The 68,695-nt window shown below is 59.0% G+C and overlaps 3 protein-coding genes across 3 annotated transcripts; 2 read left to right on the forward strand and 1 right to left on the reverse strand.

Annotated features, from left to right (window-relative positions):
- Nucleotides 1–28,079: 28,079 nt before the first annotated feature.
- On the reverse strand, nt 28,080–32,467 carry MRPL36 (mitochondrial ribosomal protein L36). The gene is made up of 4 exons (XM_043488693.1): nt 32,277–32,467; nt 32,041–32,156; nt 28,975–29,206; nt 28,080–28,603 (listed from the first exon to the last, which is right to left on the reverse strand). The coding sequence occupies exons 1-4, from the start codon at nt 32,465–32,467 to the stop codon at nt 28,288–28,290; spliced, it is 855 nt and encodes a 284-aa protein (XP_043344628.1). The 3' UTR covers nt 28,080–28,287.
- Nucleotides 32,468–32,810: 343 nt separating this feature from the next.
- Nucleotides 32,811–37,715, forward strand: NDUFS6 (NADH:ubiquinone oxidoreductase subunit S6). Its single transcript, XM_043488839.1, has 4 exons — nt 32,811–32,992; nt 33,840–33,893; nt 36,713–36,835; nt 37,358–37,715. Exons 1-4 carry the CDS (start codon nt 32,861–32,863, stop codon nt 37,421–37,423), a joined length of 375 nt encoding a protein of 124 aa, XP_043344774.1. The 5' UTR covers nt 32,811–32,860; the 3' UTR covers nt 37,424–37,715.
- An 11,028-nt stretch (nt 37,716–48,743) lies between these two features.
- Nucleotides 48,744–50,646, forward strand: LOC122454318. The gene is made up of 4 exons (XM_043488694.1): nt 48,744–48,945; nt 49,213–49,310; nt 49,452–49,897; nt 49,978–50,646. Exons 1-4 carry the CDS (start codon nt 48,744–48,746, stop codon nt 50,198–50,200), a joined length of 969 nt encoding a protein of 322 aa, XP_043344629.1. The 3' UTR covers nt 50,201–50,646.
- Nucleotides 50,647–68,695: the final 18,049 nt, after the last annotated feature.

The following is a 68,695-nucleotide window of genomic DNA, read 5'->3' on the forward strand; positions in this document are numbered from 1 at the left end:
GCTGTGGGGCAGGGGCGAAGTGTCTGTAATAATTTTAAGGACATTTCCCAAATGTTTATTTAGATAAAAGATGGATAACAGGAAAACTCCGGAAGCTGCGGCCCCGATAACTAGGTTTTATTAATGACCTGCCATGCGCCAGGGCTGGATAATTAAAGTTTCTCCCCCCAAAGGAAGAAGAGTGGACAAATTTATTTGATGCTTGGATAACCAGGGACACTGGTTGGTAACTATTGATATAATCGGAGCTCATTCGATTTGCTCGAGACAGCCACCCCTATCAGCTAATTTCACCTGTGAATAGTTAATTATCCTCCGCATGCATATGGCGAGCCATTAATAAAATTTGACTATGTCATAGTCTCTGTCACCCACATGTGCCTTTTATCTTCTGCATCACCTTCTTAGTCTTTCTTTCCTTTTTTTTTTTTAAATTCCTTTCCAGCCTTGCTTTTTAAAAAAATGAAGCTCTAGGAGACGGATGTAGGCTGTGTGGCTTTTGTGTGTTTACACAGGGAGCGTGGCGGGGCAGGCCTGGCTGGACGGAACTCAGGATGAGGCCGGGATGGAGGAAGCGTGTCGAGGCGGCTCCCTCAAGACCCAGCCTGAGCGCAGCTGGACGGGGTGGACGCCAGGCTCGGGACCCTGACAAGGGACGGCTCACGTCCAGGCTGGTCCTTGCTTCTCCCTGTGTGCGGCGGGGGTGGAGGGGCTGGTCGGCTTGTGTGTATTAACCCTGGGCTACGTTCCTGGGACGTGGAGGTCTCCCTGGATCTGGGGACTCAGGTCTAGGGCTCGGGTCTGGAGGCTCAGGTCTGGGGGCTCATATCTGGGGACTCAGGTTTGGAGATTCAGGTCTGGGGGCTCAGATCTGGGGACTCAGGTCTGGGAGCTCAGGTCTGGGGGCCCAGGTCTGGGCACACCAGAGCTGAAGCTTTAGGTCAGGATTGGGTTGGACCATCTTGCCCAGAACAGGGCTAAGCCAGGGGATCTAAGCCAAACGTCTGCCGAGGTGGCCGCCTTCCCCTCTTCCGGTCTCTTGGTGTCAGCGAACTCAGTTCCGTTGGAAAGAGGGTGAAGCCCTGAAGCGGATGAGGCTGATCTGCACGGAAGCCGGTGGCTGTGATGCTGCCTCTGGGGCAGGGACACGGCCGGTGTAGGCGGCGGTCCCCGGCCTGGAGCAGCCCAGCGGGTGGTCGAGGTCGTGTGTCAGCCTGGGGAGGGCTGGTCTGAGTGGGCGGTGCAGGAAGGTGCCAGACCCCACACCAGGGTGGTGAGGCGCCCCCTGCCCCGAGCACAGGGCACATGGAGAGAGGGCCATCGGGAGAGTGGTCCCTTCATGCGGCCCGTGTGGAGGTGTTTATCATTACATATTTCTGAAGTTTTGTTCACACTCGAGTGAGCTGGGAACCTCCATGCACGCCCCTGTGCCCTCGTGTGGGCTGTAGCCGAGGGCAGGTGACTCTCAGCTCTGCACGCTGGGGTGTGATGCCTGCTGCATGTCGGGCTCATTTCCAGGCCCGGGGGGATTCCAAGGCGAGCGTACGGAGCACGTATGCTCAGGGGAAGAGACGGAGCAGCCAGCACAGGGCAGAGGAGCTGTCCGCACTCGCTGCGTAACAAGCCGCAGTGAACTCAGAGCTTCCAAACAGCAGCGACTGTCGGCAAGACGTCAGCAGGACGGTGGGAGAGGAGGCCTTCCGCTCCCAGGACCTCCCCCCACAGCAACAGTTGGCATTACCTTTCCACAGAGTGCCTTTGAGGGGCACTGGGGCCCTGGGGGGATCTTGTAGAACTCCCGTGGAGCCAAAGATCAGGTGGGAAGACAGGTGATGGCTCAGCAGCTGTGGTCCTGGCTCTACCCGGAAACAGCCACCTCCCTGTGTGAACTCAGCCACGGCCTCAGGGGGCTTGGGTCCTGACACCAGCACCCCTCATCAGGGACCCTGCACGTGTCACCCCTGTCCACCCCCAGAGGCTGGCCCGGGGCCCCCTACTCAGACATTGTATCTTCAGACAGCCCGGGAACCTGGCTCCAGCCTCCCAGCCACCGTCTGGGAGGGGTCATCCCCTGCCGTCCCCCCAAGCTGGGGCCTCCTGAGACACTCCCATCTGTGCCCCTGGAGGCAGACAGCAAACCCCAGCTCAACCATGTACCTGGTCGTGGTCCATGAGTGGTCCTGCCTGCCCAGCGACACATGGGAGCCCTCCACCCCTGTCTGAACCCCTGGTGCCAGGCCTGTGGTGCACAGACCCACGTGTGCAGGTTGAAGTGGACACTTGTCCTGGCGCCACCCCTACTGACCGAGGACCTGGAGCCAGGCCTGCTCACCCTGGGGCCAGACAGGATGCATGCCTGCCCAGACCCTGGCCACAGACATGCAGGAGATATTAACGTCCACTCTGCACACGGGGAGACTCGGGGTGTGGTGGGGACAGGACGTACCAGGAACCCCGTGACGCCTGCACTGGAAAGAGGCCCAGGTCCGGAGCAGCTCAGACCCAGAGTCCAGGCAGGCCCGGGGCAGCGGCGCACGGCTCTGGGGGCGCCCCGTGCACCCCACCTGCAGACCCACCTCTGTGGAGTGGGCCTAACTGAGACGGTGGGGGTGGCAGGCAGACCGATGAGTGTGAGCGAGCTGCCCGGGGATCCGGGCCCACGGCTCCTCCCGGGATGCGCTGGCCCAGGCGCACCCTGCAGGCCTCGATCTTCCTCTAGCCCATTGTGGGAAGGGTCCCTCACAAAGCCAGGTCTGCCTCCCGAGGTCGGGGGCATCCACCCGGCTTCGGCGTGGGGCACTGCTCTGCACTATGATCCATCCCGAGAGTCACTCCAGATGCCAGGCCTGGGGGAGCAGCCCCGGTGACCTAGGATGTGCGCTCATGGCCCTGGAGCCCAGCCCTGTCTCCCTGCAGCCCCACCTCACGCCAGGCTGGGGGGTCCTGGGCAGGAGAGGAGAGGGGAAGGAGCCAGATGTCCGGGGGGGGGGCGGTGGGGGCCTTGAAGGGGAGTGTGCTGAGTGACCCTTGGTGGGAGCAGGTTGCTCTGACGCCATGGGCGTGTTGGGAACTTTGGGCTGGGAAGGATGTGTGCGCGCTCTCTCTGTTGTGCAATAGTGGGCAGCCTCCGGCCCCCTCCGCTGGGCACACGCAGCAGGCTGGATGGGCCCACTGGACAGTCAGAGGTCTGTCAGCCTGCAGGGGCCCGAGGCGGGAGCTGCAGACTTGTGGACTCAGGGGTCTGCCCGAGGGGGTGTTGCGGGCACACAGCGCTCAGTGTGGTTTCTCCCACTTCCCGGCTGAATTTGCACCATGAATCTTGAGGAGGGGGATGTGTGGGTCTTTTAGCACAGCTTGTTGATGGCAGGGCTCACGGGCTACACGGCGCCGGGACCTGTGTTCCCCCCAGGCCCTCCTCCGGGATGGCCATCACTGGTCTGTCCTGTGTGGGAAGCGTTTAAGGCAACCACACTGTCAATGTGAAGGTGAGGAGTGCGGGTGGACACATGGGTGACCATCCCCGTGAGCCAGGCCGTGAGCATGTACACTCACAGACACGCTCCACACACACAGCTCAGCGTGAGCCCCATGCCTGGTCTATGTTCCATCCGCACACACAGGACTCACACTTTGAACACACAGTTCACATGTGATCCACGCACATGGTTCACACGTGCAACTCACACATACGTGACACATCACGGGGGACCTCCCCCCCCCACCCCTCTGGCCCCCATCTCGACCTCCCAGCCTCGCCTGGAGACCCCACGGCACAGTCTGCTCTGCTGCCCTGAGAGAAATCCAGGCTGCTTGGAAATGTCACTGTTTTCCTGGGGCTTTTCCACCTCCTTCCCTAACGGCCATCCTGCTCCACACACACAGGCACATGTGTGCACACACATGCACAATACATCCTGCTCTAAACACATATAGGCACATGTGTACACACACACCCACACGTGCATCATACTCCACACACACACACAGGCACATGTGTACAGACATGCACACACACACATCCTGCTCTAAACACACAGAGGCACGTGTGTATACACATGCACACATACATTCTACTACACACACAGGCACATGTATACACATGGACAAACACATACATCCTGCTACACACATACACATGCACATGTGTGCACACACATGCACACTACATCCTGCTCTAAACACACCCAGGCACATGTGTACACACACACCCACATATACATCATACTCCACACACATAGGCACATGTGTATACATAGGCACACATACATTCTACTCCCCACATACACAGGCACATGTGTGCACACACACCCACACATACATCATACTCCACACACATAGGCACATGTGTACACACAGACACATGTACATTCTACTCCACACACACAGGCACATGCGTACACACATACACATCCTGCCCCCTCACACACACAGAGGCACATGTGTGCACACACGCACACCCACAGCCGTCCTGCCTCCCTGCTGCTCTCCCTTCAGCCTCCCCTGATGGAGGGTCTTCGGGGAATCTGCACAGCAGCGCCCGCCCGCCCTGAGCCCCCCGCCAGGGGCACTGCTGGTCTGTGCACGGCACGTGCGTGTCTGGTCGGTGGGGACACGGGTGCCCGCGTCTCTTCCCAGCCCTTGGGCTCCGAGCCTCAGTCTGAGCACCCCGGCCCAGGGCTCTCCCGGCTGCCGCTCTTCCCGCCCTGCGTCCACACCTCAGGCCGCTGCCTGCTCCGTCCGTGCCCTGGTCAGTGGGGCCTGAGTCCCACTCCTCCCTCTCCGCTCTTCGAGGTGTGGGTGATGCAGTCAGTCACGGGCTGCAGGGCCCTCCCTTCTCTGCCCTCGCTTTTCGTGCAGGGCACAGAGCCTGGGGGCCGCGGCCTGGAGCCCACGCTGCAGCGCTGGGCGTGGAGGGAGATCAGGGCGGGAGGGCCTCGGGGTCCGGGGTCTCCACGAGGGCTGAGGGGGTTGAGTCTCACTTTCCAGGTGCAGGAGGACCTGGGGTCACAGGTGGTCTCGCTGGCCCTGGGGAGCCGCCTGTGCCGACCCGGGAGAGGCAGCGGACGGGAGGCCTTAGGCCCTGGGGCCTCTGCCCCAGCATCTCAGCCCCAGGACAGCCGGCCACCCGCCCGCATGCCTCATGTGGCAGAGCTCACTCTGTGTTTCATGAAAGGCGACACGCGAGATCGTTAGAGTAACTGTGTCAGATGAAGTGTGTTTCTGTGAGCGCGAGTCAGGCCCCTTTAGGGATGCCTGCAATTTGCTTTGTCTTGCTGAAAACAGTATTTTCCCCAAAGACTCTGGTGCGAGGGCCATTACAAAACGTGATTCATTTTGCATGAGCTCTGCGGCGCTCGGCTCTAGTGAAGAATTTATGGGCTGCTGTGAAGGCGGCATCTCCAAGTCACGGTCCCAGGGAGCCCGGCCGCCTGGCTCGGGAGGGGCTCGGGTCCCGCATGGAGCCTGGGGCGAGCAGCTCCTGCCTGCACGGCCACGGGGTTTGGGGCGACGCCGCTGCACGGCTTCCCCTGGCTGTCCCACACTGGACCCAGCGCACATGGCCCATTCAGAGCCCAGCCCGACTTTGCCGGTGGTTTCCTCGGGCTCGTAAAAGGGAGGGGAACAGCAGGAGGTGCATGCTCAACACAGCAAAGGACCTGCAGTCAGACCCCTGAGAGGAAGGCAGCCAGCCCAGCGGAGGGCACGCTAGACGTGCGGGGTTTACACAGACGTCATTCGCTGCGTCATACGTGTCACAGCAGATTACACCTTAACAATAAGACTGAAGGGCACTTTGGAGTCGGGGAGAGTCAGAAGGAGAATAAACACACGGAAAGGTCAGAGCCCCCACCTCGCCCCAGGAAAGCCACGTCCCAGGAAAATGCAAGGCTGCCCACCGAGGGTGCCGTGGAGCCCAAGCTGGTGAGGATGTGGGCAGTGGCCACCTCTCCGTGGTCTGGAGTCACCTCACCGTGACAGAACGTCACGCCCAGGCCCTCACCCTAGAGGACCGCGGGCACATGGCCCAGGATGTCCGCGTGTGATGGCCCCACGATGGGCCTGGCTTGGACCGGCCGTGGGACAGTCAGAGAATGAGATAGCAAGCAGCTACGGCAATGAGCCAGGTGGAGCCACAGGCCACCCGGTGGGCGATCTAACACCCAAACACGACGTATTTGCAATACAAAGAAGTCAAGAATACAAAGAATACACATACAAAAGAAGTCAGGCCTGACAAAGGCACAGATGACTTCTTGCGCACCCCACCCCCTCTGCCCAGGACAAGGCACTGCCCCCTGAGAGGTGTGGCCCACTTCCTACCCTTCGCCCCCGGGCAGGCTCGAGACTGGGTGGGAAGCCGCTGGGCACATTCCAAAGTGAGGTCACCCAAAAACCACCCTTCAGGGACATTCTCCTGGAGCCAAGCCACGGTGCCTCCAAGAACCCGACTGGCCGCAGGAAAGGTGCCCTCTCGGGCACTGGGGACTGGACGCCCGGCAGCCCCGGGCGTAGCGGGACCCCCAGTCCAGCCCTGGGGACCCCTGTCCAGCCCCGGTCCCTCTGAGGCCACGGCACGCCTGAGGCAGGGGACTGAAGCGCCGCACAGACCCACACGCTGTGGAAGGAGGCGGGGTGCGGTTAGGGGGAGCCTGGCGTCTCCAGCGGGGTGTGGGTCGGGAAGCCTCCCCTGTCCCTCAGCCGGCTCTGGATCCCTCTACTCTTAGTACAAAGGAAGAAGAAAATGAATTCAGAAAGAAGAAAATGCAATCCCTGAAATTGAAAACAAGCTAAAACAAAAGAACCTAATTATGTATCAAGTTGGTGACAAGACCCCTGGGGGGAAGAAAAGCGTTCTTCCCGGGACTTGAGAACGCAGTGTTCGCCTGTTTATCTTCCATGGAAAATGCTAGAAGGGAGGTATCTTTGTGGTGCAGGGCGGGGACAGGTGGTCCAGGGAGACCAGGAGACCCTCCAGGAGTGGCGGGGGAGGGGAGCCAAGGGAAAAAGAGGGGAGAGCGTGAGCCGGATTGTGGGCGGGGGGTGGGGGTGCTCTGCGGCTGTGAGGGCCGGGCGAGGCGTCCTCTCAGGGACCACACCTAGCAGGGGTCATGGTGCTCGCCCCCTCTGTCCCTCCACCCCCAGGGCCGGCACAGGCTGACCCATCTGCAGCCCCGAGATTCCCAGCGATGCTCTCTCCCCTCCCGCCCCCCGGAGCCTGGAGAAGGTCCCCCCTCCCGTCCTACCCTCTGCCTGGTCCCCATGTCCATGCCCAGTGCCTCTCCCAGGGCCTCTTGCCAAGCGTGCGCCAGCCAGGCCCCCGGAGGTGCCGACACGCCCGCAGGAGGGCGCGTCCCTCGGCCCCCGCCCGGCCCCTCTCCTCGGAAGCCAGGCTGGTTTGCACTTGGACGGGGCGCTCCGCCCAGACGTCCACCTAGGGGCTCCCGTCACGGCAGCTCCTTGGGAGCCCTCCTGCTCTCGACCAGAGGTGGGAAGGGCCCCCCTCCACCCTCCCTTGCTCCCCACAGCGCTCACCCCGGCAGACCCACACGCTCTGCCTCTCCGTCTCCCCGAGGATGCAGAGGGCAGGGTCTGTGCCTGGACCTGAGTCTGGGTCTCTGGGTCTCACAGCCCCCAGGCCGGGCCCCAGCAGGGACGCAGAGGGGACCCCGGGGGGGCCAGAGAGACGCGTGCCCCCTAGCAGCTGGGCCCCCAGGAGCCGACCCCAGCCCCCGCTGCCCCTCAAGGCCCGCTCCCATCAAGGGCGCCCTGGTGTCTGGACGCCACACCCTGTGTGGGCGGGGCTTAGGAGCGCAGGGCTGGGCTGAAAGCGCTCCGCCCTTTGTGCCTTTGAGGGAGAGGGGGATGGAGTGGGACGAGTCCAGGTCCCCGGCCCGTGCGCTGTGTTTAGAAGTGTCAGTGATCCGCGCAGTCCTGTCTGACTCTGTGACCCCACGGACTGTGGGCCACCAGGCTCCTCCGTCCATGGGATTCTCCAGGCAAGAACACTGGAGTGGGCTGCTGTTTCCTTCTCCAGGGGATCTTCCCCACCCAGGGGTCGAACGCGGGGCTCCTGCATTAAAGGAGGATTCTGTTATCCTGTGAGCCACCGGGGCTTCCGGGCCGTTGGGGGCTGTGTTTAGAGGGTCTCATAAGTAGCTTGTGTAATTATAAGGGAATTTTAAAAAGTCAACCCCTAAAAATTGGAAACAAAAGCAAACTACCCGCTCAGAGGCGCGCCCTGAAGCCTGCGGCTGCCCACGGGGACTGTTTGGAGGGGCGATTATAAACACCTGGTGACTGGGGCCCCGGAGTGGAGTGGAAGCAGGATAGCAAAGCTGGGCAGCGTGCCGGCCGCTGCAGCGGGCGCCCCCACGCCGGGCTCGGTGTGACTGTCGGGGACGCGGGGGGCAGCTGCGCTCAGGACGGTCTAGTCCAGAACCAGGGTTTTCGGTGCCGAGAAGACTTGAAGACACGTGCGGTTTAGAGGACGTCCATGCTGGCCGGGCCTGCCGATGTGTACACAGGGAAAACGGTGAGGCCACGTCTCCCTGCAAAGCCTCCTGGTTCACAGCATGCAGAGGGGTGGGCTGGAAGGACCGGAGCGCTGGGAGCGTAGCCGTTTTCTGGGGCGGCGGGGGCCGCGGTGAGCGCCCTGCCCAGGACCGAGCCGTCTCACCAGTGAGGCCGGGCCAGCCCACAGTCCAGGAACCCTCGTGGGCAGTCAGACGGGGGGCATGAGGTCTCTGGAGCTTTCTGCTGGGTGTGCGGGGACTCAGGTGGGCACACGAGGGTGCTGGGGATGAGGCCACGGGCCCGCCCTCCCTGAAGCAGCTCTCAGCACCACCCATGGTGGGACATCGGGGGACCTGGCCTCCCTGGGCCGATCTCCCCAGCGCTGAGCAGCCTTCTGGTCTCTTTTGGATATCTGTTTCCCACCCCAGTCCTCCCAGTCCCAAGGTCTGTCCGGGCTCCAGACCGCCGTCCCCTCTCCTAAATGCTGTAAGTCAGCACCCCCAGGAAGAGACAGTTCTGTTCCCTTAAAAAAATAAGTCTACATTTACTAAGAGCCTCATATTCTGACCTAGCGATCTAGATCACCATGATGATTTTCTCACTCCATTTAGCTTTTGTTTTACTTGATATTTTAATTACCAAAGCAGTGTTTGCTCATCATAGCACGTCAAACAGGATAATGAAAAAGTTAGCCAGCTTCATCCTGGCCTTAGACCTATCTCTCTAAGGTACAGTGTTAAAAGTCGGGTTATTATCTCTGTACATTTCTCTACATGTGTGCAAAAATGCACACAATTTAAATTACACGTGTGAGTGAGCTCTTTTTCTGTCTTGTTGTTATTTTTAAATAAAACCAGACCTGTACTGTACCCATGGCTCAGAACAATTTTTTTTCCTCTTAATATACTCCTCTGACTGCTCCTGAATCATGCCTTTTGCTGAAAGCAAATATATTCAGAGGATCTTTTGAAAGTGACTGTTTGTACACCAAAAATATGAAAACCAGCAGTTTCGTGTGGTTTAACCTAATATCTGGAGTTCTGACTCTGCCAGCCTGCTCTAACACTTTACAGGCGTGAAACAGTTATTCCAAGAGCTACTGACCGTCTTCAGTGGACCCCGCTGAGCAGGCTTCAGCATCGCGGCTGCAAAGGGCGCACAGCTCTACTTGGGCCTTGAGGATTCGGGAGACACAGACTCGGGCGGGACCAGAGCAGCATTCTGGGAAGAGAAAGAGTCAGGGCTACAAAGACAGAGAGCCATGAGGCTGTCCACACCGCGTGGTGAGAACGGCGACTGACTCTGTCCTTAAGGAGCCGTGAGTGGATCTAGGTTGAGGGGTCCCATGAGTATCTTAAATTTCTGGCAGATGTTCCGGATGCTTCTGTCAGGACAGTAAGTGTCCAAAGGGCAGATTCCTCCCAGGCAGAAGCATGCCCGAGTCCTCTTCCTCAGTGGCCACTGGGCTCCATTTGAGAGACTCTGAGCAACACCGAGTTCACTTCTGTTTTCCTTCCACAGCCTGGACCATCTGTTCAACATCCAAGGGTGGACAGACCATCTTCTTCTCAACATCCAAGGGCGGATGGACAGTCTACTGAACGTCCAAGGATGGATGGACCATTTAGTCAACATCTAAGGTCGGACAGACCATCTTCTACTCAACATACAAGGGCAGGTGGACCATCTACTCAACATCCAAGGGTGGATGGACCACCTTCTATTCAACATTTGCTGACCGTGGATACTCAGGACATTTCCACATTAATCCAATAAATGCCCTTAAACATTTATCATCATGTGCAAGTGCCAATATTTCTGCATGATAAATTCTCCAAAATGTGATTGCTGGGGAAACATACCCACCTCTAGTCGGCTTGGTCAGATACCCTCTCAAGAGGCCGCTTTTGTTCTTGCTTCTCCTGAAGCCTCCGTGGGCACTGGCCCCCACACCCTGCTCAGCGCTGGATGTGCAGGGTTAAATGTGTGTGTCTCCGAGGGGAATACACGGGCCTCTGTGACAGGCTGAGCTGAGCTTCCCCAATGCCGGGGCTACTGTGCATCTTCTCAATCTTTGCGGATTGTTACATTTTCTTTGGTGAGCGGCTGGCACTGATTCTTTACTAGTTTCCCACCAGATATCTTGTGTCCTGCTCAGGCCCGGAGCCCACGGTGTTGGAGGAGCAGACCCTCCACCCCACACGCAAGACTGGCTCCATCTCGAGCTCTTGGTAGAGACCAGCAACACAGGGGGCAGGAAGGAGGAACACGGGAGATTCTAGGAACACGGGGTCCAGGGGCCTAAAAACTACTGCAAACGTTTAGACAGCATCTACAGTGCTATCACAGAGGCCAACACACTCGCGGAAGTACAACAAAAATCAGATGTCACCGAAAAGAAGCAGAGAATGATTAAAAAACCTATCAGAAATGAGAACCATGATTCCCTCCATCTCAATGCAACATACCAGAACAACGCTCATCTGTGGTGTGAACGTGGCTCAAGATCGAATCAGTGGACTGAGCTGGTCCGCTCAGGACAGGGCCACGGACGCTCAGCCCACAGGATCTGGCACTTCTCTGGGATTTGCAGGAGAGAACAATGGAGAAAATGACCAGATACATCACAAAACTTCTGAGAGGTGAAGGGACACAGACCGTCAGCTTTGACTCAATGCGAGCTAAAGAGGTTCAGATGGGAATCCAGCCTGGGACCACTTCATGCTCTGGTCTGCATCTTGTCAGAAGGTCGGGTGCCAAGGACAGCGTCCCGTTGTCTTCCAGGGAGGACGGACACTCCAGGGAGGAGTAGGACAGGCGTGCCTCAGACTCTGGCCGGAGATGCTGGACACCAGAGACACAGTGAACCCGGGGCAGGGCCGGCATCCAGCTCTGACTTGACTGCTTCATTTCCAGGCCAGTTTCTTAGAAATCCACTGGCTCATGGGGCACAAAAGGACGTGTACAAGGTGCTCTCAGAAACAGTTTATATGAGTGGGAAACTGGAACACAAGTATCCATGTGCAGGGAAAGGTAAATCAGTTACGCTGGATTCACAGGAGTCAGCAGCATGTGGGTGTTTAGAGGAAGAAGCAGCACTGTGTGTGCAGGTGTGGACAGGTCGTCAAGAAAGCAAGTGCGTGATTATGCAAGAGTAAAATCCATCTCCACTTAGAAGCATTTTCACACACACAGGCATGTACTCGTACATATACACATATGTACACACACACACAGACACACACCCCCACACACACACCACACAAGGGGTCAGGAGAACAAACACAGAACTGTGACCAGACCACTTCTGAGGCCACCAGTGACCTGCGGGGGTGGCAGATGTGCCCTTACTTTCTATTTAATAAACTTCTACATCGCTTAAATTTTATGCTGTGAAAAAGCCTAGTCATAATTGCAAAACTCTCCAATAAACTCCACCTTGAACTCTGATGAGGCCTCCAAGACTCAATCTGCCCTAGGGATAGTGTTTGAGAAGTGCAAAGTCTTATTGAAAAATATTGCAAATTAATAGCAAGTTCAAATCTGAAAATGATTGCTGCACTTGGGCAGTGAGTTCCTCGTTATTGAAACTCTTGGGTCTCCTTTATTTCCAGATACATTTTTCATACAGAATATGAACAGCTAACTCTTTACAAAATGTTGTGGTTTTTAAGTTTAAAAAAGTGCCTTTCTGTATAGAGTTTGGCAACAGAATACAACAGAATCCCATCCAAATTAAATGTTTTACTGTGTTCAGTTCTGTAATGAGAGGCTGGCAGAACCAATGGGACCAGGGTGGTTTAACTTACATGCGAGAAATCCAATCCGGTATGCTTTCAAATTCATGCAATACCGTGGATGTGACGATGTCAGCTCTGCGGGGACTTCACAGCCCATAATACTCTGCTGGCTTAACACCCAGCGACAGGAACTACCCGGCCTCGGAGGTTTGGGGAAAGTACCCCTGAGTAGAGACGGTAAAGGATCCAGTGCTGACACAGGTTGAAATTAAAAGAGAAAATGAAATATAAGCATTAACATTCCCAACAGGTGGGCATGACGATGAGCCGGCAGCAGGGCGATGCCCACGGGGTGCCCAGCGTCTGCTGAAGGGCCTGCTCCGTAGCGCCTGCAGTGTCTGCCTCTCAGTCTGCCTGCAGTGGGAGCCCAAGTGAGACCCCAGACCCACCTCCCTGGGTGTAGGTGAGGGTCCCTGGAAGACGTCTTCAAGCTCCTGGTGGTTGTTCAGTCCTCTGGCTAAGTCAGGAAAGCCTGGCTTCTTCCTTCAGGGCCCAGCCCACTCCTACCCTGGGATTTGGGGAGGAAAAGGCCCCAGTCCAGCCTCAGCCTGCCCTGCGGGCAAGGGGGGCGCGCACGCCACCGTCTGGTCCGTCCAGGCGCCCCGGGCAGTGGGGCCTGAAGAGTCTCGGGGCAGAGGTGACACCACGTTCCCAAAGAGCCCAGGACACCCTCCTCGTCCCTCTATAAATGCAGCGGCCAAACCAGCCCATCCCAAAGGAAATCAGTCCTGACTAGTCATTGGAAGGACCGATGCTGAAGCTGAAGCTCCAACGCTTTGGCCACCTGATGTGAAGAACTGACTCACTGGAAAAGACCCTGATGCTGGGAAAGACTGAAGGCAGGAGAAGGGGACGACAGAGGATGAGACGGTTGGATGGCATCACCAACTCGTTGGACATGAATTAGAGTAAGCTCCGGGAGTTGGTGATGGACAGGGAGGCCTGGCGTGCTGCAGTCCACGGGGTCGCAAAGAGTCGGACATGACCGAGAGGCTGAACAACAACAAAACACGCGTGCAGGGGCCTCCCCCAGGCCTGCGGCCCCCCGGCTCAGCTGCTGGACCCCTGGCCGGCCGTCTGGAGGCGCCTGAATGCCGAGTCCTGCTGCTGCAGGCGTGGCCCTGTGCCCAATGTCACATCCCCCCGGGCACCCAGGGGGCAGCAAGTGATCAAGCCCACCTCGCTCTTCAGTCCCCACTCCACGGGGAGCCTGGGCTGGCCGGATGGTGACGTGAGCCCCTCCGCTGCCCTCAGGGCCAGCCTGGCATTCGAGCGCATCCAGAGGTCTGCCCAGCGTCCGAGCAGGGGAGCCTGTGGCCCCGCTGTGTCTCTGGCTCCGTCTCCCGGGCCGGCACCGGGCGGGCATCGTGGGCTCGCCCAGCCCCCGTGGGTGGCTTGCCCGCCACTGCAGCCAACCGTGCTTCCTTCCTTCCCATCACAGTTGGAGGGTGGTTTGCAGGTGTTTTTCTGGCCCGTTTTGCTCACTGTTGCCCGTGTGTTTTGCTCCAGCCCCCAGATATTGCTGAACGGCCGTGGACGGGCCTGCTCTGGCCTCTCCTGGCCGCCTCCTGGTTTCCGGCCGCATCTCTGACTGGCGGGACCTGCCCTTTGGACATGTGGGAGGGGGGCACCTGCCCTGCGAGGCCTTTCGGGGGCCTGGGTGGGGCACGGGGGGGTCACCGGAGCCCTTCTCCCGGCAGGCCCCTCTCTGCTGCTCCTCCAGGCTCTATGGCCCTGTCACCCCAGGACGTCCCCTGGCTCTGAGAGCATCACAGGCCTTTGGCGCCAGAGAACCGGGGGGGCCTGAGCCTCAGAGTCCCGTCTGATGGGACCCGATGAACACGCATCCCCTGGGAGCCGCAGGAGAGCGACGGTCCCCTCCCGCAGGCCCATGTCCTGGGGCGCAGGCTGGTTGGGGGAGGCCCTCTGGGGCCCCAGGGGGCAGTGTCCGTGAACGACCGGATGCCGCCTCCCCGAGCTGTGCGTGCTCTCACTTAGCAGGAAAAATATGCTATAAATTTGCCATTACAACAAAGTCAGCATGTCTTTTTTATTAAGAATGTCACGGAGCCGATTATTTGTGTTTCTGTCTCAGCTGTGTGTGTCGGTCCTTTAGCACAAACAGCACACCCCTCCACCGCAGAAAGAGCACGTGCCGGTTTGAAATGAAGCCGAGCAGCTGAGAGCTGACCGTTCCCGGAGGATGAGGACCGAGCGAGGCAGAGACTCCGCAGGAGGTGCCCACCCCCTCGGGTTTCCAGACGGAAACAGTGAATCCCTGCCTGCAGACATGAACGGGGGGGGGGAGGACTCCATGCTGGGGAGCGATGGCGGGTGGGCACTGTTCCCCTGCTCATCCTGAAGCCCCACGACCGCCGTGACCACCGTGTCCCCTGGCTGGGACAGGGACCTGCAGGCGGGCTCTGTGAGGTGCGTGCCCCCGACTGGGGAGGAGTGGGCCGGGAGGCGGCTCCTCTGCTGTCCTGGTGGGCCTGTCCTTCCCCCAAGAAAACTGTGGGCCCACCACGTGAGTTTGGTACTGTAGGGGCAGTTGATGGGCAAAGAATCACCAGGAAAGGGAACGACACCCACTTAGCTGGGCTGCCTCCCCAGGCAGAGTCGTCAGAGCTCTGTCGCTTTTGCTGGAGGACACACTCCTTGCTAACGCCAGAGCTGTGGTCTCAGTCCCATACTGACGTGTGCGAGTCCTTGTGGGACAAATGTGCCAGCCTTCTCACCCAGTGGGCTCTGCGTTCACCCTCCACCCCCGCCCTCTCACCCAGCCGGTTAGGTCCTGGCATCCCCCCGGGGGCCCTCATCATCTGCACCACTGCCAAATCCTCATTCACCATCAGTTCAGATTTGCCCCAGGATCGCAAGGGCAGCTAAAACAGCCTGCGGCGTGTCAGGCCGGGCCTGGGGCTGGTGTGCAGGAGTCGTCTTATCTAACGTTCTCCCGGGGCTCCCTCCTCCAGCTCGTGGAGTCTTCAGTGATAACTGGGTGATGCGGCCACACGCCTTTCTTCCCAACCGACGGCGCTCCTCAGGGCGGGTCCTGGACTCAGATGCTCTCGGCCACTGACTAGGGTCCAACACGGGCTGGAAACCCAGGGGCTGACTGGCCGACGAGAGGAAGGATACATGATGAAACGGATAGATGCTTCATCCTGTCTCTAGCTCCTTCAACAGGGAGGCGGTCACACAAAGTAAGAGTTGACCCTGCAGCGGCCGTGGGTGTCCAGTGTAAGAAACATGCTCTGGCTCTGACCAGGCCGGGGGCAGCTCAGGCAGGTGGACGCTGCTGGGCCAGCGACCAACGTCCGGGCGACATGAGGCTGACAGATGTGCAGATGGATCTCAGCGCGGGGCTCTGGCGGCCTGCGGCTCCCTGTGCTGGTTAGGACGGCTGGGGCTCTAAACACCTTTCACGGGAGTCCATAGTGTGAGAGCCCCCCAGGCACTAAGCCAGCAGAGCGTCTTGGACACACGGGGGTCTGCCCTGTCCCTCAAGGCTGGTTCGTGGCCAAATGAGTTAAGGCCATTGACCTCCATCTGCAAGGATTTCCCATCCCTGGTTCTTCATGGCTGCAAAACGGCCACTGGAGCTCCGGATGTGGGCCGATCTCCCTTCACTGGAGCCTGTGCGGTGCTTGGCTTCTTGTGTTAACTTGGCTGGGCCGCGGTGCCCATTGTTGGTCCAAAGGTTGCTGTGAAGGTAGTTTCCGGTTGTGACTGACATGGACACAGTGGACTCTGAGTAAGGCAGACGAGCCCAGTCCTGTGGGTGGGCTCCTCCCGCCGGGGGAAGGCCTCGGAGCAGAGAGGTTTCTCCTGGAGCCTGTAACGCAGACGCCCACTGGGGCCCCCGGCCGGCCGGTCTGCTCTGCAGAGTTCAAAGTAGCTCCGGCCTGCCCTGAACCAGCCCCTGGGAGTGTGAGTATGAGCACCGATGAGTGTGAGCACTGTGGGCTCGGGTTCTCTGCAGGGACCTGGCCAGTTCACCCCTGAGTCCACCCGTGTCCTCGCCCAGAGGGTCCGAGCCTGTCACACGGCAGTGCCTGGCTGCTCCGCGGGTCTGGAGCCTGGGGATCTCACCTGTCCTGCCTCCGAGGTGCAGGGGAAAGGGCAGGGCTGGGGGGGTCTGCCATGTCCATGGCCTGAAGTTCAGATGTGGGGGGTCACACAGGACCACGAAGTCTGAATTGTCCCCATCTCTTCCCACAACCCATGAGCTGCTGTCGGGTCTGTTTCCTTGTCTGTTTCCCGCACAAAAGCCTTGTGCTCCTAGAGCACAAGCTGACGACCACGAAACTCACCGGGGATGTGGGGCCGTGCCTGCTGGAGTGGGAGCTGCTGCAGAAGCGGGGGTGCCCCGCGTGTGGGAAAGTGGCTCCGGGGGGCCCCCGCTGTGGCAATGAGGACGGCCAAGCATCAGGTGGCCCCTCACACCTCCGGACGATGGCAAAGGCATGTGAGCACGTGGATGGCTCGAGGGCCAGGTCTGTGCTTCCAGAGCTGTCCTGGGGCTCCCCCGGCCCTCCAGCCAGAAACACGGCAGGTGCGGGGACCCACAGGCTGCAGTGACCACCTCTGTCTACTGCCGACTGTCCCAGGCCAGCCCTTTGTCCCGGCGAGGGCAGGGTGTGTGTGCATACACACGTGAGGTGTGCATGTTTGTACACATGGCGTATGGGCATGAGTGGATGCATTCATGTGTGTTTACAGTACCTGATATGTGCACCTAAGTGTAGGTGTGTGCACGTGTGAACACATGTGGATACATGCATCAGTGTATGTGTGAGTACATGTGGATGGGTGTATCCATGTAGGTGTGTGCACGTGTGAGCACGTGTTGATGTGTGCATCCATGTATGTGTGAGCACGTGTGGATGGTGCATCCGTGCAGGTGTGTGCACGTGTGAGCACATGTGGATGGGTGCATCCGTGCAGGTGTGAGCTCATGTGGATTCATGCATCCGTGAATGTGAGCATCGTGTGCACACCTATAGGTATCGCCTGGGTGCCTTCTCCCAGCTCCTCTCGTGTCCCCAGGGACCAGAGGCCGGGTGTGTGGTGGGGACGTTGTTTCTCTCCCCTAAGCCCTAGCGGCCGGTTTTCCCCAGACATCTGGACAAATTGGGCCGGCACCGCTGGGGGCGACCATGTCCCTGAATTGCCTTGCTTCTCCCGAAAGAAAGCTTCTGTGTGCTTGTCATGAGGGGCTTTTCCTGAAGAGGAGCAGCAGCAGCGGCAGGAGCGCACGCGGGTTCTGTAAACTTGTAATCGCAGGTGTCAAACAGCGAGCAGCATTTTCCCGGGAAGACAGAAGCCCTGGGAAATACCACGGTGCGGGGGCCGAAGCCGTGTTTCCTTGACAGAAGTTAATTCTGAACTAAGTATTCCTGGAAGGAAAGCGGGGGGACGTTTTTACACGTCTGTCATTTGTCCTCGGAGGGCACGGAACAAATATGTTTCTTAGCACGCGACACCAGCATTATTCCGGGTGCCTCGGGCTATATGCTGTTTTCCAGTTTGCAGGATTGCAGGCGAAGAAAACAACTCCGCATTAAGAGGAACGCGCGGTCCAGGCCGCTCATAACCACGTGGACTCGGACCCTGCCAGCCGAGAAGGGTGTCTAGGCGGGAGACCGCGGGGACGGGGGTGCGGGGGGTCCTCATCTCTCCCCGCTCCCCTCGCTCCCAAGGCCCAGAGGCCCCCAACTGTGTGTGGGCCCCTCCTGACCTTGGCTGTCTCCTGTGGGTGGGTCCACCTCTCCTCTGGGTGGGTCCATGTCTCCTCTGGGTGGGTCCACCTCTCCTCTGGGTGGGTCCATGTCTCCTCTGGGTGGGTCCACCTCTCCTCTGGGTGGGTCCACCTCTCTTTGGGGCTTAGAGCCACACCCACATCTGCTCTTCCCGGAGGAAGCTGGGGCAGCTCCCGGGGGAGGGAGGGGGGAGGAGCTGCTGCCCCCTGGAGCTCTGGTTGGGAGCTAACCCTGGAGGCTCCCCCTTCTCCTGAGGACCAGGTCTCCAACTGCAGGCCTGGGGCCGAGTTCAACCCTCTCAGCCCAGACTCACCTGGTGGTCTTGCTGGGGGGGTCTCCAGAGGGCCTGCCTCCCTGGCCTCAGCCCAATCCCCCTCCAGGCCATGGCCCAGCCACCACTCAGCTTTCCGGCCTGGAGGGCAGGGGACAGACAGGTGCTGGGGCCTCAGTCCCTGGAGAAGCTCACTCTACTACATCCAATGGGACGTCTGACCCTTGTCTCAGAACTGTCCCCGAGGGACACTGCAGGCAGCCTGACAGACCCGAAGCTGGACAGTGGACCCTTGGGACCCACCTGCGTGGTCCTCAGCGCCAGACCCCAGCTGCTCACCTCTGTCAACACCCCGAGGGGTGCAGCCTGGGCAGGCAGAATGGTTTCCCTCGACTTTGTAATTCAGATCAGCACACACATGCACATACATGCACATAGGCTCCCTACATGTGCACACATGCCACACGCATGAACACACCACACATGGAAACACACCACACACAGAAGCACACGTGTACTCGCAAGTACACACATGCATGCAGGCTCCCCACATGTGCACATACCACATGCACACACACAAACACACTACACACATGTATACCACACATGTACGCGCACACACCCCATGCCTTCAAAGGAGCCCCAGTGGATCTCCTCATCATGAGAAGTCTCCCCTCAGATGACCGAGTCACCGGAAGCCCCTGTGGGTGCTCCTGAGCAGGAATTGGAACCTGGGCTCTGGGCCGGCGCCACTAATGGTGCAGGGTGAAGCCCACCCTGCCCTCACCAGTTCGGCTCGTGAGAACACTCTTCATGACGTGGTTTCTCAGCAGAGTCATTGCTCTGTTTGCAGGTCATAGTGGTCAGGGTCTCTTCCTGTGGCCTCTGGTCCAGCTGGGAAGGGCGGGTTAGTGAGGCTGATGCCTTATTAAGTGGACTTCCCACCTCGCAGCGCCTTCTCTGGGGCTCAAGTCAGGCCAGGGCGCCTGCTCCCTGCCCAGCTCCTGCCTATAAATATTGGTGGTGGCAGGTCCCCTGTCAGCACAGCTGATGGACGGTCCTCACCTGCCATTACGGCCTGGGACTGCGCGGAAATTAATTTAAGTGGTAGTTAATTTCTAATGAATTCCACTCAAGCGGTTAATACGGTCCCTGGGTGTTATGGTAACCTTCACGGATCACTGCTTTATGTAAATAAATTCTACTTTACGCTGGTTTATTAGAAAAGAGAGTGAGATTGGGGAGTCTGGCTGGATCTTGTCTGCAAATGCGCACGGCGAACCCTCTGTAGGAACTTGGTTTAAAAGGGAGGAGGGGACACCCATCAGACTTCTTCTGGGTGCTGAGCTCCCTGGGTGCTAAGCCACCCATCTCCATGCTCTGGGCAAATATCTCCAATTCCTGTATGTTCCAAGGGGGAAGAGGAGGAGAGCTTTTGCCTTAAAAACCCTTGCAAGCTCAACGGCAGATGCTTGAGAAGATGGCCTCTGAGGCTGCGGCCCGCTGAGGGGCTACCTGGGCAGAAGGAGTGAAAGGCTCTCGGGGACGCAGTTCCACCTCTCTTTGCAGGGGGTGGGGGCTTCTGTGCCCCTGAGGGGATGAAGGGGAGGATGACTCTTCAATGACCGCCCGGGTCTGTGTGCAGAGGCTGTGAGGCAGGGGCTGGACCTGACAGGGTGGCTGGCAGCCGGCACCCAGGCGTGTCTGGAGTTTACGCAGATGACCTGGGGTCACCCGTCTGTCCTTCTAGCTCGGACGGCCCTCCTGGCACCCCAGATGAGCAGCTTCAGTGACAGGCATTGATTTCTCACGGTCCTGGGAGCTGGACGCCTAGCCTGAGGTGTCAGTGGACTCTTCCCAGGCCCACGGAGGCCACCTTCCCGCCGTGTCCCCACAGGGTAGAGCGTGAGCTCCCTGGAGTCTCCACAAGCCGGGCAGCGTCTCGGGGCTCCAGCACCCCACCCTCATCACCCCATCTAAGCATGCTCCCCCAAAGCCCTGCCTCTGACCGCCACGCTGGGGTGAGGGCTTCCAGGTGGGGTCAGGGGGCCACGGGCATCTGGTTGGTCCCGCCGCGGCGCGCCTGCCTTGTGTCTCCCCAGCTCCGCGCTCCCACGCGGTTCCCGCCCCTGGGGCTGTCTCCCTCATGGGTCAGGGTCTCCCCCACTGTGGCCGTTGGGCGCGGCCGTGGCGGAGTCCTCTCAGAGTTCTCGCCTTTCACAGGGGCAGCTGACTGGCCAGACTGATGCCTGAGCTTCTTGCTAGCCTCCCCCGAGCAGTGTCCACCCGCCGGCCTCGCTGATCTTGCTACGTGGCCACTGCAGGCTCCCAGGGCGGGTGTCCAGGAGGTGTGTGGAGGAGCCGGGTCGCTGGGAGGACACTCTGGCCAGAGCCCGACGGGGCTGGCCCCTGACCCTGGGCCTCCTGAGCCGAGAAGTGAGCGTCTGCTGCTCACAGGCCACTGCTTGTGGGTCTCTGTTAGGTGGCTTGAAAGGACTCAGACAGGCTGTCCTGAGAAATGGACCCAGAGGGACGCAGTCTAGGAACCGGACTGTGAGAGCCCAAGCCTGGAAACCGAGGGCAGCCGGCTCGTGGGGCCCTTGCGGAGGCGTGACGTTCCCGCTGTGTCCACACCTGCAGGCTGGTGACCCTGGCAGGGCGTCTGTGTCGGTCTGGGGCTGAGTGCCTCCTTCTCGGGGCCGGTGGACTTGGCTCCCAGGCCTTGCCCCGGTCGGGTGAGGCCTGCCCACAGCAGGAGGGTGACCCACGGGACTCAGAGGCCGTGGCTTGCATGCTCGTCCCATCTGCGGGGGCCTGCTCGTCAGACGTCCAGGCCAGCGCCTGCCCCCGCTGGGGCTCACCGCCTGGCTGCCCCCGTGTGCCGTCTCAGCAGTGGTCAGGCGGTCAGCAGGGGCACCCGCGGCAGCTGCAGACCAGCTGCGGGCCTTTCCAGAGAGCGACTGGTCGGGACCCCTGACTCAGAAACTAGCCCCCAGAACCTAGAGTCTAGGTGGCACCCCTGCCGCACCAGCTCCTGGGGGCCCCGGGCCCCTGCCCCGCTCCCCACACCCTGTGTCCCTCCTGTGGTGGCCGGAGGGACCCTTCACCTCCCACACCCCTAGGCACTGCCCCTCCAGGCCTGGGCCGGGGCAGCACTGGGTCCACCTTCACTGGGCCATACCGGTCACCAAGGGCCGTTTCTGGATCAGGGAGACACACACCTGCCCCCCCACACGTGACCAGACCATCCCGCCTCCCATGAGTGCACCCAGGATCCTGTTCACTGAGACTCAGGCTACCCGCTCCCATGGCGCCGTCGGAGGACCCAGAAGCCCCAGACTAGAAACTGTTCACGCTTTGCGGCTCTGCCGGGACCACGGTGTCCCCCACTCGGGGCTGATTCTGCAACTATCTGGGCTGTCACCCGATTCACGGAGATGCCCAGGCAGGAGCCTGTCCGCCCGGCTGACCGGTGCCCCGTGTCCACACCCACAGACGGCCCCCTCGCGGCTGTGGACGCCCTGTGTTCCCCGCCAGCCTGCAGAGTTTATCCCCACGCGGGGATGCAGCCTTGGCCAAGGCTCGAGGTGCGGGCTTAGGGTCTTGATCAGAACATTTCCCTGACAGCCGGGCAGCTGGGAGGCTGTTCCCCGGTAAAAATGCTTCTCACGGGATCAACTGAACTTGGGGTCACACGTCCTCTCCCGCCTGCCGCTGGGGGCCGTCGCCCCCTCACCGAGGGCCTGCTTGCTCCCGTGGTGCCTCAGCCCCTCATTTGAAGGGGGTGGTCCTCGATTCTCAGGTCTGCCCCCCTGCCCCAGCCCGGCCTGGGCAGAGCCCCCCGGCCACCCTCAGCTCCCTCCAGTCCCCCACCCCGGGAGCCTGTGCTCGCGGACCCGCCCAGCACACCTGGGACCCTGCCTGCTCTCTGGGTTCCTTCCCCTTGGGGCGTTCTGGGCTGTTTCCGCCCTCTGTGACTCTCCACCTGGAAGCCTCACCCCGCTCCCGCCCCCACACATCTTGCTGAGCGCATCTCCCCTGCCACTATCGCAGCGAGGGGGTTCCAACCCGACCCACGGGGCCGCTGACCCAGGGCTGAGGGTGGGGGCACGGTCACTCCCCCAGCTCCTTGGGATGCTGTTCCCAGCTCACAGGAGAGCTCCCCTCAGTAACTCGAGCCAAGGGCCGTTCAGAGTCCTCGCATACAGGACAGAAGTCAGACCTTGGCCCAAGAAAACCCAGCTTACCTACGTAGATACAGAAGAACCCTGAGACCAAGTTTAGGCCCTTCAGGGAGAGAGAGGGGCAGAGCTGAGGGTGAGGGAAGAACCAGCATGGAGAACAGACCCAGCTTCCTGGAGGCCCCGAACCCCTCGCTTCCAAGCTGTGCAAACCTGGAACTTAAGAAAGGTTTTTTTTTTTTTTTAAATAATGGGCAGATGTTTCTGGTAACTGAGGCTTGGGAGAAAGAAAATGATGCTCGGCCACCCTCGCTGCCCTGGTTATAACAATGTCTCCAGACCAGGTCATGCTATCAGCGCAGTGCAGGGACAACACAGCTCAACGGGGTCGGGGGTGGGAACAAAAACCCTATTTAGACAGAGCCAGAATAATAACCCCTGCACACAGACTAATTATTCCAACACTAAAGCGAACAGCAAAATCTGCATTTCAAAATAGTAAAGAAATCAACTTCTGAAATCACCAAGAACTGAAAAGCCAAATAAAAGCCTTTTAATACAAAGTATTAGAATATCAAACCAGCAACTATTATGGCATCTTACCACTTACAATTCTTAGTAAGTAAGTTATACTGAAGTTCCTGGAGTGGATGAAGCCCTTCCTCGTGGAGGGGCCCATTGCTCGGAGATGCGTGGAAGGTTCTGGACATAGTGTGTTGTGAGCAGCTGCCAATTGGGCATCTGCTCCCTTTCTCTCCTTCCGCCTGGGCAGCAGAGCCCTGAATACAGCTACAGGCGGTATTTCTACTTCTCCTTTGCACTCAGGGCAGTCTCCGGCAAGTAAGCAAAGTTGCTGGGTGAATTGGGGAAAGTTGCTTAAAAGGATGAAAGGGATGAGGACAAGGGGCAGCTGGTGTTCAGTTTGTGCTCTAACCCTTCACTCTTTGACTGCCTGGAATGTTGGACATAAGAGCTGGAGCTTCAGCCACCACACTGTGTCAAGAGGTTGCCATTAGAACAGAAATCAAGACCAAGAATCATGGGTAATGAGAGGACAGAAAGCGACAGCTGCTGTAACAGCCCGCAGTGCCCTTCTGACGGCCCTTCTCCATGCATGTGGGCAAGACACTGCGCACTGTGTTTATGTGTGTGTGTGCTAGTTCCAGCCTCTGTCTCTTGCAGTGGAGACAATACACAGTTGATTCATATCGTCAAGCTATCAGACAGGACGACTGCAATGTGTGAATCCATACACCTTCCAAGTGTCTGGCACAGTACATAATGCAAAAGAAATGGACAAATAAGTGATAAATCACGAAGTTTGACTCACTTACCAGAGAAGACTCCTTGATTCCATCCTCTCAAACAACAAACTAGGTAACTGAACCAGTAAAAGTTATAAGTGAAAAACTGTCTTCGTTTTAGAATAGGTGATTCCATATCATAAACTTCTGAAAGAATCATTACACCTTTAGACGGAAATCTCAGGAGAAAGACACTCTGGACTTCCTGAAAGACTGAATGAACCGCCAGTATCTCTGCACTGTGATTCGTGTTGCTCTTAGGATAATGGCATCGCTGTATAAGGAAAAACATGCATCAATTTCTGGGGAGAAGACAATGAATCTTTCATGATGCCAGCCAGACGAGGAATCTGTCTGAGCTCCCATGTGGGAGCTGGTTGGCTGGGCCCCAGAGGTTGGCCAGAGCCGGCTTCCAGACAGCTCTTTTCCTGTTTAAGTACCACATAGCCACCTTCAACTCGTGCAACGCAAGACAGCGCTCTTTGTTCTGTGAATTTCTCATTTTTTTTCCTGTGCTTTTTAAAACTGAAAAATGAACCTGGAGGAAAAAGTAACTGATCTCTCATTGGAAATCACAACCACCAATCACAAAACAGGACAAAATGCCTTACACAGCAAAAAAAAAAAAAAAGTAAAAAGAAAAAAACTCATACAGACGCAGCAAAATGCCCTAAACTGAAAACAACACTTACAATATCCTACATCAACTTCTTGAAGACATTGGGGCAGAGCCACTGGGGACAGGACCATGCCCCGCGGTTGTTGACATGAGCCACTGTCCAGATGTCCTCAAGTTTAGGACAGTGCTCAAAACAGGGCAGGCACAGGAGTTGCAGGAATTTGCCTGTAGATTCTCAGGACTTAAAGGATGATCAAGCTTGCTTCTAGGGAGAGAACCTGGGTCTGGAGTTGGAGAGAAAGACCAGCACTGAATATGGGCATCTTTTGCATGTTGAACAATTTGAATACATCATATAGTAGTGATGATTAATTTAAATGAAAATTGTTTTCAAAAATCTTTGACACCACTTGCAGTGGATCAAATAGCACATCCCGCCAAAGCTACGTCTACTCAAAACCCGAGAATGCGACCCTCCTGGAAACAGGGTCTATGTAGACGTGATGGAGTTAAGGATGTCGCGATGAGACAGTCCTGGAGTAGGGGGTGAGAACGCATTTCTGTTGCTTGAAGCCACCAAGGCTGAGTTTGTTACAGCAGCCCAGGGAAGTGACACTCCCACTTTTGCACCTAAATTATCTTGACTTCTAGTCAAGAAGATCACTTGATAAACAATGAATGAAGTGAAGTGAAAGTCTCTCAGTCATGTCTGACTCTTGCGACCCCATGGACTGTAGCCCTCCAGGCTCCTCTGTCCATGGGATTCTCCAGGCAAGAATACTGAAGCAGGTTGCCATGCCCTCCTCCAGGGGATCTTCCCAAACAAAGGATCGAACCCAGGTCTCCTGCATTGCAGGTAGATGACTTACAGTCTGAGCTACCAGGGAAGCCCCAAAAGAAAAGGTACAAAGTTCCAATTGAAAGTTGCTGAAGATTAGATCTTAGAAGTTCTCAGGACAAGGAAAAAATCTCTGTAACTATGTGTGGTGACTGTGTTAACTAGGCTATTGTGGTGACTGGTTTTGTAATATACACAAGTATTGAATCTTGATGTTGTACATGTGAAACTAATATAATGTCATATGCCTCAACAAAAGAAGGAAGAAAAAAATGCTCAGAATAAATTATACTGGGTTCCAACATCTAGTGGATTCTGGGGCTCATGGTCCGGGGATCCCACAGCCCTCCAAGGAGACTGAGGTTGGAAAGTCTTGCATACAAGCAGGCGCCTGCAGCTTCAGGTCGGCTCTGTGCAGTGGCTCACGGATGTCAGGTGAAGCCTGGAAAGGCGAGTGGGTCCTGGCCCGACAGTGAGGGCAGGGAAGAGGCAGGCCCCGCGTGGAGGGCTGGCTGTCATCCTGCTTCAGGGAGACCTGGGAGCTCCGACCCCGGGCCATCACGGCATCAGCTCGCGCACACATCGACCCTGACAGACGGGCGCCCCCTGGGAGGGTGGCTGGGGACAGGAGGGGCCTGCAGGGGCCAAGGGGCACTTTTTCTTTCCCCATCTTTCTGGCTCATTCTTTTCAGTAAGCAGATTGTTCACAAATGTTTACACTTTCCTCCTAGATACCACTTATCAAAGTAAGATACGAACCTAATTCCTCAAAAAATCCTATACCAAAAAGTAAACCTTCATTCCCATCCCATCCCACCCTCCCCCGAGAACTGCAGATAACTGCTGCTTTGGTGCGCATTGCCCCAGAACCTTTTTTACACCAGTTCCCAAATATTTTTACTTGGAAAACACGTATAGTTAAAGATTTGTAAGATTTTTTTACATAAATGAAAACACGCTTTGCATCCCAATGTCCTATTTTCTTTATATACCTAATACTCAGAAACTTGTCGGGGCTGGCGTCTGTGGCTCGGAGAGCCATCCATTTATCTCGGGGCCGCGTGCCCTACCCTCCCGGGACCATGTCATCATCGGTTTGGCAACCCACCCCGGCAGAGCGTTTGACTGTTGTGTTTTCTGCCCTGACGAGCGCTGCCCTATGGATTCCTGCGTGCGTGCATGTATCTCACTGAGATGACGCCCAGAGTGCGGTCAGAAAGAATGTGTGTTTTACACGTAAGAGTTGCCTGGTGTCTGGAGACACCACCACCTGCAGTTTATAGGAAGCTCTGTTCGAGGCCAGCGTTCCACCTGGATAACGTGCTTCTTAACATCTGCAAATCTGATGGGCAGACATGCACTCCATGTTCGTCTCATTTCCTCATTACTGATGAGACAACCACATCTCTATGGGGTCACCTGGACACGCACCTATTCGTGCCTTTCACCCATTTTTGTCAGCTCATGTGACCTTTCTCCAGGGGTCCTCTTTTTGGCACCCGAGACCTTTACCCTGATGTGTGGCCCTCACGCATGGGGCCCCTATCTTGTTCCAGAGGATGTGTGGCAGTACCCCTTGCCCTGGGTGGCTGAGGGCGGCAAGAGGGACGTGTCCACACCTTCTGGGGAGGTCATGGACCAGGACCTCGGGCCTGGCTCCTGGCTGGTAGCGTAAGAAAACCCTGGACCCCCAAGGTTGCCCTTCTCAGAGGAGAAGAAGGAAGACGGGCAGGACTGTGAGCTCAGCATGGAGGGAGCCACCCCGGAGACGTGGGACCCTGTGCCCTGGACTTGGAACCTCAGGGCCGGAACTGGCTTCCCTTGGGGACTGAGAGCCGGGCCTGGGGTGGCCTCTCTGCAGCAGGAGGGAGGCGAGGCCACGCCAGCCTGGGGGATCTGATGCTCTTTCCATCCGAGGGCAGTGCTGGTGTAGGTCCTAATCATGAAGCCATTGACTCCTGGACTTCATGGAGCAGACGGAGGGGTGTTGGGGAAGCAGAGCAGGAGAGAAACAGCTGATTCCAGCAGGCCACTTGGCCTCCGGGGCTGATGCCCTCCCTGCCCAGGTGTGGAGTTCACCTGCAGGGATAGCCTGCCATCTTCCTTCGTGACTCCCGGCGTCTACACTGCGCTTGAAAGGAGATCTTCACGGATTTCTGCCTCCTGACCTCAGCTGATCTTTCTGTTGTGCTGTGATCCGGGGATCTAAGTTCTGGTCCATCGGGTACTGGGAAAAAGTTACGAAAGGATTCGGTCATGCTCTGACCTTTAAATAGAGACGAGTGACTCCAAGAAGGGTGACTCAAACATTCATCCACTGTAACCTGTGATGGGTGACACGGCACACTGGCTCCAGGTCACACTCTGTGGAGTCCCCAGCAGCAGTTTTGCCGACTCAGCTCACACCCACTGCACACACATGTGCACAAACACTCACGCACCCATGCATACAATGCACAGAGCACCCACACATACATGGACACATGTATGCACACATACTTCCAGTCTCAGACCAAGGATGACAAACGCATCTCATCAGTGTCCAAAATACATTTATATACATATAAACGAGTTCAGTCTTCCCTGACTTACAGCCGGCTATCCAGCCCTTCCCCGCTCACCCTGGAGGCAGGAATGCTGAGAACAGGAGTCTGAATTCACAGGCTGCAGCACGGGTGTGGCTGAACAGAAACGGCAGCTTCGCAAGAACCTGCCCTCTGTCGACGGACAAAGCCAGCTTTCCCGCCACCCGACGCCCGTCCGTCCGTCCGTCCGTCCGTCCGTCCGCCCGCCCGCCGGAGCACCAACACAGCTGAGTTCACACTGGAGGTGAGAGGGGCCTGATCCCAGATGGGGCTCTGGCTTGGCCGGATCCGGGGCCACAAGGAGGTGAGCCGCAGGCCAGGCCGCAGGGAGTCAACGCGCTGGAAGGCTGCAGGGTGTTCACGGGCCATCGTCCTCTCAGTGTGGCAGCCCCGGCTCACGGGCAGGGCTTCTACATCTGCCTCTGCTTGTGCTTCGGGTTGGTCTTGCAGTAGACGAACCAGCGCCCGCGCCTCTTCACCAGGTAGCAGCCCTTGCAGCGCTTCTTGAGGACGCCCTTCGTCTTGAAGCCCAGGGCGGGCTGCAGGCCGAGCACCGGGCGCGCGGTGAGGAGCGCGGCGATCAGGCCAGGGGGCGCGCGGGCGGCAGGACCAGCGCGCAGGGGTGCAGGCGCGAGCGCGGAAAGCGGGCGGCCCCCCAGCTGCAGCAGCGGGCCCACGGCGGAGGCCACTCTCCTTAGGAGGGCGGTGGCCATGTCGTAGCTGGACCTGGGGACGGAGAGAAGAAGTTATCACAGTGGCCGGTGGCTCGCGCCCCCGAGAAAACCGCCCTCCCCGCGCCCCTGCGCTCGGGACACGGGGCCCGGGAGGCAGCGTGTCCCCGGGAGGACACGAGCGCAGCCAGACGCACGGGGTCCCCCTCTGATCCCGGCCGCGGAGCCGCACGAGGCCCGCGTCCACGCTCCCCCCGGGCGGCCAGGTCCCGGGGTCACAGGGCACAGGCGTGAGGTCCCGGACGGTGCCCGGCCCGCGCCCGCGACCCAGCGGGGGAAATCGATGCCACGGGTCCCCGACACGCGCCCTTCTGGAGCTTCGAACTTCTGCCGCCTCCCGAGCCCCTCAGGACCCCCGGGACCCACCTGGAAAGAGCGCGCCCGGCTCGGCTGTGGCGCGCGTTCCCAGCCCGTGCGTCTGCGCCCTGGGCCGCGCCTGCGCAGTGGGACGGGGACGCCGCCGCCCGGAATGTCCGCCAGGGAGGAAGATGGCGGGGGCGGTCACGTGGCGGTCCCAGCGGGGCCGGACACAGGGGCGGAGCCAAGCCGGTGCCGGGCCGAAGGTCTTTGGGTCCCTCCCCCCGTAGGCTGCCTTTCCCTTACAACGCGGCCTTCCCGTTCCCGCGTGTGTGCTCAAGTCCCTCAAGTCCTGCCTGACTCTGTGCGACCCCATGAACTGTAGCCCTCCAGGCTCCTCTGTCCATGGGATTCTCCTGGCAGGAATACTGGAGTGGGTTGCCAGCATCCCTCCATAGAATATTCCCGACCCTGGTATCAAACCGAGCCCGGGCACCTGCATCCTTTTCCTGGGGACTCCCTTCGCCTTGTGGGCCACAGGGCATCTAAAGGTTTTGGGGGGGGGGCTGGCAGGTGGGGACTTTTCATACTATTCATGGGGTTCTTAAGGCAAGTCTACTGAAATGGTTTGCCATTCTCTTCTTCAGTGGATCATGTTTTGTCAGAACTCTCCACCATGACCCATCTGTCCTTCTTGGGTGGACCTATGTGGCATGGCTTAGTTTCATTGAGTTAGACAAGGCTGTGGTTCATGTGATCAGATTGGTTAGTTTTTGTGATTGTGGTTTTCAGTCTGTCAGCCCTCTGATGGAGAAGGATGAGGCTTATGGAAGCTTCTTGATGCGAGAGACTGACTTAGGGGAAAACTAGGTCTTGTTATGATGGGCGGGGCCATGCTCAGTAAATCTTTAATCCAATTTTCTTTTGATGGGTGGTGCTGTGTTCCCTTCCTGTTGTTTGACCTGAGGCCAAACTATGGTGGAGGCAATGAAGATAATGGCAGCCTCCTTCAAAAGGCCCCACGCACGCACTGCTACACTCACTGCTCCCAACCCTATAGCAGGCCACCGCCAACCCGTGCCTCTGCTGAAGACTCCTGGATACTCACAAGTGCAAGTCTGGGTCGGTCTCTTGTGGGGTCACTGCTCCCTTCTCCTGGGTCCTGGTGTGCACAAAGTTCTGTTTGTGCCCTCCAAGAGTCTATTTTTTCAGTCCTGTGTAAGTTCTGATGGCTCTATGGTGGGTTAATGGCCACCTCCTCCAAGAGGGCTTACGCCATACCCAGATCTGCTGCACCCAGAGCCCCTGCCCCAGCAGCAGTCCACTGCTGACCCACACCTCCTCAGGAGCCACCCAAACACAGTTCTGTCTTAGTCTCTATGGGGTCTCTAGGTCCTGGTGTGCACAAGGTATGTGTGAGCCCTCTGAGCATCTCTGGGGGGCATGGGGTTTGATTGTAAATGGGATTTCGCCCCTCCTATTGTCTTGCTGGGGTAGTGCTCAAAGTAATTCTCAAAATTCTCCAAGCCAGGCTTCAACAGTACATGAATGCCGGACTTCAGATGTTCAAGCTGGATTTAGAAAAGGCAGAGGAACCAGAGATCAAATTGCCAACATTCATTGGATCATCAAAAAAGCAAGAGAGCTCCAGAAAAACATCTGTTTCTGCTTTATTGACTATGCCAAAGCCTTTGACTGTGTGGATCACAACAAACGGTGGAAAATTCTTCAAGAGATGGGAATACCAGACCACCTGATCTGTCTCCTGAGAAATCTGTATGCAGGTCAAGAAGCAACAGTTAGAACCGGACATGGAATAACAGACTGGTTCTAAATCAGGAAAGGAGTATGTCAAGGGTGTATAGATAGTGTCACCCTGCTTATTTAACTTATATGCAGAGTACACCATGAGAAATGCTGGACTGGATGAAACACAAGCTGGAATCAAGATTGCTGGGAGAAATATCAATAACCTCAGGCAGATGACACTACCCTTATGGCAAAAAAGCAAAGAACTAAAGAGTCTCTTGATGAAAGTGAAAGAGGAGAGTGAAAAAGTTGGCTTCAAACTCAACATTCAGAAAAATAAGATCATGGCATCTACTCCCATCACTTCATGGCAAATAGATGGGGGAAGAGTGGAAACAGCAATATATTATTTTGGGGGGCTCCACAATCATTGCAGATGGTGATTGCAGCCATGAAATTAAAAGACAGCTGCTCCTTGGAAGAAAAGTTATGACCAACCTAGAAAGCTTATTAAAAAGCAGAGACATTACTTTGCCAACAAAGGTCCGTCTAGTCAAAGCTATGGTTTTTCCAGTACTCATGTATGGATGTGAGAGTTGGACAGTGAAGAAAGCTAAGCGCCGAAGAATTGATGCTTTTGAACTGTGGTGTTGGAAAGACTCTTGAGAGTACCCTGAACAGCAAGGAGATCCAACCAGCCTATCCTAAAGGAAATCAGTCCTGAATATTCATTGAAAGGACTGATGTTGAAGCTGAAACTCCAGTACTTTGGCCACCTGATGTGAAGAACTGACTCATTGGAAAGGACCCTGATGCTGGGAAAGACTGAAGGCGGGAGGAGAAAGGGACGACAGAGGATGAGATGGTTGGATGGCATCACTGACTCGACGGACATGAGTTTGAGTAAGTTCCAGGAGTTGGTGATGGACAGGGAAGCCTGGAGTGCTGCAGTCCATGGGGCCGCAAAGAGTTGGACACAACTGAACTGCTGAACTGAACTGGGGCAGGGGGAGGCACTGGGAGAACAAAAAGATGCAAAAATGGGAACAAAGTAGGTATCTAGAGTGCAAGACAAGTAGACTTATAAAAAAAAAAAAAAAAAGAAAGATACCAACCTGAAAACAAAATCTATAAAAAAACACCTGCTTCTATTAAATAGATATCCTGGGAGAAATGTGGCGAGGTTCAGGGAAATGCGTGGAAATAAGCCCTGGTCCTAACCGAGTGTAGTTAAATTGACGTCCTCCAACATCTTATTATGAAAACTTCCAAACAGAGAAAAGTTGAAAGACATATTTGGCGAACACTCATATACCCACTGTCTAGATTCCACAGTGAACTCGCCATGCCTGTCTTTCTGGGCCGTGTCCCCGTGGACACACGTACTGTCCATGCACATGAAGGCACGCAGGACACGGCCGGCGCCGCACGCGCACCGCTGACCCAGCAGCGCGCTCTGCACCCTGCCCAGGTGCGCTCGCGCCTTCCTCTTGAGCATGGGTCTGTGGACACATTTCGGATGGGGAGGTAATCTGAGCACCTTCGCCTCTCGCTGACACACCTCCCTGGGGCCCAGGCTGTGGGCGCCCTCAGCTCCTGGAGAGTGGGGTGTGCAACCCTACCCCACCTCTGGGATTGACCCCGTGCGCTCACCGCCCCTGGCCCACAGGGGCTGGCCATGTGAGCTGACCCTCCCGTCGGGTCTCTGCATGGGCGGCTCTGAGGGGCAGGGGGGAAGCTGGGCCCGGGATCGCGAGCCGGAGCCCTGCCCAGGTGCGCTCCAGAGCAGCGGGCCTTTCGGGGTGACCGGCATGAGCGATGCCATGGACTGCACTTTAGTGGCAGTTTCATTGGGCTCTGCTGCAGAAACCCCAGGACCGCAAAGAAATGTGCACCGTCCACCAGAGTGGACGTCCAGTTTCCTCCGAGCAAGGACACTTGTCCAGCCTTCTCCGACATTCGACTTGTACCTACCCAGGATTACCCGTTACCGTCGAAGGGATGCATAGCATCGCCGGCTTCCACCGTCCCGGCCCTGCCCCTTTTAGGTGGAGCCGCGGCTCAGGGCTACTGGTGCGCAGTTTCCCGCGTCACCCGGCGGAGCCCCTCCTCCGCTGCGCCCGCCGTCCGCACCGCGCATGCGCGCCTCCCCGGCCCAGCTACATCCCGGCGCGTCGGCGCGCGGGGTCGAAGGTCAGCCCTCAAGATGGCGGCGGCGGTGACCTTCCTCAGGCTCCTGGCCCGGAGCGGCGCGGTGACGCGGAGCCTGCCCGGGGGCGCCAGGTGCTTCGGGGTGCGGACCTCGCCGACCGGGGAGAAGGTCACGCACACCGGCCAGGTATAACCACCGCGGCGCAGAGAGCGCTCTCCCCTCGGGGCGCCCAGGCGGGTGGAGCCCCGGTCCGGCCCCTGGGTCCCGCGGTCCAGGGTGTGGGTGCTCTTGGGGCCCAAGTCTATTGCCCGCGGTCCAGTCGCCCAATAACCCAGGCCCCCGTTTCCGCCTCCCACGGTCCAGTCCCCCTTGGGGCCCAGGCCCCTGTACCCTCGGGCCAGTCTTTGCTGTCGCGGTCCCCTGGGTCCCCGGGTCCTGGATCCGCAGGGGTTGGGTACCGAGGGGCTGAGGTGTGAGCCGGGCTGAGGCGCTGGGTGTTTGCAGCCGCTGTGGTCTCACCGTCAGAGCTTCGGCGAGCTCCGAAACTAGGCCGACACTCCGGGGGAACCCATTGGGTACTCTGGGGAGGCCTCCGTCGGGGTCAGAAACCGTCAATTTTGTGGGTCAAATCTTCTAACGTTTGTGTAACGTTAAATACCATATTTAATAACTCGAGGATCTGCTGTCGACTGAAACTCAGCGTTAGGGATAATCCTAATTCCAAAGATGAGGGAGTAAGTACTTGTGATGTCGAAGGGTCACCGGGCAAGTTCAGAGGGGCGGGAGGCCCTGCGGCCTGTGAGATGGGAGGTCAGCGTGTCCCGTCCGATGGACCTGCTCTCTGGTTCTCCCAGCTTAGACTGCTGCCTGTGGTCATGTTAGGAATCCTGCTGAGAAATGTCCGTGGGGCACAGCTCCTCAAGTGTGTGATCACAGGCACGGCCTGACGTGAAGAAAACCCCTTTTCTGTAATGTCTGTGATTGATACAAAGGTACAGAATTGGGCTGTAAGTATCACTCCTTTTCTTTTCAGGTTTATGACGATAAAGACTACAGGAAAGTTCGATTTGTGGGTCGTCAGAAAGAGGTAAGGAAAAGATGTGGTAAAAGAAGGGCTTGCCAGGCGGCTCAGTGGTAGAGCACCCTCCTGCAAGGGCAGGAGGTGTGGGCCCTACCTGGGGACTCGGGGCCTATTCCTGTCCAAGGTCCAGAGTGTCCAGGGGCCTGTGTTCATGTAAGATGTGCAGCTAGTCTCTCAGGGTTTTCTTCTTGCAACAAAGATTTGGTGTTTAGTAGAATTTGAATCTCTTTTTCTGGTTTCCAAGAGGCTTGTTTTAAAAGATTTGGGTTTATTGAAAGACTGCACAGAGTACTGAGCTCCCAGTACTGCCCCCTGCCCCCGCCACCCCCCACCCAGTGTCCCTGGTCTCCTCTTGGCTGAGCGTGCTCCCGTTGTTAGAAGTGACAGGATTGAACACGTGCAGAGTATTGAAACCTTGTGATTCACTCAAGTCTGTGGCTTAGGTTTCTTTTGGGTTCTTTTTGTGTTGTACATTCTGTTGGGCTTGGGCCTAGTTGCTCAATCATGTCCAGCTCTGTGACCCTATGGACTGCAACCCCCCAGACTCCTCTGTCCATGGGAGTTTCAGTCAAGAATACTGGAGCAGGTTGCTATTTCCTTCTCCACGGGATCTTCCCAACTCAGGCATTGAACCTGCATCTCCCGTGTCTGCATTGGCAGGTGGATTCTTTACCCGCTGAGCCACCCGGGAAGTACATTCTGTGGGTCTGGACAAATGCGTAGTGTCTTATATGCAAACTGCAGGGTCACTCAGAGTGTTGCACTGCCCCCCCCCCGCCCCCTTCCCGTGCACCCCACCCCACTCACAGCCCCCGACAGCCCCCCATCTTACCGTCTCCACAGTTTGGTTGTACTTTTAGAAATAAAGTGAGTCTGCACTTAGGCTGAGGACCAAAGAGAGCAGGAACTGGACCGTAGAGCCGCCTTCGCGGGGAGGTGGGCTGCGTCCAGGCGTGGCTCTCGGGCAGTCTTGACCAGTGGGCCCGTGTGGCCGCAGCGAGTCTGCACAGGAACCCCTGGCCCTTGGCCTGGGACGGGCCTGCTGGAGAGGAGAGGACAGAGTGGGGCCTGCCGTGGTCCTGGGTCGCCGCAGGGAGGCAGAGGGCCTGAGAGGCCAGCTGTCCCCGGTGGCGACAGACCCGTTTTCACTGCTCTGTGGTCACGCACATGGAGTTAGAAGCCAGTGTTTCCTGCCCGTGAGTGACGGGCATCATGGCCGCCTCAGGCAGCGGGCATGCTGGGCCCAGGAGGTGGTTAGTGTGGCCGTCGTGTGGCGCTCCGTTTCCGGGGGGCCCTGGGCCCGGGGCGCAGACGGCAGTGGGACCGCATGTCACGTGTGCTATGACCTGGCTCCCATTCTGGAAGGAGGAGCCTGGGGGCTTCAGGCAAGCCCCAGCCCAGGCCGACAGCGCGTTCCTGAGTCAGGAGTGTCCCTTCCTCTGGGGGCCCTGTCGTGGTGGCCGCAGGCGGGTTGGCTCTGCCCCCACTTCTGGCTTCTGGGCCAGGAGGCCGGTGCTCTTCCCAGGCTCAGATTTTAACACCTAAGCTTCGAGGCCCTCCCCCTTCATTTGTGAAGATGGATCATTGTTCTCCTCTCCTCACTGCAGTCTTGGGCCCTGGGGTGCGGCTGGGGTTATGTGTGTGCAGGGCGGGGAGCCTCGGGGACCCCCAGGCAGGGCACCTGTCACTGTGGTGGTAAACGGACTCTCGGTTCCTCCCAGAGCAGAATCGCAGTCACTGAGGGCCACACTTACAGCCCGAGTGCCTCTTCTATGCACTTGTGTCCAGGGGCGTCCAGGGAGGGAGCGGGGACCCCGCCGCTGACTGTGTGACCCTGTGACCCTTGGGCCTGCAGAGGTGGGTGGCTTTCAAGAGGTGGTCTGGCAGTGTTCGACCCTGAGTGTGTCAGCTGGGGCGGGACTCAGCAGCTCCATCGGATCCGATCCGAGCTTAGAGGTTGGGCAGGCTGCTGCGTGCGCCGCAGGGCTTCCACCAGGCCATGCCTGGCGGGTCTGGCTCTGGTTCTGGCTGCTGCGGGTGAGCAGCTCCTGGTCCGTCAGCTCAGATGGAGCTCTTCGGCTTCTTGGCTGAGTCCTGCATGAAGAGACGCTGGCCCCCAAGGAGAGAGGAGAGATGCTGCCTCATTTCTGTTTCTGCACCAGCTTAAAAATCACGAGGTGATTCCCTACAGTAAGAAAACCAGTGGGCTTGGAGCACCTCTGGGTCCAGCTCTGCTGTTGTGCTTTGCAGTTACTGAGCCATCGTCCCTCCTGTCCCCCACGCCCCTGACACCCCCGTGGAGCAGCCCTTGGCCTGAGCCAAGGGCTCAGTGCCCCACTTCCTGCTTGGGGCCAAACCAGCTGTTAGCTCAGAAACAGGTCCCCGTATTGAAGTGGTCATGGGGTCAGCTGCTGCTCCTGGTCGTTCCCTGAAGACAGAAGGAGGCAGGCGTGTGTGTGTGTGTGTGTGTGTGTGAGCGCACGCGTGTGTATGCACCTGTGTGTGAGGAGAAGAGGGTGGGGCAGGATGTTAACAGTGTGTGAGTCCAGGTAAAGACCATTAGGAAGTCACTGTGCAGCTGTACTTCTCGGAGCTTTCCTGTGAGTTTGAAATTACATGCAAGGGAAGAGTTAAACGTGTGTGTGCACGTGTGTAATTATCTGTATCTGAAGACCTGCCCTGATGTTTAAATGAGAAGGTGCAGGGCGTCTTTGCTGGCAGTGCAGTGTGTGCCTGCGGGGGGTGGTCTACACTGACTGGAATTCTGCGAGCACGTTGAGGGTTTGTACGTGTCTGTGCGAGCGCTCCTGTCTGTCTTGTTCCAGGTGAACGAGAACTTCGCCATTGATCTGATAGCAGAGCAGCCCGTGAGCCAAGTCGGGAGTCGGGTGATATCGTGCGACGGCGGCGGGGGAGCCCTGGGCCACCCCAGAGTGTACATAAACCTGGTAACGTGCTGTTTGGCCCCCAGCCCCGGTCCCTGTCCTGTTCTGTCCCTGCTGGCCGCACACGCTCGGCTCGGCCTGGCCCATGAGCCATCCACTGGGGCCGAGCAGAGGGCGTGCATGCACAGAGCTTCCAGGACAGAATAGAGCTTGGGGTGGGCTGCTCCCTCCGGCAGGGCAGTCCCTGCGCCCCTGCTGATCCATCCTGGCTCGACCCCAGCCCCGAAGGGGGCCTCTGCTCAGCCCCTCCTGCTCCAGGCCCCTGCCCAGGACGCCGCCTGCCTCACGGGCAGGGAGGGTGGGCGGGGACCGAGCCGACTGTGAACGGCGGGGAGCCTGGGGCCCTGACGAGTCCGGGAGCGGGCTGACCAGGGCCTCCGGCACAGCGTCTGCTGTCGGGCTCCGCGGCACCCGGGTGGCAGTGTGGTTCCAGGACCTGGTTTCAGTGTCGGATGTCTCCCGTGTCTGGACTGATGATGGAGGTGGAAGATGGAAACAGGGCGGCTCTCCCTTGGGATCTTTCAGGACAAAGACACCAAGACGGGGACGTGTGGCTACTGTGGCCTGCAGTTCCGGCAGCAGCATCACTAGGGCGACCGTGTGACCGGAGCCGGCGGCAGGGCCCGGAAAAGGCTGTGCTGGAGGGCCCGAGCGTGCAGAGCGCGCCTCTCACAGTCACTGCGGCCCGGCCCTCCGGCTCAGCTCTGCCTGGCACTCTGCCCCACCCGCTCCTCCGCAGCCTGGTCTGAAATCCTACAAAGCTAAGTACCCTTTGAAGGTGTTAGTAGTCACATGTGGACTGATTGAAGAACTCTGTGTGTATTTAAAAGAGTAATGGTTACGATGTATTGTTCCACGAAAATAAAATCAGGAGGGGAGAGAACAGAGGTCTGGTAGGTGATGGAGGGACCCAGAGGAGAGGGGATGGGGGCGAGGGGGTGAGGCTCGGGGGTGGGAGGGGGTTTACCTGAGCTGAGGGAGCACCTGCCCAGCAAAGCTGCTGAGAAAAGACGCTCCTGGGTGCGTACTGACGATAAAGCAGAAGTTAATGAAGCGCTGGAGTCTGGAGGAAGCAAGACTGTTTAAGCTTCTGGGTGGAGGGACTGGCGACCACACGGGCCGAGTTCCCAGAAGGGCGCCCCGTGTCCCCTTCAGCCCTGGAAGCTGGAGGCGGTAAGTGCCCCAGAATCAGGGTGCTGGGCACCCTGAGGGAGGGGAGGCTCCTGCCCGCGGTGCGGGGAGTGGGCTGTCAGCTGCCAGTGGGCTCACGTGGGCGTAGGATGGTGTGAGGGTTTGTGTGCCCCGAACACGCGGGTGCTCAGCAGGCTCACCCAGTCGGAGCTGTCTGTGCGAGCACGTCGGGGGTGTGGGGGTGGGGATGGGTCAGGAGGAAAGGTCAGGGTCCTGGGGGCCTCACAGAGGGTGGGGTGGGGATGGAGGAGTCTCTGGGTCTCCCTGCATTGGAGTGAGCACCATGAGCCCTGACTGGGGATGGGTGCACCTTGATTTCAGATGACTGGAGAACATGTCTCACCTGGAAGGGCCCCCGAGGAGGGGAACCCAGCCGGGATATGGATGCGGAGGGAACCAGGGGTGGCGGGTGGCCCACGTTTCCCAGCCCACAGCCCGGGACAGCTCAGAGTCAGGACCTGCGCAGTAGACCCAGGGAGGGGCCCGGCCAAGCTGCAGGCTGCAGAGGGCCTCTGTCTCAGCTCGTCAGCGCTCTAGACTAATGTGAGTATTGAGTTTTACCAACAGAAACAGACTCAGAGGCAGAAAACATGGTTACCAAAGGGGAGAGGGAGTGGGGAGGGATAAATCAGGAGGTTGTGATTAACTTACGCCACTGTGTAGGTGAACGGCAGGGTCTTACTGTGTAGTATGGGGAACTGTACTCAGTACCTTGCTATAAACTGTGATGGGAATGAGTATGAAGACGCAGGTGTGTGTGACTGAATCACTTTACAGCAGAGGCTAAGTCAGCTACAGTTAAAAAAGAAGGCCCTTCCCCTTCTGTCCCCTTACAGATGTCAGTGTTAGGAACACTTGACGAATGTGTAGGCGTCGATTCTCTAGTCCTGGAGTAACCGAGCTCTCCTGTATCTCAGGGTAGCCTCTGCTCCCTCTGTTAATGTTTGTGCACTGAGGTAGTGAAATAGACTGGATGGAGTCAGCAGTGGGGAGAGGGAGAGCGTGGCCAGGTCTTTTCAGCTCTGGTCAGTGTGGCCACGATCACGGCAGTCTTGCCACATGTGTGTGCTGAAGGGGGCCCTCCCGTTGCCGTCACACAGTCAGGTTTAGTATGATTCCCTTCAGCAGTTGAGCTCAGAAAGTGTTCACCATCCCTGAAGTACTGAAACATTAAATCTGTAAAAAATAATGATGTGGATCAGGCAACACTTATTGCCTTAGAACGATCAGCCGTCTCTCCCGGAGGCTTAGCTCATTTGAAGGAGCCTCTCCAACAGCCACAAGCCATTTGGAATGTGATGTGGGTGATTTCTAATATTCTCTGAACTTCTGTACTTAGAGGTTTTTATATTAAACATGTTTTAAAATCTTAAACTATTCTATTTCCATATAAAAATGTTCACGGGGACTAGGACCAGCCTCATGGGCTGGGGATTTCAGAGAAGCAATGCACCCAGCAGCCTCGGTTTCACAGAGTGGCTGCGGTCACACACAGCGCCCCCGCTTCCCCATCCTAACCGCCACCTTCAGATCCCAGCCTCTAAAACGAGTGCTGGGGGCACAGCCGGTGACTGTTACCTGCTAGCGAGCCCCGGGCCCCACGCAGTGGGCAGGGCAGGGATCCAGGTGACATCCTGTTGAGCCCAGCGCCTCCCTCCCGCGGTGGGCAGGGGTTGGGTGCCCCCCGCCCCCCAGGCCGTCGGGGCCATCCCGCAGGGCCGCTCCTGCATTGACGGGGCAGGGGTCACAGACCGATGTGGATGTTGCTGGGTTGTTAGGAGTCACGTGCCCTTGCCCAGAAACCAGGCGGAGGGTGGAGGGGCTGTGAGGTCAGGAGTCCACCCCAGACAGGCAGGCGGTGGCTAGTCCAGAGTTTCCACCCGAGGCGGGTCCAGGTGTGTGCACAGGGGCACCTGCGCAGGCGGGCGGGTTAGGGCCTCCCCCAGGGCGCTGTGGTCCCTGATGACGCCCAGGGCTGCCCTGCGGGGCCCTGGTCACCCCCCCCCCCCCAGGCCCATCTGACTATGCCAGGTGCCACGAGGCCGGGGTGGGGCGTGGCTTCTGCAATGGCTTTCCTGTGCGTGTGCCGCTGTCCCTGGTTTTCTGGGACCATGTTCCTTATGTTTCCCCAAACCCACAGTGAGAGAGGACTGTCAACTTCAGTCTGAAGCTGTTAGAAAATTCCAGGATAAGTGATTTAGAAGCTTCTAAATTCCCAGACATCCTGGGTAGCTTGATGAAACCTCCTGCTGTCCTGCTCCGTCCAGCCAAGCCGAGAATCAGCTGTTTGTCCAGCGCATCTGACCGCCGGTCACTGCACCTTCTCGTCATCAGATCCCCTGTCACGGTGGCCAGGGCCTGTGTCCGCGTGCCCCTGGTTTATTCAGCGAGGCCCCCAAAGTGCGCCAGCGCGTGTGGGAAACACACAGTAGGTGTGGGGCTCGGCCCGTCCACGGCATCAGGCATCCATGGGGGTCTCAGAGAGTCTCCTCTGAGGATCAGGGGGATCTGGGAGTCCAGGCAGGAACGCGTTGTCTCCCGGCTGAGGGTGACCAGGAGATGGTGCCCTGCACGCAGGTGTCTCCTCCCAGAGCCGGGAGCCTGAGGCAGGGAGCCCGTGACCCCCAGAGCCCTCCCTCCAGGGCCTCTGGCCGGCTTCTGGTGGTGTTGCTGTCCTGGGCATGGAGACCAGACGTGTGTCCCCATCTCTGCCTCTGCCCGTGACTTCGTGAGGACACCACTCCCTGGATGTGGGGTGACGTCCTCTTAACTGGCCTCACTGCAGAGGCCCCAAGGCGAGGTTCTGGGGTGGCCTGAGTGCCAGGGGCTCCCCCAGGGCAGGGGACGCCGAGCACACTCTGCTCCCCCTGCGCCAGGCCTTGGGAAGGGGGCAGAAGCGAGGCCTGTCCTGTGGCTGCTGCTCCAGGGGCTGGGGATGGGGCTGGGGGGAGGGGGGCTTGTGCCGGGAGTGCCCCTGAGGGTCTGAGGGGAGACCCAGTGAGGCGGGGCAGGCCCCTGTGGGGCCGTCCCAGGACAGACAGCCCACCCAGTCCTCCACCTGCCTTTTGTCCGTAGAAAACCTTTAGTCACAGAAGAAACTTCGTCAGAGAAGTGAGAAAAATGCAAAGAAAAACTAACACACAATAGTAGTTTGGTCATTAAAATCTAGGAACTTTAGTTCCTTCTTAGGGGCCACAGGTGATATTCCGAGCTGTGTCCTGTGAGCCCTCTTGCAGAGACTGAAACCCCCGCCAGGGGGGAAAAGTAACTGCATCATGGCCAGACTGCAGCATGAGACGCTGTTAGTCGCCGAGTCATGTCCGACTTTGCGACCCCAGGGACTGCAGCACACCGGGCTCCCCTGTTCTTCACTGTTTTCCGGAGTTTGCTCAAGTTCATGTCCATTGAATTTATGATGCCATCCAAGCATCTCGCCCTCTGTCATCCCCTTCTTCCTTCAATCTTTCCCACCATCAGGGGCTTTTCCAGTGAGTCAGTTCTTCCCATTAGATGGCCAAAGTGTTGGGGCTTCAACATCAGTTGTGACAAGAAAGTGAAAAGTGAAAATGAAGGTCGCTCAGTCGTGTCTGACTCTTTGAGACCCCGTGGACTGTACAGTCCCTGGAATTCCCCAGGCCAGAATACTGGAGTGGGTAGCCTTTCCCTTCTCCAGGGGGTCTTCCCAACCTAGGGATCCAACCCAGGTTTTCCGCATTGCAAGTGGATTCTTTACCAGCTGATCCACAAGGGAAGCCTGAGAATACTGGAGTGGGTAGTTTACCCCTCCTCCAGCGGAGCTTCCCGACCCAGGAATTGAACCGGGGTCTCCTGCGTTGCAGGCGGATTCTTTACCAACTGAGCTGTGAGGGAAGCCAGGTACCACAATTCTGAGAACTGGTCTCAAGGAAGTTGGAATAGACCGACCCAGGAACTGAAGACTAACTACCAGAACAAGGTGATGCTGGTCAGACCACTGATGACACTTACAGACACCTGTGCTGTTTCTGCATGGAGCCCCCTCCGTCAGTCTATAGACGCATGTGGGCGCTGATTGTCTCCTTGTGGTTCAGATGGTAAAATCCACCTACAATGCAGGAGACCTGGGTTCGATCCCTGGGTTAGGAAGATCCCCTGGAGAAGGAAATGGCAACCCACTCCAGTATTCTTGCCTGGAGAATCCCATGGACAGAGGAGCCTGGCGGGCTGCAGTCCATGGGGTCGCAAGAGTCGGACACGACTGAACGACTGACACAAACTTGTCTGTGGGGAAATGGCCTTTGAGCAGGAGTCTGGCCTCCTCCCCTGTTCCCGGTCTCTGAAGTGAAGCACACGTTCCTTTCCCACCAACCTGGCACCCCTGACACATGATGGGGAGGTGAGCGGGGCCCGAATGGTCACGTCCTTCCCCAGGAGTTGGCCGCCATCCACCGGGGCTGCTAAGCGCCGGCCTGGAGCCTGGGCTTTTCCATCCGAGCTGGTGCCTGAAACGGCACCAGAAACAATTCTGAAGCCCTCTCCCTTCCCGATGGTAGTTCTCTGTTATGCTTTCAACTTGCCTGATTCACATATTTGAGATGAGGGTTTCTTTTTTTTTTAATGCTACTTTATTACATAATATTTTTGAAGATACACATATTTGATTTTATTTTGTTAACTTTTCATCTTGTATAAGAATAAAATAGAGTGTAGCTGATTAACTGTGTTGTGATGGTTTCTGGTGAACAGGGAAGGGACCCCGGCACACACACACACATGCATCCATCCTCCCCCAAACGCCCCTCCCAGCCAGGCTGCCACCTAACAGCAAGCAGACTTCCCTGTGCTCTGCCGCAGGGCTTTGTTGCTGATCTGTGTTAAATACAGCCGAGTGTGCACGTCCGTCCCAGGCTCCCAACTTCCCCTTCCCCACCAGGTGAGTTTCTGTAGGCAGCAGAGTTAACCCACTCTGCCAACCTCTGTCTCTTCGTGGACATACTTAAACCTTTGACCCTGATTGGTTCCTGATCTGGGGCTCACAACTGCCTTTTTGTGCTGTTTTATTTCCCCGGGTCCTTTGTCCCTGCCTCCCTGTGGGCCGCCCGGACACGTGTCAGAGCTGTTTTCATCACCGGTTTTTGAGCCCGTCTCTGAACACCTCTTCCTGCAGTCACTCCCGGCAGTGGTGTGTGTGGGTTCCGTGGGCTGCTGTCTCAGTGGGCTCAGCGCCCCAGGGGGTGTGCGCCCTGCGGCTGGGCAGGTGGATGTCGGGCCCTGGCTGGCCCTGTGCTGGCACGCAGGCTGGGCCATCCCTCTGCTCAGCACTGTGTCTGGGGCCCGGGAGGGGAAGGGTCGCCGAGGACTCTGCCCTGGCCTCCACCCCCAGGGCCAAGGCCTGGCCGGCCTGCCTCCCTTCCCCTCGCAGGGCCTCCTGGCCTTGTGTGGTGTGTCTGCGGTCTCCATCCGCATGGAGCAGGATGGGGAAGCACGTCCACCCGCTGTCCAGGACGCAGGGACCATGCCGCTCACACACACATGGGATGGGCGACACCTGGGCCCTGGAAGCGACCACGCTTGGCTCAGTCTGGCCTGGAAGTGGGACAGGATGACCCAGAACAAACAGGGGGGTGGGGTGGGTGTGACAGGCAGCCCCAGAGTGGCCCGGGCCAGGGTGGGGTGGGCTAGCACTCCTGGAGGGGCTGGGAGGAAGGCTGTGGGGCCCAGCGGGGCCCCTCCCACCCGGCCCGGGGAAGGGTCAGCTCGCCAGCTCAGAGCCCACGGCTGGACACCAGGCACCTGCCAGATCCCTGCAGAAGTCTTGCCCGGCAGCAGTGTCACGTGACTGCAGGGCCACATGGCCCCCAGTGACCCCTGCCCCCAGGCAGCCTGGCCGAGGGAAGGCTCAGCAGGGCTCCGCATGGGGACGCGGCCTGCTGGCTTGCCCTGTCCCTCACGCGTCTGAGTGGTGGCCAGAGCCCGGGCCGAGTCCCTGAGGTCAGATGCCAGGGCCTGCGGACCAGAACGCGTGGGAGGATCAGCTGCCCCCAGCGTCCGGCTCAGGACACTTTCGGGACAGTGGCTGCTCCTCCCCGCAGCCCTGGGCTCCGGGGGCTCCCCGTATGGACCTGCCTTCCTCGGTGAGATCTGATGACCCGGGAGCTGCCCGCCCGACGTCATGAGCACCCAGGAGTGCCGCGCGTCCCTGCTGGTGAGGCCACGAAGGGGGCCTGAGCCCGTGGCTGGTGGGGGCGGGGGCCCCGGGGCGGGTGTGTGAGCTGTGCCCTGGACTCTGGCCCAGTCCCTGTCACAGGTGCTGGGCGGCGCCTCCCTGAGAGGGGCCGGGGTCCTAGCGGTCACTCTGCAGTCACTGCGCCTCCAGGGTGCTGGCCGCCTCCCAGAGCCCCGGGCACTCAGACCCCTCAGCCTGCCCCGCCCCCGGGCCCCCGGGGAGGCGGCCTTCATGGGGGAACTGGTCCTGCAGCCACGAGTCCCACGCAGCTCCTGAGTCTGCAGCAGGCGGTCGCCCGGCAAGGGTGAGCTGATGCTTCAGGAGGAGGGCCGACCGCGCTGCGGGGAGCAGGTGGGGCTCCCGCGGACCCTGCACGGAGCGGGGCCGCCAGACGGGAGTCGTGCCTCCTCGGGTCTCGGTGCTCCTACCGCCCGAACACACGGAGCGCGGAAGGCGATGGCCCCACTGATGTGCGGAAGGATAATTCTTTACACCGAGCTCTCTGGCAAAGTGAGCCTCTAGCCTCTTAATTTAAACACTTTCCGAGGAATCAATACTGTCTGCCGGGGGGAGAGAAGAGCCATCACCCAGAGCGCATCAGTCCAGTTCAGTTCAATCGCTCAGTCGTGTCTGACTCTTTGTGATCCCATGACCACAGCTCGCCAGGCCTCCCTGTCCATCACCAACACCCAGAGTTTACCCAAACCCACGTCCATTGAGTCGGTGATGCCATCCAGCCATCTCATCGTCTGTCATCCCCTTCTCCTCTAGCCTTCAATCTTCCCCAGCATCAGGGTCTTTTCCGATGAGTCAGCTCTTCTCATCAGGTGGCCAAAGTATTGGAGCTTCAGCTTCAGCATCAGTCCTTCCAATGAACACCAAGGACTGATCTCCTTTAGGATGGACTGGTTGGATCTCCTTGCTGTCCAAGGGACTCTCAAGAGTCTTCTCCAACACCAGAGTGCATCCCCCGCCCGCAATCAGTCACCCTTCTCCTCTTTCTGTCTGGACACGCACGCGTGTGGCTTTCAGACGTGAGGATGTCGAGGCGGGGTGAGGGGACAGTGGCGTGTGTGCAAGACTGCCTCCTTCGTTGTGGGAGAGCCTCTTGGAGGAAGTGTGGGGTGGGGGCAACACGCAGAAACCACGCTTCAGGGCCACAGCTGTCCTGGGGCAGCGAGGGTCTCCCCCCCCCCCGGCATGTCACCCGGGATCCTGGTGGTGGCCGAGGCCGCCTGTGGGGCGCAGGGGAGATGGGGTGACCCCAGGGCGCCACGTCCGCCAGTCTTGGGCACTTGAGCCGCTGCGTCCGCTGGTCACAAGGGCCAGGACCACCAGCTCCGGCTGGGAGCCCGTCCTTGGCAGACAGCCCACCCCAACTTCCCGGGGGTCATACTGCCTCTCGTTTCTCCATAAGGATCAAGGACTGGAGTTGTTAAGACTGCGAATGGACGGGGTGCAGAGGTCAAGCTCCTCATGAATGCGGACAGCCCGAGAACAGCGGGGGGCGGGGGGGGCGGGTCGCGGGGGCCGGGTCTGGAGCACAGACCGTCCCCGTCGGGACCCCTCCGCCTGCCAGCCTGTGTGGAGCTGGGGGCCAGGGCGCCCCGAGTCTGGGAGAATGGGGAACAGGCCAGCGAAGGTGCTTCAGAAACAGATGCCCAGCCGGGGGCAGGAGGGGACAGAAGGGACCCCAGGGAGCAAAGATGTCCCGGGTAGGGAGGTGTCTCCTCTGAGGACACGTCACGCCGAGAGGCAGGCCGTGCTGCAGGGGCCGCCGGGCGGAGGGCGCTGCTCACCTCCCCAGAGCACCCTGCCTCCCCTCCTGTGGGTCCTTCCATTTTACCCCCCAGGAGTGAGGAAGACAGAAACACCTGTTCCTTTGGACTCAGGAGGTCTCACACGTGGGGGACGCTTCAACTTCAGACTTTCACTTGGGTCGCATTTGCACCCCCTCCCGCCCCCCAAAACCTGTCATCCTATGATCCTTGAGAGTTTTACTGGAAACAGATATTAAGTTCACTGTAACAAGCTCAGGAAAGACAGCCGTCTGTGGGTTAGTGGTCTCTGGAGAGGGTTAGACGCTGGGGCCTCCATCGAGCTGGGCTTCCCCCGAAGGGCTCTCCACCTGCTCTCACAGCCGCCGAGATGGGCGGGGGCGCCTCAAGCCCCAGGAGAGAGCCTCCCGGGGCTGGGCTGGGGGTGCGGGGGCACCAGGCAGCGGCCTTCCCCGCCCGGCCTCCCTGTTCTGGTCCCAGAGGTGCCCCCTCCCACCGCCGCCCAGAACAGCTGGCTGAGCGTCGTCTGCGGCGGGCACCCGGTAAGGAGCAGGGGGACGAGTGCACACCGGCCCTTCTCCAGGGAGGCAGGTGCAGGGACCCTGGCCCCCCGACCCCAGGCGTGGACGCCCTCGGCCAGCCTGAGGATGGGCCGCTGGATGGTGCCAGCCCCGGCCTGTCCACCAGGGGGCAGTGGTGCCTAACCATGGCCGCCCTCCCCTGCGGGGCAGCCCCTGGGCTGGGACCGTGGAGTGGGCAGCCCTTGCAGCGGCTGACACCCTGACCCGTCCAGGCAGGGAGGCCCAGTCCTCCCGGAAGTGATGCTGCCCACCTGGGAAGAGGGAGGGAGGGTCGGGGTCGCGTCCTGTGGGCTTGGCTCCATTCCGCGGACAGAACCACCGAGGTCCCTGCAGCAGGCTGGCTGTGGCCTTGACCCCAAGACTGGTGCCATGTCCCCTGGTCCCTGCTCTGCTGTCCTTCAGCTCAGACATCCTTCCGAAGCCGTCTGGCAGGACGTGCTCTCCCTGGGGCAGGAGGGGAGGGTTTCCTCTGGCCAGCAGAAGCAACATGTCCAGTCCAGTGGGTGGTCAGTGGGGAGGCGATTGCAGAGAAACAGCCGGTGAGGAGCTGGGCTTCCGTGTGGGCGTGGCCACCCGCCTCGGGCACCTGCTTACCGGGGGTGGTGATGGGCCTGGCCTAGAAAGGACCTCGCCAGGCCGGGAGCCCCCGATGTGAGGAGGTCCCTCCCGCTGGACGGGCGAGGAGGCAGCAGGCTGACCTGCTCCTGCTTTCGCTGACCGCTCAGCACGTCCTCTTGGTGTTTCTTGTAAGACAGAGCCGCTGACACAGATTCTCAAGGTGTCCAGCTTGGAGGGTGGGGGCAGCTGGGATGGAGTCTGGTGCCCGGCGGCCCTGCGTGGCTGACGGCTGGGCCCTCCCGCCTGGCAGGCACCCTGTCCTCATGCTAAACTGCGCCAGGCTCCTCAGAGGCTGATATCAGTATTACAGTACTAATTTATTAGACACGGAGAGATTTTTAAATTTCATTTTTGTGCAGTTATTTAAAATTTAAAACGATAACGTCTGACCCAATTAAATTTCAGCTGATCACTCTCCAAATGCACAGTCTTATAAAATATAAATGAGGAATCTTAAGAACTCTTATAACAACTTAATTTCCGTGTAGATGATCTGCTTTTGGGGTTGTCTAGGCATAAAGCAGAGCTTAGGAAATGCAGAAAGAAGACAGAAACTAGGCTGATCTGATTCTGAAAATTATCTCAACTATCTCACTATCTGGGACTGTATCATGTATGTCAAATTCCTTCTGTTTTGTAATAACAAGGCTTTTTTATTTGGCCTTTCTCTTGGGGGATTTCTGGCCTTTTCATAATTTAGAGGCTCCAGCGGAGACAGCCTGTTTTTCCAGCCTCTGGGCAGGTCCCCGGGAGGCTGGTGGGGCGGCCAGCCCTGCCCCATCCTGCCCTGGGCACTGTCTCCCCACTGGTTTGCATGTAGACCCTCCAGCCTGCCGACCTCCAGCAGCGAGCCTCCCTTCCCAGAAACACAGCTTGCGTGGCCCCGCTAGAGGGCCTGGAAACCCACCTGGTCCCACCAGGCTGGACGGTCAGCACGGCCACCACCCAGACACTCGACGAGACGCTGGGCAGAGCTGGCCTGCTGTGACTGATCAGAGCAGGACCAGAGACCTGCCAGGGTGGGGCCTCCACGCGAGTCCACGCGCCCCGTCTGGGTCATGTGTCTCGTAGAACCTCCTCTATTGGGCAGCTGTGGTGTCACGTGGTCCAGACGCTCAGAGCTGGAGCGTCCAGTGGGGGTGGACATGGGACCCAGGGCCACAGGATCGGGGTGGCCCTGGGTGTGGGGAGGGGCAGTGTGAGGGTCCCCGAAGACAGCAGGGGTCCCGTCGTTCAGAAGATCGGAGGTCTCAGCGCTGGAAGGAGTCGGTCCTCTATGTCCCGATGATGACTTGATTGGAACACCCAGGAGCCTCAGTTGCCGACACGGGGTCTGGGGAGCAAGTCCCGCTCGGGATGCAGTCGCGGGGGCCATGGCCGGGCCGCCGCTGCCCTGCCTGGCTCTGGGGCACCAGCCCTGACTTTGCACGTGAGTCCCCTGGAGGCTCAGGCAGGAGCCCAGTGACATTTAGCTGCCATTTCACATGGGCTGTGCGGTCACGTGCCCCTGACGTGATGGGTAGGTCGGGGGGAAATGGATGGGGCTTGGCCGGGGCCGGGTGCGGGACTCACCGTGTGAGGGCTGTGGGCATCAGGCCCGGGTCCCCTTGCAGGGGAGACCCCCGTGTCTACAGCATGGGGACCGGCAGCATGCGGTGGTCCTGGGCCTGCTTGTCTCTGCCCCGGGCATTCTGGTCCCTGTGACCAGCCGTCTGGGCAGCTGCTGGGCGGCCAGCAGACGTGGGGGTCTGAGCCCCCCACCCCCCACCTGGGCCAGAGCCCCTTCGTTGGGCTGCTGTGCAAACTGAAGCTTTAGGTCAAATCTAGTCTGAGACAGTTTGTCTGCTGAAAGGACACTGGAAAGCTGCCGTTCCATTTCATTTTGCTTTTATGGCTTATAAAAGGCAAGAAGAGAAATCGTTGGTAAGACCGATGGTCTTGACCTCAATGCTGAGACAGAGGAGGGAACGGCTACGTGGAGGAACACACCTGGACTCTCCCCGGCAGCGCTGCGTGGACGCGTGTGTCCTGAGAACACGGTCACAGAGGAACTGACGGCAGATACTGTGGACGCAAGAGGCACCTACTGCCCTGGGTCAGCTGCGGTCAGCGAGGGGGCAGGGGGCGGACTGATGGGGGGCCACCCTGAGTGCCGTGGAGACGCTCGGGGCGCCCCGGAAGTTTAGATGTGGACGCAGCGGGATGGCCGGGGGCCGGGCGGACGCCCAGGACGCCCCTGGTAACAGTCCCTGCCAGGGCAGAGCCTGGCCTGCGTGGGAGGCGACCGTGCCCAGGGGGTCCACAAGCTCTCTTTCCGCCCCTCCCAGACCAGGAGGGACACGGCCCGCCTCCTCGTCTGTCCTGACCCAGGAGGACCACCCCCCCGAGGACCTGTGTGCTCTGCTGCCGGCCGCTCCCCCGCCCCGACCCCGCCCCGGCCCCGGCCCTTCCACCTGCTGGGCCTTCCTGGCCGTCTGGACTCTGTGTGCTGCCCGCTCGGCCACAGGGGCCAGCCCCCAGGGCCGCGGGCCGTGGCGCTGGCCCCGGATGGCAGGACGTGCTTCAGGGCCTCTGCCTGCGCGCTGGTCTCTGAACACGTGGATGGGTCGCATCCCAGGGGACGTGGGCTCGCGAGGGCGGGCTGCCTGCTGTCCCTCAGCCCCGGACCGTCCACAGGGGACGTGTCTCCAAGGTGGGCTTCTCAGCACCCCCCACACACCTGTCACGTCCACCCTCCCTCCACAACCCACGCCAACACCTAACTCTCCCCAGCCTCAGATGTGTCAGCTGCCCGCCAGCTCGTCTCCTGAAGGAACTCTGTCCTGAGATGACCGCGGTCATCCTCTCCCGCGTTTCTGGCTCAGCGGCCGCCTGTGCCGAGCCCGGGGTCTGGGGGCTGAGAACCAGCTCTCGCAGAGGCTCCCTCCGGCGGGCACCTGCTCGTCTGCGCCCAGCTGAGTCCTCCAAGGAGGGAAGGCATGCAATGTGGACCTGACGCAGGTGAGATTCTGTGCAGTGTCGGCGGGGGCCCTGGCTGGAAGGATGCGAAGGGCCTGGGATGACCTGGGGGCTCCCGAGGAGGAGGGGGCAGAGGAAGGGGAGTGGGGCCGGCTCTGGGTCCCCAGCCTTGACTCCAGCCGAGAGACGCGTGCTCCGTGGGGGCTGCCGACCGGGATCCAGCGGGTCTCTGGGGCCCTGTGCGGACCCAGCATGCTAGCCCTCCCAGATGAGCGATGCCTGGGGCTTACCTGCCGCCCAGCGTCCGCCCCGGCGCCCCGCCTCCCACTGCTGGGGCCCTGTGGGCCGGCGCTGTGCCCACTCAGGGCTGCCGGGAGCTCCACTGCGTGAACGTGAATCGTGCTGGGCACTTAGGTGGAAAGACATCCTCGTCTGTTAGGCGTTGGCCCTCCCATCCAGCATCTCTGATGGATGGTCTCTGCTCCTCACATACGATGCTCCCTGTCTTCCCGGCTTTAGCGGTCCCTGCGCTCCACTCTTCTGTCTGTTTGGTATTATCAAGAATTTTAAAATTCCCTTTGTTCTCCTCTGTCAGCTGTTCTGGTTCTATTTTTGGCTGTCTTTTTAATGACTCCCCTGGGGGTTGGTAAAGAATCCCCCTTGCAATGCAGGAGACCTGGATTCAAGCCCTGGGTTGGGAAGATCTCCTGGAGAAGGGAAAGGCTACCCACTCCAGTGTTTTGGCGTGGAGAATTCCATGGACTGTATAGTCCACGGGGTCGCAGAGTCAGACACGGCTGAGCGACTTTCACTTCCACTTCCTTCCTTCCTGGGAGTTACACAAGGCGCTCGGCTTCTACGGCTTGACGAGACCGTCACCTCAGCTCGAAGGCTGCATGAACACACAGCAGCCTACAGGAGGGCCCCCGCTCCCCTCGTTCGGTCCTTACGTGTTTTACTTCTACACGTTGTGAGCTCACGAGTCACTGGTATTGCTGTGCTTTCAGTGGCCACGTCCCACACTAGCTGTTTCAGACGCAGTTCATTTCTTCTGGAACCTTCTGTGCGCCCATCGGGGTCACGGTCCTTCATTTCAGAGACTGTCTTGGAGTGGTTCTCGTAGGGACGACTTCCCCAGGCTTCACTTCCTGTGATTTCCGTCACAGGCGCTCGCTGAGCTGAGGCTCAGGGCAGCGGCCCTGCCCTTGCCCTCGGCGCTTCAGAGGGTCCTGTTGTCTGCTGGCTCCCCGCCTTCCTCCTGCTCGGGGGCGCGGTCCTGCCCAGAGGCTCTCATCCCCGCGCGCACCTGCTTCATGCAGTTTGTGCCCAGGTACCTGAGGGGCACAGCCGGGGGCCCCGACGCCAGGGCCTTCATCCTGCTGGGCTGGAGGACTGTGTGGCGTGTGAGAACAACATGCTCAAGGAAGCATGTGCGCAGTGAGCTGACTTTAGGGCATCCTCGAGGTCTCCCCAAGACCATCTTGCAAATCAACACTCCTCTCAGCAGGCGTCAGACTCAGCCTTCTCCTCAGCCTGCCTGGCACTGGGTAGTGTTGCTCATTTTAGCATTTTTCCGAGCGCTGGTAAGAAGTAAGACCTGCTTTTCTGGGTTACAGGGTTGATTGTTTTAAACCAGTGGTAGCCTTTATCCCATATCCATGTGGCCCCCGGGTGGGAGCGTTGGCCTCCGTTTGTTTCCTGCAGGCGAGAGGCTGGGTGGGCGTTCTGTGCTGTGTGTGTGTGTGTGTGTGCGTGTGTGTGTGTGCATGCGTGTGTGTGTGTGTGTGCGTGCTATGAGTGTGGGGTGTGTGTGTGCGCGCTGAGTGTGGTGTGTGTGTGCGTGCGTGTGCGTGCATGTGTGTGTGTGCTCTGAGTGTGGTGTGTGTGCGCGCGTGTGTGTGTTTGCATGCGTGTGCATGCATGTGTGCGCATGTGCGTGTGTGTGTGCGCTATGTGTGGTGGGTGTGCGTGTGCATGTGCTTGCGTGTGTGTGTGCGCGTGTGCGTGTGTGTGCGTGCGCTATGAGTGTGGTGGGTGTGGGCTCAACCTGGGCCTCCCGCCCTCCCTAGTGGCTCAGCAAACCGCCGCCCCCCCAACCACGATGCACACTCTTGGCTGCTCCAGGGTTGCTTCTTACCCAGACCTGCCCCCGCATGTCTCGCGTGGGCCTGGACACGCTCAGAGGAGGGTCCTCCACCTGGAGAGCATCCTCGGGCCGTCTGTGGATGTCCCTGCCTGACTTCTGCTGCCCGACCGTCTGGGGTCCACCCTGCAGAGCTGAGGAAGCTGCCAGCTCAGAGCTGTTCCTGAAGCCTGGAGATCAGAGAGGAAGCCTGGCAGCCCTACGTCCTTCCACCTTCGCCCTGGACCAGATGATGCTGAAGCTGTTCTGAAGCGTGTCTGGGGCCAAAGCCTTGCAGGTTGATTTAAACGGGGCATCTTCCAGCCTCTTGGGGGCACTGACCCCTCTGTATTCCTTGTTAAGTGGACCCCAGTTACAACATCCTTGTCATCCAGCTGCCACTGGAGACTTAACGTTGATACAAGTGAGCTGGACGTATTTTCATCATTTTCTCCACGCACCTCTGCTCGAGGCCTGGGTACCTCTCTGAGGGCACGGTGCCTCCCCCAAGGGTGCCCCAGCCTGAATGTGGGTGCCCCCTCCCCTCCTGCCCTGTCCAGGGAAGCCTCTGGACCAGAGCCCCGGTGTCCACCCCCTTCTCTGATGGATGATTCACTGAGGAGTCTTTACGGAGGAGATATCGGGCCTGTGGGCTGAAGCCGGGAGGTTCTGACGTGGGGAGGCTGGGGCCGGGTCCCTGACTCCCGAACTGGCAGACGTGGGCTGTGCTCTGAACTCGGATGTGAGGTTCACGCGCTTTCTTGGCGCCATTACACCTTAGTTACTAGTTAATAACTTTTTGTTTTACTGAGTTCCCACAAAACCCACAGCAATCAAACACTTCCCACTATGGCCACTGGCTTTCTGAAAACTCAAACCACGTCCCTTCTTATTTTTATTATCAATATATTTCTTAAGTTCTCTCCAAATGTGGCTTTTCTAAAGATCTTCTATGAATCTAGACATGACAAACCTAGACAGCATATTAAAAAGCAGAGATATTACTTTGCTGACAAAGGTCCATCTAGACAAAGCTGTGGTTTTTCCAGTAGTCATGTGTGGATGTGAGAGTTGGACCATAAAGAAAGTTGAGCACTGAAGAACTGATGCTTTTGAACTGTGGTGTTGGAGAAGACTCTTGAGAGTCCCTTGGACTGTAAGGAGATCCAACCAGTCCATCCTAAAGGAGATCAGTCCTGGGTGTTCATTAAGGACTGATGTTGAAGCTGAAACTACAATACTTTGGCCACCTGATGCAAGGATCTGACTGTTTGGAAAAGACCTTCATGCTGGGAAAGATTGAGGGCAGGAGCAGAAGGGGACAACAGAGGATGAGATGTTGGATGACATCACTGACTCAGTGAACGTGAATTTGAGCAAATTCCAGGAGATAGTGAAGGACAGGGAAGGCTGGTGTTCTGCCGTCCATGGGGTCGCAAAGAGTCAGATACGACTGAGCAACCAAACAACAATAAGACGTGCCTCTTAGCTAAACATCTTAATTTTTCAAAGGAGGAAACAGCTCGGAGAGAACCTCTGCTCGGCGTGGAGTCACAGAGCAAGGGTTCAAAGGCCCATCTGGTGCGGCCCCCACCCTGGGGCTCCTCTGGGCCCCCAGCCTCAGCCATAGTCTTCCTGCCGGTGGGGCCCGCCATGCAGCCAGCTGTGAGGCCCCCGCTGCCCTGTTTGCCCACCTGGGCCTGGGGCTGACGCAGGAGCAGCCAGAGTGTAAATACGGTAAATATTTTATTTAGGACGGTCTTTGCCAGCCTGAAGGGCTTGTTTCAATTTTCTCTCTCCCTGTCACTCTGTCTCTGTCTTGCACAGCACAGGTGTGCTCGTGCATGCACATACACATGCACACACACACACACATTCACACCCACACCCACATGTGTGCGCACACACACGCTCACACACACGTGTGTGCACACACTCACACACATGCACACACACGCTCACACACATGCATGCACACATACACGCACACACGCACACACATGCTCACACACACGCACATACACCCTCACATATGCTCACACACACGCGCACATGCACACACACGCACACACACACTCACGTGCACACACACGAACACATGCACACACGCATACCCACGCTCACACACACACTAACACATGCACACTTGCACACGCATGCACACACATGCGCGCACACACACACACACCTGCACACACACGCACGCACACACACGCACATGCACACACATGCTCACACACATTCACACATACACGCACACACACACACATTCACACATACACACATGCACGCACACATGCACGCACGCACACATTCACACGCACACACACACAGACACACGCACACACACATGCTCACACATGTGTGCACACACATACACACACACATACACCCTCACATATGCTCACACACATGCACAAACGCACACACATGCGCACGCACACACACTCGCACACACACATACCCACACACTCGCACACACGCACACACACACACACGCTCTGTCACACACGCGCGCCCGCTCATACGCCAATGGTCCCTGAGCCGCGGTTCTGTGCATGGCGTCCCTCCCACAGCTGACACTGTGAACGCCTTTGACACCCTCGCTCCTGAAATCCTCGGAAAGATTCCCTGGGAATCTCTTTCCCCGCTGGCCTGGCCTCTTCCAGAGCTTGTTTTGTTCACTTGAGAATAATAGCCTTTCTCAATTTCCTGAATGAGTTAGCGTCTATAAAGCCCTAGAGGAGGAGCCGGTGATGGTGAGGATGACACAGTGTGTGTCTGACGGAAAGCAGAAATGTTCTTTCTTTTTATCCCGATCAGGCCCTTTTCTCACTTTATTTAATCATGTTCGTTTTATCATCATACTCCCCTTCATCCCCACCCTAGTGTCATTTCCCTATCACCCTTCCTTTAGGGAGAACCCATTCTAAAGGATCCGCCAGCAGTGAGGGAGACCCAGGCTCGATCCCTGGGTCAGGAAGATCCCCTGGAGAAGGCAATGGCAACCCTCTCCAGTGTTCTTGCCTGGAAAATCCCATGGACAGAGGAGCCTGGCGGGCTGCAGCCCACGGGGTCGGAAGGAGTGGGACACGACTGAGTGACTAGCACTCACTCATTCTGAGGTGCTCCGTGTGGTTTTGACTATTATGTATCCTGGAAAGAAGTGGGGCGTTATTGTCTGTGTATTTAGGTTTCAGTTTATGTAAAACTGTTAGCCTCCAGCTCTCCTTTTTTGGCCGCGCTGGTCCTCATTGCTGAGTGCGGGCCCTCTGTAGCTGTGGTGAGCGGAGGCCCCTCTGGCTGCAGGGCACCGGCTCCAGAGTTCAGGACCTTCTGCAGTCCTAGTGCTCGGGGCTTAGTTGCCCTGCTGCGCGTGGGATCTTCCCGACCAGGGGTGGAACCTGTGTCCCCTGCACATGTACCCACTGTATCCTACGTGACTGTCCGTGCAGTCACAGACATCCAGGTGATGAGGTAGAAAATCAGGAGAAGGAGACGCTTTCCAGCGCTGAGCGTGACAGCTGACGTGGCCTGCTTTCTGCACAACAGGAGAGCTAGGCCCGCCCTCTGAACGCAGGGTGACGGTGGGGTTTCCCTGTGTTGCATAGGAAATGCCGTTTTGCTCCATGACGTTCTTAACGACCAACGCAGGAACACGTGGATGACAGTCCCTCGTGGGGACGAAAGGCCCCTTGTGGCACATGCACAGACCCCGGGGCCGGCGTGTCTTAAGAGTCTCATGGCGGCCCACGGCCTCAGTCAAACGCAGTCTGCTAAGTTCTCAGCCGTTCTCACTAAGGGGCTTAATTGGTGAGTCATTAGCAGAGCGCTGACTTATTTGATGTAAATATTACTATAACAGAGGTTATGCTGTGTTCCCTGAAACACTTTGCCGTGATTTCATGAATCTGGTGCATGTTCTGAGTTAATCTGCTTCATGCCGGACACTCCACCTGCTGTGGCCGGTATCTGCATCCACATGGGGACACCTGGGCGGAATTTCACGTCGGGAGGCCAGTTCAAATGCAGGTGAGGCCCAGCGAGCCTGAGTTTCCACGCCCGGCTGGGACCAGCATCGGCGCTCCTGGCTTTCCGGCCCTGAGTGCTGTTTCCCGTTCCTTCCTCTGTCCCTGCTGGGTGTGAGCTGAGCCCGTGTCTTCTGTGGCAGAGGGACTGGCCTGTCAACTATCAATTTCCACAGTGATGCTGCGTAACAAACACTCCCAAACGCAGCGACTGGGAGCAGTGGACGTCTGTTTGTTGATTAGTGTTTGGGCCCATGGCGGGCAGGGCTTGCGGGGCTGTCTTCCTGCCCCAGCTGTGTCTGGGGGGCCCAGCTGTAGGTTAACCTAGGGTGTTCTCTCGGGGGGGATGGACACCCCAGCCCTGAGCCCGTGCTCTGGACGGTACCCTACCCGCAGCCATCTGGGCCGCTTTCCTGCTAAAGTGCTCTCCCGCAGCAGCAGGCTGGCCAGCCCATGGTCAGGAGGGGTGGGGGCAGGCTTTAAGTACTTTACTCCAAGGTGGTGTCCCAGGGAGACCCCAGCCCACCTGAGGATTCCGGGCAGGGGGGGAATCGATGAACGGTGGGGGTGGGTGGCTGAGACGCCACATGGGAGGCAGAGGCGGAGAGGAGTTGAGGGCACGGCTCCGCCTCACCCCCACCTGGCCCATTGGAGGAGTCGGAGCCGGGAGGAACTAGGCACCGGGGAAATGGTTGATTCTTCCTCTGCGCCGTCCAGTAGAAAGGCCAGCTGGGTGTCCCCGCTACGGCTGATGCAGGCCAGGCCAGGGGAGCAGACCTCGGGCCTGGCCTCCAGGGCCTTCAGACAAGGGTGTGGCAGGATCTGAGCAGCTCCTGCAGCCCAGGACACTGGCCTGGAGACAGATGTGGGCTGGGCCTCTCCTAGGACAGGGAGAGGGCCCCTGGGGCGGCTGGGGCCATCTCTCCCCATCTGTCTCCCCTGCTCCTCCCGGGGGATCCAGAACCCACTCCCCTTCTCAAGCTTGTGGCCCCGAGCTGAGTGGATGGAGGGGTTGGCCTCACATGTGCGCCGTCTCCCCGCAGCCCAGGGAGTCACCTCCCACCCCCAGGATGGCCAGGGGTCCTCATCACTCATACTGACACCCCCAGAGCTGTCTGCTCCCCATCTTCCCTCCCCGATGAACCTTGGAAACTGTACTTTCCGTGAGAGTCGTGATAGGGGCTCAGGGCTGGGGGTCGCCTGGTCTTCCCGTGTCCCTGGGAAGTTCTGGGCGCTAACGGCCTGTTTGCAGAGATGAGGCTTGTTTCAATCACGCTGGGCCTCTCCCCCGACGGGCGGGAGGTGCCTTATTAGCATCGCGGGTCTTGCGGACGCTCCTGCTGATTTAGTTTTATTTCTCTCTGCATGCACGTCTGTGTCCTCAGAGTGACCGATGGCCGCTCTGTTAATAAGTGGAGCTTGTTCTGGGGCTGGAATGGCCGTCACGTGCCCCGGAGGCAGCGCCCTGCCAGTGGTTGACTCGGAAAGTTTGTTTGCCTGAGTCAGTGGTTTGCGGCTCGTGTGTGCGTGTTTGCTGAGAGGAGCGGGAGGCCCGCGGGGTCAGCGAGGCTGTCTCAGTGACTTCGTGTGGAACCCACTCAGAAGCGGTTTCCTGGGCTAAAACGCACTCTGGGTCCAGCTGAAAATTCCAGAAACGATCTCCTCTAGTGCGGCTCAGGCAGGGGCCTGGCTGCTCCCTGGGGTGGCGGGAAGGGGTCCCGGGTGGGTCTGTGGCGGGTGGGTGTGGAACAGGGGCCTTCTGTGGGCTCGGCCACACGGACACAGCAGGAGTGGTTCTGGAAAGGGTCAGAGGTGAGGGCCTCTCCAAGCCTGCCCCCCGCCCCGGGCCCTCCCGTCTGTGCCTGCCCGTCCCTTCCCCACGTCCTGAAGGAGCCCCCGGCCCCCAGCACGCCCTCCCGAGGGGTGGCCTTGCGGTCCTGTGGGCACGCCTGGCAGGGGAGGCAGCCCCACGGGCGTCTCTGCCTCCCGGCCTGGCCCCAGCTCTGATGGAGGAGGTGTGTCCGTCTCGGGCCCGCGGTTGGTGCCATCCTGGCCGTGGAGACTGGCTGCTAGCCCTGTTCCTGCCCTGAGCGCAGCTGCGGGCACTGACCACCCCTCTGTGCGTCCTGCCCCTGGGCCCTGGATCTGCTGGCTGTAGGGTCACCTCCTTCTCCATCAGCGCTGGGCAGGGGAGGAGCTGCTGTCGGCGGGGCCTCCCGTCGCCACTGCTCACAGAGGGGCAGCCAGGCCGCCTGGGGCCCCTCAGAGGGGCCATGCGGGCAGGCAGGCTGGGATGCCCCCCGACCCACCCCACAGCCGTCTGGGGCCCCCTCCCAGCTGCGCTGCATGGGCAAAAAGAAATACAGTCATCTAAAAGCTATGGTTGCGAAGGCTTAAACCAAATCCCTAAGAGCAAAGCAGAGCTGAGCAGAGCTTGCTGTCTCTGGTTTGATCTGGGATGGGTTGTCAGCGCCCCTGCCCTGTTCTGATTCACTCTGTTCACACGAGCCCCCGGTCGTGCTGTGAACGGGGGCCCTGTCCTCTCTCGGAGCTCGTGGGCCGGATGGTGGGCGCCAGCATCACCTGGGCTCCGCACTGGCCTTGGCTGTGGGCTGGACCGTGACCCCCCAGACTCGTGTGCTGGTGTCTGAACCCTGGAACTTCGGGAAGGGGCTCCAGATTCCGGGACAGCGAGGCCCTCGGGTGGCTCTGATCCCACAGACCGGGTCCCTGTAGGAAGACGATGTCAGGACGTGGACACAGAGAGGGACACAGGAGGCCAGGCCGTCCCTGAGGACAGAGGCCACAGGGGGACCAACGCCAAGACCTGCGCGCTCACAGCCTGCAGGGTGGTGGTTGAGCCACCCCGCCCGACCCGCCTGCTGGGCCTGGAGCTGAGGCCCAGCAGGCCTGCGTGGGGCTCTTGGGATGGGGGTGGGGCGGGGTCCTGCTGCCCCCGGGCCCTGAGGGTGCTCTGAGAGCAGCAGGCAGTTCCCCGAGCTTCACCACCAGGCTTGCAGGGACCCGCCTTGCCCCCGTCAGCTCCTCTTGTCTCTTCCGGGTGGCCTGGCAGCCACTCTGCAAGACGACTTTCTGCAGGTCACTGCGGAGAGGGGACACACGGCCACCCCCGCCCACGCCACCAGCCTCTCCTGCCTGGGGAGCAGGCAGGACCCCACCCAGCTTGGTCCACGCACTGGGGCCCCTGTTTGGTGAGGGCCTCCTGGGAGAGTCCGCCCGCGTCTGCGACAGCGGCCGCCAGAGATCCCCCTCAACACCTGTCAAGGGGCCGTGGGCTTGTGGGGGCTGGCCCTGGAGGAGGACTGCCCCGCGTGGGCCCAGCTCTTGGTTCTCTTGCCCTGGGAGGGAGGCTCTGGGCGAGGAAGCCGGCCCCCCCAGCCATGCCTGGCCCCCCATGTTCATGTCCTTCAGGCTCTGTGGTCGGAAGGCCTCCTTGGACACGGGGGGGACGCAGGGCCCCTGGAGTTGCTGCCCAGGGCTCCCGGCTGGTGGGGAGGCAGCTCATCCTGAAACGGTGTCCCCCCAGCTCTGCCTGGATGAATCTGGGGACTTGGGGGTCCCAGAGGCCTCCCCGCCCAGAGCTGTCTTCAGAGGAGGGCAGATGAAGGAGCTGCCATCCCAGCCTGACCAGCGTGGGGGGGCTGAGGGGCCGCGGGGGCTGGGCTCACCTGGCTGGGCTCACCTGAGCCTTCTTCTTGGTCCCCGAGGCCACCAGGCATCCATGGCTCCTCCCCCATCCTCCAGCAGCTGGAGGCCCCAGGCGGGTGGTGGTGAGGGGGCAGCAGCCTGCCGGCCTTGATCATCCTTCCATTGTGTGTGGGGGGGGTGACGACACAGGATCCGGGGTCCCCTGGCCTCTGGAGTTGGGAGCCCCAGCGGTCAGTGCCTGCTGACTCAGAGTGGGGGTCCCCAGTGGTGGCCCTTCCCTCCCTTCTGCGTAGCATGCGGGGCCGGGGGAGGGGGGGCGGACATCTGAGGACCCAGGCTCTGCAGCAAGCCCGGGAGGGCGGGCGCCGTCTGCGGCCTGGCCGTGAGCAGTGCTCACTCTGCAGGCCCTTCCGCAGCCCCCAGGCCCGGCCCTCCGTCGTCCTGTCCTCGGGGCAGGCTCATCCCCGCCCTGGGCTTTCCTGGCCGAGTGGTGCTGGTGGCCCCTCCTGCCTTCACCATCCAGACTTCTCCCAAAGGTGCCAGGCCAGCCACTCACACAGCCTCCCCGCCCCCATGATGGCCCTCAAGCCCACGAGCCCTCAAGCCAGCGCCCAGGAGCCTTGGCAGGAGGGGACAGGCGCCTGCCTCCGTGTTGTGGGAGTCCCCCTGGCTCAGCCCCAGGCCTTGGCCTCTGGGGTCCCTGGTCCACGGGCGATGCCCCTGTGCTGGCCCAGAGCCCGGAGAGCTGTGAGCCACCTGGGTTGCCGCCCGCCACCCTCTGGCCTGGCGTTTCACCTCGGCTCCTGAGTCTGCAGCCCGCCACCTGCCCACCTGGTGTGGTGGATGCCGTGACTCAGCGCCTGCAGGCTGGGCTACCCAGGACGGTGCCAGGGCACCCTCCATCCATGCCAGGCATCCGGCTTCCTCTCCAGAAGGCCCCGTGGCCCCTCCCAGTCTTCTCGTTGCAGCCCCAGGTCCCCGACACCCGTTTGTCCTGCAGCCATCAGAGGCGATGGGGATGAACCGCTGCCCTGATGTGGGCGACGGGCAGGCACCGACGTTACCCACTCGCAGCAGGAGACGCGTGCTCGGATCCCAGCAAAAGGTCACATTTGCAAGAAGTAAAGAGGAAACACGGGTAATTGGTTCCGAAACTGCGCGCTGATACCTCACCCTGAGAGGCGAGCTGATGGACTTGAAGCCTTTTTGTTCAGGTAATTAAAGATGAGATTTTGTTACATCATTAAAAATGAGGGCAGGCGAGCTGCTTTCTCAGATACTATAGCGTTGTCACAGGAGGTGCGTGGACCCAGCCATGTGGGGCGCTTGGTGTGTGAATAACGGACTCATGGTCCCTGACCCTCTCGGCTGGAGTGGAGGCCAGTGGGGGGCTCCTCAGAGCTGTGGGGACCCCACCACAGGGTCTGGGGAGGAAACCCGCCTGTGCCTCCAAACAAGGCTCTGGCTCTGCTTGTCCAGCCTGAGAGAAGGCCCACAGACCTGCTGGGAAGGCGCGTGGAGGACGAATCTGGAGGCTCTTCCCTGGGGCGCCCCTGTCCTCCCTGGCCAGGGTGACCGATGCCACCCATGGGCAGAGCGGAGGTGCACGTGGTTCAAGGACCACCAGGACCCATCCTGGCTGTGTCCCCAAGGCTCAGACGTGGTTCCACAGGCAGCCCACCCCACGACGGTCCCCCAGAAAATTGGATGAGAGCTTTGTACCAGGAAATCCCACTGCTGATAAAACCTGAGGTGAAATGTCACACCTAAAAATAAAATTAGGCATGTTCTGTGAATCTTGTTTATTTGTATACTGTTTTTCTTTTCTTTCAACCTCAACTACACTTGCAGGCACTTTCTTCAAACCTGCATGTGGCGACTTTGTGGAGGGCGGGGAGCGGAGCTTGTCTCCAGAGTTCGGGCTGATTTACTGTTTCTACAGAGGTAACTGGATGCTGCCTGGGGGCTGGGCGTGCTGTGGCCACCTGTGCCTCGATGACCACCTTCCTGCTTCACCGGCCACACGAGGCCCCGCCTGCATCCCGATGTCCAGCAATGGGTCTCCCTTGTAAATCCTCTGATGAAGGATCAGACGCCTGCAAATCCCACTGTCATCTTTTGATGAAATATTTTTTGTTGCTTAGAAGAAGAAAAATCACCATATTCCAGATTTTTATTTCTTAAAGCACAGTTCTCGGTAAACATAATTCTTCTCTAGACCCTTTTAGTCTGTAAACATAGCAATTGGTTTCTACCTGGATTTTAGGGTTAATACAACATATACTGTGGTAGATATTTTTTTGGCCTTAACAAAAATAGCTATTAATTAAATTCCAATTTTATGTAAGAATAGAATTCTGTGCCAGAGGGATGGTGGTTGTTTCCTCATAAACTTCCCTTCATAGTCTGGATTTCCAGGATTCTTAGTTTTAACCAAACAACAATGAAAAAAACCACTGTATTGAAAGGTTTCTCCTATGATTTGCAATTTGTTTTCTTCAACCTGAGAGTGAAATTAGCTGAAAAATTTCAAGAAGATAGTAAATTCTGCAGAAAGATGTGTTGTTTGGCCAGTACAAAAGCCCCACAGGAGTGAATCATGGTTTTCTGATTATTTCCGGGGAGTGACCGCTGGCTCCCCTGACCGTGGACTGTGCACGGCTGTCCTGGTTTGTCTCTGATGACTGGAGTGAAGCTGCTGACTGATGGGCAGGGGCCTGAAACCCACTCTCTGACCCTGACGGCAGGCGGCCAACAGAAGCCCCCCCTCCAGCCAGACGCTCGGCACAGGTGGACGCGTCTGCTGACCCAGGCCCACATCCACTCAGCGGGGACCAGCAGGAGCGGACCTGGGGGACCACCGCAGGCAGGCCTGGTGGGAGCCGCCCCGGGCCTGCGCTCAGCCTCAAACCCGAGGGAAGCAGAAGTTGCCTGGAGGTCACAGCTGGAGGAGGGCATGGCAGCCCCGTCCAGTGTTCCTGCCTGGAGAGCCCCGCCGACAGAGGAGCCTGGCGGGCCACAGTCCAGGGGCCCCCAGAGAGGCAGACTCTACGGAGTGACTTAGCAGGCACCTGCATACCTGGCTGAGCCAGAGGCGCTCACCTTGTCCTGCCGCAGCCATGCGCAAATCGGGGAAACACGGGTGCCTTTTCCACGCTCACTCATACCACCCAGAATTCCCCATAATTAGGCTCTCAGGGGCCCCCATGCTGTGGCAGAGCCTAGCTGTGCCCGTCTGGATGGGGGGGCCCATGCTCCCTGTGCAGCCCAGCGGGCATGGGGGCAGTGGCCCTCCTGGGGATGGCCTTGGACCAGGCCTCTGTGCTAACCAAGCCTGCCCTGTCCCTCACCCTCTGCTCTGACACGGACACGTCCAGACTTTGCCCCCCGACCCATGACCCCGCTCACTGTCCAGAGCATCAGAGGGCCCCGCACACAGGCAGGCTCGGTGGCTGAGGCCCCTTGCCTGGCCCCTGGCCTGTTTTCTGCTTTCCCAAGGAGACACTGGAGCCAAGGCTACAGCGTCGTGGGGGCCCCTCAGGGCTTTAGCTCCCAGCTTGTAAGATTCCTGACACAGGGGTGGGGCGGGGGGATGGTTGGGGGGGAACTCTGACCCCTGGGAGGAAAGAGTAGCTTTTCAAATCCACAGAGTGGAGCCAAATGAACAGGCTGCCACCCCGGGGACCTGGTGGGCCTGCTGCGGTCTGGAGGCAGGAGGTAGCCCTTTTCTCTCTCCCCCTGGACTCTTCCCAAGGATGCCCTTCAGTTGATGCTGGGCAGACCTGGAGGGGAGGGGAGGGGAGGGGGGAGGGAGGGAGATGGGGAAGGAGGAAAGGAGGGGAGGAGGAAAGGAGGGGAGGGGGGAGGAGGGGGAGGGGAGGAGGGGGAGGGGAGGAGGGGGAAGGGAGGAGGGGGAGGGGAGGAGGATGCCTCTGGCAGCCCAGCCTCCACCATCCCCCAGGCCTCAGCATTCTAACACCTACCTGGTCTCCCATGATTATGTTAATCATTTCAATGGGAAACAATCTTTGTGTTAATAAGACTCAGGTTTTGATACATGAGAATCCAGTTAATTGACTACTTATATGAGAAAAATGCCGAGTCCTGATATCAAGTACCTGATAAATACAGTACAGTCTAACACTTGAGCTGCGCTTTACTGTCTGGAGAGCCTGCCATGAATTATGGATTATGCTGACCCAGCCACGCCTGTCTGGGCAGGCTTCCTTGTGACACAGCCACTGAGTTCTCATTTTGAGTCAGTTGTTGTCACTCACAAGTTATAAGGAAAATCCTTGTTGATTTTAGTATCAGGGAAGTTATTTTTATTTTCCTATGAGTCTAAAGGTCTGTTCAAGTCAGTTCTATGGTTTGGGTTCTTTTTTACTGGGTCATTTGGGACGGGCAGCAGAGAGTGTTTCTGCGGGGAGAGCAGGCCTGGGGCTCAGATCCCAACAGGATGCACACCCTCCAGGGAGGCAAGGAGACTTAGAAGCAGGGTCCTGGCCGCCCACAGCGGGCAGGGGCAGTGTCTGTCTTATGAGGGAGCTGACAAAGTCCTGCTGCATGTTATTGAAGCCAGATTCATTTAACTCTAAACCAGGTTTCCTTTTGTCCATCCTGTGGTCCTTGGAAAGTGAGAACAAGTGAAAGTGTTAGTCACTCAGTCATGTTCAATTCTTTCCGACCCCGTGGACTGCAGCCTGCCAGGCTCCTCTGACTGTGGGATTCTCCAGGCAAGGATACTGAGTGGGTTGCCATGCCCTCCTCCAGGGGATCTTCCTGACCCAGGGATCGAGCTTGCATTTCCTGCCTTGGTTGAGGATTCTTCACCACCTGAGCCACCAGGGGTTTCCTTTTGTCCACCCCGTGGTCCTGGGAACCCTAACCTAGTGTGCTATTTCCCCGAAGCGGGGGGATCTCCCAGGCCCCAAGCAAACAGCAAGCCCTCGAGACACGCTCTGTGAAGTGGGCTGGTTTGGTTTTGGCATTCTAGAGTCTCCCTCAGAACCCGTCTTGGCGCGCCATCCTGAAGGCGGGTGGGTTAGAACCCACATTGGACTTCCCTCTGCAACTGGGGCTTCCTCTCCAGCTCACGGGAGTGTTTCAGATGGTGGCTAAACCCTGTCTCCGATGGAGGGGGTGTGATGTGGTCGATGGTGGAAAATGGAACATGCCCGCCACCTCCCAGCCCCATCCCGGAGGTGTAGCTCTGGTGGACTGGGTCCTGCCTCCTCGGACCTTGCAGCCGATTTTCAGCGAACGAGGAGCCTGCGGCCCCACTGGCAGGGATGACAGAGCCACTTTCTGCTGGGTGACGGATTCCTAAAGGCGACGACGTCGTCTGTGTCTCATTAGCGGAGAGGCTCATTCTCCCCACTGTCAAACGAAACAGATTTTGAAGATTTTCGCTCATCTGGGGGTTTGGATCAGAAAAATTCTGTGGCTTATAAAGTCATTTGTGCCCCTGTTGCGATTGTATTCACAGTGGAGGGGTGACACAAAGGTCAGCTATAACTCCGCAGTTGCGTTTTAGCTTCGGAAAAAATGTAATATTGATCGATAAGAAAATGGAAAAGCATGACTATTAGCGCCTGACTTGATCTTCTCCGACCTTTACTCGCCACGTGCATTTTACTCTGAAATGTTGTGCCACCAGTTCAAAAGGTTTGCCCTGCTTAGTCTCTGTTTAGTTAACACGTGGCCGGCCCCTCCCTGTGATGCGGCACCGTCTCCCGTGGAACCGCCTCCTCGCTCCGTGGTGCTTTCTCTGCCACCCAGAGAGGCTCCCACCGGATGCCACCAGGCTTGCTTGAAGCCCCAAAGTGTGGCATCAGCAGGCACTTGTTCCGCCGTCCTGCGTGTTCTGGAGTAAATCACCGAGGCGGGAGAGCCCTGCGTGCAGGAGTGTCCCTGTGGGAGGCCACTGTGTGCCAGGGATGCAGGCCTCTCGGGAGAGCCGGCCATGTGTGCGGAGTGCTGTCTGGGTGGGAGGCAGCGGTCAGGACCGGTCACTGCAGGGACCACGCTGGCCTGGGCAGAGATGGGCACTCTGGGGCCAACACGAGCCCCGAGAGTGTGGGGTTGCCCCGACGGGGCTCCCTAATGCCGCCTGGGTGCGGCTGCAGTCCACTCGTCCGTTGCCCTGTGAGGCGGGTAGCGTGCTCCCGTGGCCCTTCCTCGGGATAGGGGCAGATGGCGTGCCGACTGCAGGGTGCAGAGAGGAGGCCAGGCTGAGCCCAGGGTGTCAGCGGCTGGGCAGGGCTTTGGGCAAGCTGAGGGGCCCTGTCCTGGGGAGGAAAGAGGCCCCCAAAGTCGGGCCCACCCAGAGCCTGCGACTCTGACCTGGTTTAGAAGTGGGGCCTCAGTGGACGCGGTCAGCTTAAGACAAGGCTGTGGCGGGTGAGGGTCAGGCCTGAATCCAGTGGGACCAGCCCTTGTGAGAGGGACGCAGACGCAGGGCGATGCCACGTGAGGCCTGCGGGAGAGCCGGACGCCCCCCACGCCCCAGAGGAGCAGCCCTGCCGGGCCTCTGTCTCTAGCTTCTGCACTTCCTTCTGGCCCAGAACTGGGGACGGCATGTCTACAGACGTAGCCACCCAGTGTGTGGAGAGGATCGCAGGCAGGACTCCGGGAGCAGAGGGGTCCTGGGCTGTCTCCCTGGGTGACGGGCGGGGAGGAGCCCCCACCCCAAGGCTCTCCCCACCTCCCCTCCCCGTACCCCCCGGGCAGTGAGTGCCCCGGCTGGGGGGGCAGACCCTGCCTGTGGCCTGGGTACACCGTCCCGGCTCCCACACAGAGGGGGCCCTGCCAGGAGGGAAGAGCCAGAGGGAGAACTCGGGGCCCCCGGCCTCTCCCCTGGGGAGACATCACCCACAGCCCATCTCCAGGGACTCACCTGTTGCAGCCTCCCGAGCTGGGGGAGTCAACCTGCATCTGCGGGTCTCCGTGATGGGGGGCTCCCTGGTGTGGGGGGCTCTGTGGTGAGGGGCTCTGTGGTGAGGGGCTCTGTGGTGATAGGGGCTCTGTGGTGAGGGGCTCTGTGGTGATAGGGGCTCTGTGGTGGGGGGCTCCGTGATGAGGGGGGCTCTGTGGTGAGGGTCTCTGTAGTGAGGGGGGCTCTGTGGTAAGGGGGTTCCATGGTGAGGGGGCTCTGTGGTGAGGGGGTCTCTGTGGTGAGGGGGGCTCCATGGTGAGTGGGTCTCTGTGGTGAGGGTCTCCTTGGTGCTGGGGCCTCTGTGCTGAGGGGGTCTCTGTGGTGAGGGGCTCCGTGGTGAGGGGGGCTCTGTGATTGGGGGCTCTGTGGTGAAGGGCTCTGTGGTGAGGGGGTCTCTGTGATGGGGGCTGTGTGGTGAGGGGCTCTGTGGTGTGGGGCTCTGTGGTCAGGGTCTCTGTGGTGGGGGTCTCTGTGGTGAGGGGGGCTCTGTGGTGAGAGTCTCTGTGGTGAGGGGGGCTCTGTGGTGAGGGGGTCTGTGGTGTGAGGGTCTCTGTGGTGAGGGCATCTCTGTGGTGAGGGTCTCTGTGGTGGGGGTCTCTGTGGTGAGGGGGGCTCTGTGCTGAGGGGGTCTCTGTGGTGAGGGTCTCTGTGGTGAGGGGGGCTCTGTGGTGAGGGGGGCTCTGTGCTGAGGGGGTCTCTGTGGTGAGGGTCTCTGTGGTGAGGGGGTCTCTGTGGTGGGGGTTTCTGTGGTGAGTGGGGCTCCGTGGTGAGGGAGTCTCTGTGGTGAGGGGCTCTGTAGTGCGGGTTTCTTTGGTGAGGGTCTCTGTGGTGCGGGGGGCTCTGTGGTGTGAGGGTCTCTGTGGTGAGGGGGGCTCCATTGTGAGAGTCTCTGTGGTGAGGGGGGCTCTGTGGTGAGGGGGGCTCTGTGGTGAGGGGGGCTCTGTGGTGTGAGGGGCTCTGTGGTGTGAGGGGCTCTGTGGTGTGAGGGTCTCTGTGGTGGAGGGGGCTCTGTGGTAAGGGTCTCTGTGGTGAGGGGCTCTGTGGTGAGTGGGTTCTGTGGTGAGGGGCTCTGTGGTGAGGGGCTCTCTGGTGGAGGGCTCCATGTTGGGGGGCTCTGTGGCGAGGGGCTTTGTGGTGAGGGGGCTCTGTGGTGTGGGGGGCACCATGGTGTGGGGGGCTCTGTGGTAACGGGGCTCCACGGGGCGGGAGGCTCTCTGGTTCAGCGGGCTCCACGGTGGGGGTCTCCGTGGTGGAGGGCTCCATGGTGGGGGACTCCATGGAGGCAGTGGGCTGTGGGCCCTGCTCAGCCCCCCTCACTCGCAGTCTCCACTCTCCTCTGTGGGCGCTCTGGGCTCTGGCCCTTCTGGGGGACAGGGGCAGGAACGGCCCAGATAAGGCCTCTGGGCAGGTTATCTCCGGCCCCTGAGAGGCTGAGAGGGGAGTGCTGTCATCTGGGGCACAGGGCGCCCTGGGTCACGCAGGGCCCGACCTCTGTCATCACCACCTCTGAGCGGAGACTGGGCCCCAGACTCGCCCGGGAGCCGCGAGGGGCCAGGCGGGGCCTGTGTGGGGGAGAGAAGGAACCAGCTGATGGGCAACAGCCGGTCAGGGAGTGGCATCCTGGGATCGCCTTCCCCTCGGGTTTTGTTAAACATGCGCTCTCTCATCTTCCAGGAAAGAGTATTGGAAGGGTGAGGGCAGCTTCTTTGTCTAGAAGACATAGGCCTGTTGACCTCAGCTTCTGCATCCCTCTGTGCGTAAACAGCCTGCTGCATT

The sequence above is a fragment of the Cervus canadensis genome, chromosome 16 (genome assembly GCF_019320065.1).
Source record: "Cervus canadensis isolate Bull #8, Minnesota chromosome 16, ASM1932006v1, whole genome shotgun sequence".
Taxonomy (NCBI): Eukaryota; Metazoa; Chordata; class Mammalia; order Artiodactyla; family Cervidae; genus Cervus; species Cervus canadensis.

What these genes read in the sequence shown, in the direction of transcription:
- MRPL36 (XM_043488693.1), bottom strand. Translation starts at nt 32,467, where the DNA reads ATGCCGGTCACCCCGAAAGGCCCGCTGCTCTGGAGCGCACCTGGGCAG. An exon ending in GGGTCAATCCCAGAGGTGGG is followed by an intron (nt 32,157 to 32,276) that starts GTAGGGTTGCAC and finishes ATGTGTCCACAG; the next exon opens with ACCCATGCTCAAGAGGAAGG. An exon ending in TGCCTTCATGTGCATGGACA is followed by an intron (nt 29,207 to 32,040) that starts GTACGTGTGTCC and finishes CCGCGTTGTAAG; the next exon opens with GGAAAGGCAGCCTACGGGGG.
- NDUFS6 (XM_043488839.1), top strand. Translation starts at nt 32,861, where the DNA reads ATGGCGGCGGCGGTGACCTTCCTCAGGCTCCTGGCCCGGAGCGGCGCG. An exon ending in TTGTGGGTCGTCAGAAAGAG is followed by an intron (nt 33,894 to 36,712) that starts GTAAGGAAAAGA and finishes GTCTTGTTCCAG; the next exon opens with GTGAACGAGAACTTCGCCAT. An exon ending in CCAGAGTGTACATAAACCTG is followed by an intron (nt 36,836 to 37,357) that starts GTAACGTGCTGT and finishes GGGATCTTTCAG; the next exon opens with GACAAAGACACCAAGACGGG.
- LOC122454318 (XM_043488694.1), top strand. Translation starts at nt 48,744, where the DNA reads ATGGGGCTTGGCCGGGGCCGGGTGCGGGACTCACCGTGTGAGGGCTGT. An exon ending in CTGCTGGGCGGCCAGCAGAC is followed by an intron (nt 48,946 to 49,212) that starts GTGGGGGTCTGA and finishes TCTCCCCGGCAG; the next exon opens with CGCTGCGTGGACGCGTGTGT. An exon ending in ACTGCCCTGGGTCAGCTGCG is followed by an intron (nt 49,311 to 49,451) that starts GTCAGCGAGGGG and finishes CCCTGGTAACAG; the next exon opens with TCCCTGCCAGGGCAGAGCCT.